At 38.6% G+C, this 72,089-nt stretch overlaps 2 protein-coding genes and 2 pseudogenes across 2 annotated transcripts; 1 reads left to right on the plus strand and 3 right to left on the minus strand.

Moving 5' to 3' along the window:
- Positions 1–25,740: 25,740 nt before the first annotated feature.
- LOC127679965 (olfactory receptor 477-like) lies at positions 25,741–26,679 on the minus strand. The gene has a single exon (XM_052175533.1). The coding sequence runs from the start codon at positions 26,671–26,673 to the stop codon at positions 25,741–25,743; it is 933 nt and encodes a 310-aa protein (XP_052031493.1). The 5' UTR covers positions 26,674–26,679.
- Positions 26,680–53,122: 26,443 nt separating this feature from the next.
- Positions 53,123–53,974, plus strand: LOC127681573 (BCL2/adenovirus E1B 19 kDa protein-interacting protein 3-like; annotated as a pseudogene).
- A 6,591-nt stretch (positions 53,975–60,565) lies between these two features.
- Positions 60,566–61,504, minus strand: LOC127679977 (olfactory receptor 476). Its single transcript, XM_052175541.1, has one exon. The coding sequence runs from the start codon at positions 61,496–61,498 to the stop codon at positions 60,566–60,568; it is 933 nt and encodes a 310-aa protein (XP_052031501.1). The 5' UTR covers positions 61,499–61,504.
- Positions 61,505–70,716: 9,212 nt separating this feature from the next.
- LOC127679988 (protein SREK1IP1-like) lies at positions 70,717–71,186 on the minus strand (annotated as a pseudogene).
- Positions 71,187–72,089: the final 903 nt, after the last annotated feature.

Genomic DNA, 72,089 nt, shown 5'->3' on the forward strand with positions numbered 1-72,089 from the left:
ATTATGGAGGAAAGGGTTTATTCAGATTACACTTCCAAATTGCTGTTCATGATCATGCTGAACATGATCATTGCTGAGCATGTTCAAATTGCTCAAGAGGCCATGGAGGGATGTTTCTTACTGGTTTGTTTCCCCTGACTTACTCAGGTTGCAATCTTTTATTTTTTTAAATTTTGACAGATATATTGGATAGCAGATTAATATCTAGAACATATTTACATTTACATATTACATTTACAAAGTTGCATACTTTTTAAAAAAGACTAAAACTTAAGACTAAGACTATTACTGAAAATGATATATTTAGAAGTATCCTATAGCTTTCTTCAAAAGATTTCAAAAGTTGGTGGCACATGCCTTTAATCCCAGCACTCGGGAGGCAGAGGCAGGCAGATTTCTGAGTTCGAGGCCAGCCTGGTCTACAAAGTGAGTTCCAGGACAGCCAGGGCTACACAGAGAAACCCCTGTCTCTAAAAAAAAACCAAAAAAAAAAAAAACCAAAAAAAGGTTTCAGAAGAATTTCTTAGTCCAGAGTCAAGCTTTTTTGGTCTTATATTTTTCCCCTCACTAAATGTAAAAATAATTTCTCATGTGCACACTCCCATTAGCCAGTCTTACAGAGACCAATGCATAAAATCAGAGTGTCAATGAATTAGTTTGAAGCAAAGAATAGAACAGTGGGAAAAAAAAACAGATACTTGTGTCTTCTGGACAAGTTTTTTTTTTTTCTCTCTTTAGCACATTGTAAGGGAAACTAGAAAATAGACAGGATACTGGAATATAAGCATAGGTTAAAAATACCATTATTTATGAAGTTTTAATGTTTGTGGAAAAAATTTTTAATTCCATAAGACAATCGGAGCCACAAAACATAGGGATGCTATCTTGATAAGAGGAATCTTCTTCTTTTAATTTTTTTATTGAAAAGGGAAGTAAAAACACTTTATGATAAAATTAAAAATTTACATGGAAAATATTTCAGATAAAACAGAAGAGATACAGAGAAAAACACGTTAAAATTGACAATTTTCATGGAAACTTGAAGAGTAAAGTGGTAGACATGTAAAACATTGCTAAATTAATTGAAATATGAAATAGAAACATTTTATGAGAGAATTGAAGATTTACATGGAAAATATTTCTGATAAAATTGTAGAAAATGTAGGAAAACATGTCAGAATTGAAGATTATCATGGAAAAATTTATATAGATAAAATTACGGTAGGCATAAAAGTATTCCTAAGTTGATTGAAAGTGGAATTATAAACATTTTCCGATAAACCTGAAGATTGACATGGAAAATATTTTTTTTCTTTCTTTTTTTTATTCGATATATTTTTTATTTACATTTCAAATGATTTCCCCTTTTTAGCCCCCCACTCCCTGAAAGTCCCATAAGTCCCCTTCCCTCCCCCTGTCCTCCCACCCACCCCTTCCACTTCCCCATTCTGGTTTTGCCCTATACTGCTTCACGGAGTCTTTCCAGAACAAGGGGCCACTCCTCCATTCTTCTTGTACCTCATTTGATGTGTGGATTATGTTTTGGATATTCCAGTTTTCTAGGTTAATATCTACTTCTTAGTGAGTGCATACCATGATTCATCTTTTGAGTCTGGGTTACCTCACTTAGTATAATGTTCTCCAGCTCCATCCATTTGCCTAAGAAGTTCATGAATTCATTGTTTCTAATGGCTGAATAGTACTCCATTGTGTATATATACCACATTTTTTGCATCCACTCTTCTGTTGAGGGATACCTGGGTCCTTTCCAGCTTCTGGCAATTATAAATAAGGCTGCTATGAACATAGTGGAACATGTATCCTTATTACATGCTGGGGAATCTTCTGGGTATATGCCCAGGAGTGGTATAGCAGGATCTTCTGAAAGTGAGGTGCCCAGTTTTCGGAGGAACCGCCAGACTGATTTCCAGAGTGGTTGTACCAATTTGCAACCCCAGCAGCAGTGGAGGAGTGTTCCTCTTTCTCCACATCCTCGCCAACACTGCTGTCTCCTGAGTTTTTAATCTTAGCCATTCTGACTGGTGTAAGGTGAAATCTCCTTGAAAACATCCCTCAATCAGGGTTGTTTTGATTTGCATTTCCCTAATGACTAATGAAGTTGAGCATTTTTAAGATGCTTCTCCGCCATCCGAAGTTCTTCAGGTGAGAATTCTTTGTTTAACTCCGTACCCTATTTTTTAATAGGGTTATTTGGTTTTCTGGAGTCTAACTTCTTGAGTTCTTCATATATATTGGATATCAGCCCTCTATCTGATGTAGGATTGGTGAAGATCTTTTCCCAATTTGTTGGTTGCCGATTTATCCTTTTGATGGTGTCATTTGCCTTACAGAAACTTTGTAACTTTATGAGGTCCCATTTGTCAATTCTTGATCTTAGAGCATACGCTATTGGTGTTCTGTTCAGAAACTTTCTCCCTATACCGATGTCCTCAAGGGTCTTCCCCAGTTTCTTTTCTATTAGCTTCAGAGTGTCTGGCTTTATGTGGAGGTCCTTGATCCATTTGGATTTGAGCTTAGTACAAGGAGACAAGGATGGATCAATTCCCATTCTTCTGCATGCTGACCTCCAGGTGAACCAGCACCATTTGTTGAAAGGCTATCTTTTTTTCATTGGATGTTTTCAGCCCCTTTGTCGAGGATCAAGTGGCCATAGGTGTGTGGGTTCATTTCTGGATCTTCAATCCTGTTCCATTGATCTGCCTGCCTGTCACTGTACCAATACCATGCAGTTTTTTACACTATTGCTCTGTAGTATTGCTTGAGGTCAGGGATACTGATTCCCCCAGAATTTCTTTAGTTGCTGAGAATAGTTTTAGCTATCCTGGGTTTTTTGTTATTCCAGATGAATTTGAGAATTGCTCTTTTTAACTCTGTGAAGAATTGAGTTGGGATTTTGATGGGTATTTCATTGAATCTGTATATTGCTCTTGGCAAAATGGCCATTTTAACTATATTGATCCTGCCGAACCATGAGCATGGGAGGTTTTCCCATTTTTTGAGGTCTTCTTCCATTTCCTTTGCAGAATCTTGAAGAACTTGTCATACAGATCTTTCACATGTTTGGTAAGAGTCACCCCAAGGTACTTTATACTGTTTGTGGCTATTGTGAAGGGGGTCATTTCCCTAATTTCTTTCTCAGCCTGCTTATCCTTTGAGTATAGGAAGGCCACTGATTTGCTTGAGTTGATTTTATAACCTGCCACTTTGCTGAAGATATTTATCAGTGGTAGGAGTTCTCTAGTGGAGTTTTTTGGGTCACTTAGGTAGACTATCATGTCATCTGCAAATAATGATAGTTTGGCTTTTTCCTTTCCAATTTGTATCCCTTTGACCTCCTTATGTTGTCAAATTGCCCAAGCTAGTACCTCAAGTACAATATTGAAAAGATAAGGAGAAAGCGGCAGCCCTGTCTAGTCCCTAATTTTAGTAGGATTGCTTCAAGTTTCTCTCCATTTAGTTTGATGATGGCTACCGGATTGCTGTATATTGCTTTTACTATGTTTAGGTATGGGCCTTGAATTCCTGTTCTTTCCAAGACTTTAAGCATGAAAGGATGCTGAATTTTGTCAAATGCTTTTTCAGCATCCACTGAAATGACCATGTGGTTTTGTTCTTTGATTTTTTTTATGTAGTGGATTGCATTGATGGATTTCTGTATATTGAACCAACCCTGCATCCCTGGGATAAAGCCTACTTGATCATGGTGGATGATCATTTTGATGTGTTCTTGGATTCGGTTGGCAAGAATTTTACTGAGTATTTTTGCATCGATGTTCATAAGGGAAATTGGTCTGAAGTTCACTTTCTTTGTTGTATCTTTGTGTGGTTTTGGTATCAGCGTAATTTGGCTACATAGAAGGAATTGGGTAGTGTTCCTTCTGTTTCTATTTTGGTGGAATAGTTTGAAGAGTATTGGTGTTATGTCTTCTTTGAAGGTCTGATAGAATTCTCCACTGAAACCATCTGGTCCTGTGCTTCTTTTGGTTGGAAGATTTTCTATGACTCCTTCTATTTCTTTAGGGGCTATGGGACTGTTTAGATGATCTATTTGGTCGTGATTTAATTTTGGTATTTGGTATCTGTCAAGGAAATTGTCCATTTCCTCCAGATTCTCCAGTTGTGTTGAGTATAGGCTCTTGTAGTAGGATCTGATGATTTTTTGGATTTCCACGGTTTCTGTTGTTATATCCCCCCCTTTTCATTTCTAAGTTTGTTAATTTGGATACTTTCTCTGTGCCCTTTGGTCAGTCTGGCTAAGGGTTTATCTATCTTGTTGATTTTTCTCAAAGAACCACCTCCTGGATTCGTTGATTCTTTGTACAGTTCTCTTTGTTTACATTTGATTGATTTCAGCCCTGAGTTTGCTGATTTCCTGTCTTCTACTCCTCCTGGGTTAATTGTCTTCTTTTTGTTCCAGGACTTTCAGGTGTGTCATTAAGCTGCTAGTATATGCTCTCTCCATTTTCTTTTTGGAGGCACTCCAGGCTATGAGTTTTCCTCTTAGCACTGCTTTCATTGTGTCCCAAAGATTTGGGTATGTTGTGCCTTCATTTTCATTAAATTCTAAAAAGTCTCTGATTTCTTTCTTTATTTCTTTTTTGGCCAAGGTGTCATTGAATAGAGTATTATTCAGCCTCCATGTGTATGTGGGCTTTCTGTTGTTTTTGTTGCTATTGAAAACCACTCTTACACCATAGTGATCTGATAGGAGGCATGGGATTAGTTCGATCGTCTTATATTTGTTGAGGTCTGCCTTGTGTCCAATTATATGGTCGATTTTGGAGAAGGTACCATGAGGTGCTGAGAAAAAGGTATATTTTTTTGCTTTAGGGTGAAATGTTCTATAAATATCAGTCAAATCCAATTGGTCCAAAGCTTCATTTACTTTTACTGTATCCCTTTTTAGTTTCTGTTTTCCCGATCGGTCCATTGAGGAGTGTGGATTGTTGAAGTCCCCCACAATTATTGTGTTAGGTGTAATTTGTGCTTTGAGCTTTAGTAAAATTTCTTTTACAAATGAGGGTGCCCTTGCATTTGGCGCATAGATGTTCAGAATTGAAAGTTCTTCTTGGTGGATCTTTCCTTTGACCAGCAAGAAGTGTCCTTCTGTGTCCCTTTTGATGACTTTAGGTTGAAAGTCAATTTTATCTGATATTAGAATGGCTACACCTGCTCGTTTCCTGTGACCATTGGCTTGTAAGATTGTCTTCCAGCCTTTTACTCTAAGGTAGTTTTTATGTTTGACACTGAGGTGTGTCTCCTGTATGCAGCAAATTGTAGGGTCCCATTTCCTTATCCAGTCTGTTAGTCTATGTCTTTTTATTGGGGAATTGAGACCATTGATGTTAAGAGATATTAAGGAATAGTGATTATTACTTCCTGTCATCTTTAATGGTTATCTTTTTTTCGGTTTGATGAAGGAAGGTAACTATCTTGCTTTTTCCAGGGTATAGTTTCCCTCCTTGTATTGGGGTTTTCCTCCTATTATTCTTTGCAGAGCTGGGTTTGTGGAAAATATTGTGTAAATTTGATTTTGTCATGTAATATCTTGGTTTCTCCATCTATGGTGAAGGAGAGTTTTTGCTGGGTATAGTAGTCTTGGCTGACATTTGTGTTCTCTTAGAGTCTGCATAAGATCTGCCCAGGATCTTCTAGCTTTCATGGTCTCTGGTGACAAGTCTTGTGTGATTCTGATGGGTCTTCCTTTATATGTTACTTGGCCTTTTTCTCTTACTGCCTTTAATATTCTTTCTTTGTTTTAGTGCATTTGGGGTTTTGATTATTATGTGACAGGAGGTATTTCTGCTCAGGTCCAGTCTGTTTGGAGTTCTGTAGGCTTCTTGTATATTCATAGGCATCTCTCTCTTTAATTTGGAAAAGTTTTCCTCCATAATTTTGTTGAATATATTTGCTTGTCCTTTCAGGTGTAAATCTTCACTCTCATCTATACCTATAATCCTTAGGTTTGGTCTTCTCATTGTATCCTAGATTCCCTGGATGTTCTGGGATACAAGCTTTTTGCATTTTGCATTTTCTTTGACAGTTGAGTCAATGGTTTCTATGGTATCTTCAGCTTCTGAGATTCTTTCTTCCATCTCTTGTATTCTGTTGTCAGCCAAGACTACTATACCCAGCAAAACTCTCATTCACCATAGATGGAGAAACCAAGATATTCCATGACAAAACCAAATTTACACAATATCTTTCCACAAACCCAGCTCTACAAAGAATAATAGGAGGAAAAACTCCAATACAAGGAGGGAAACTACACCCTGGAAAAAGCAAGATAGTTACCTTCCTTCATCAAACCCAAAAGAAGATAACCACTCAAATATAAAAAGAACATCAAAAATGACAGGAAGTAATAATCACTATTCCCTAATATCTCTTAACATCAATGGTCTCAATTCCCCAATAAAAAAGACATAGACTAACAGACTGGATAAGGAAACAGGACCCTACAATTTGCTGTATACAAGGAGACACACCTCAGTGTCAAAGATAAAAGCTACCTTGGAGTAAAAGGCTGGAAGACAATCTTACAAGCCAATGGTCACAGGAAACGAGCAGGAGTAGCCATTCTAATATCAGATAAAATTGACTTTCAACCTAAAGTCATCAAAAGAGACACAGAAGGACACTTCTTGCTGGTCAAAGGAAAAATCCACCAAGAAGAACTTTCAATTCTGAACATCTATGCGCCAAATGCAAAGGCACCCTCATTCGTAAAAGAAACTTTACTAAAGCTCAAAGCACACATTGCACCTAACACAATAATTGTGGGGGACTTCAACACTCCACTTTCCTCAATGGAGCGATCGGGAAAACAGAAACTAAACAGAGACACAGTAAAACTAATTGAAGCTTTGGACCAATTGGATTTGACTGATATTTATAGAACATTTCACCCTAAAGCAAAAGAATATACCTTTTTCTCAGCACCTCATGGTACCTTCTCCAAAATCGACCATATAATTGGACACAAGGCAGACCTCAACAAATATAAGATGATTGAAATAATCCCATGCCTCCTATCAGATCACTATGGTGTAAGAGTGATTTTCAATAGCAACAAAAACAACAGAAAGCCCACATACACATGGAGGCTGAATAATACTCTACTCAATGACACCTTGGCCAAAGAAGAAATAAAGAAAGAAATCAGAGACTTTTTAGAATTTAATGAAAATGAAGGCACAACATACCCAAATCTTTGGGACACAATGAAAGCAGTGCTAAGAGGAAAACTCATAGCCTGGAGTGCCTCCAAAAAGAAAATGGAGAGAGCATATACTAGCAGCTTAATGACACACCTGAAAGTCCTGGAACAAAAAGAAGCCAATTCACCCAGGAGGAGTAGAAGACAGGAAATCAGCAAACTCAGGGCTGAAATCAATCAATTGGAAACAATGCGAACCGTACAAAGAATTAACGAATCCAGGAGCTGGTTCTTTGAGAAAATCAACAAGATAGATAAACCCTTAGCCAGACTGACCAAAGGGCACAGAGAAAGTATCCAAATTAACAAACTTAGAATTGAAAAGGGAGATATAACAAGGGAAACTGAGGAAATCCAAAAAATCATCAGATCCTACTACAAGAGCCTGTACTCAACACAACTGGAGAATCTGGAGGAAATGGACAATTTCCTTGACAGATACCAAATACCAAAATTAAATCACGACCAAATAGATCATCTAAACAGTCCCATAACGCCTAAAGAAATAGAAGGAGTCATAGAAAGTCTTCCAACCAAAAAAAGCACAGGACCAGATGGTTTCAATGCAGAATTCTATCAGACTTTCAAAGAAGAGTTAACACCAATACTCTTCAAACTATTCCACAAAATAGAAACAGAAGGAACACTACCCAATTCCTTCTACGAAGCCACAATTACGCTGATACCAAAGCCATACAAAGATCCAACAAAGAAAGTGAACTTCAGACCAATTTCCCTTATGAACATCGATGCAAAAATACTCAATAAAATTCTTGCCAACCGAATCCAAGAACACATCAAAACAATCATCCACCATGATCAAGTAGGTTTTATCCCGGGAATGCAGGGTTGGTTCAATATACGCAAATCCATCAATGCAATCCACTACATAAACAAACTCAAAGAAAAAAACCACATGGTCATTTCATTGGATGCTGAAAAAGCATTTGACAAAATTCAGCATCCCTTCATGCTTAAAGTCTTGGAGAGAACAGGAATTCAAGGCCCATACCTAAACATAGTAAAAGCAATATACAGCAAACCGGTAGCCAGCATCAAACTAAATGGAGAGAAACTTGAAGCAATCCCACTGAAATCAGGGACCAGACAAGGCTGCCCCCTTTCTCCTTATCTTTTCAATATTGTACTTGAGGTACTAGCTCGGGCAATTCGACAACATAAGGAGGTCAAAGGGATACAAATTGGAAAGGAAGAAGTCAAACTATCATTATTTGCAGACGACATGATCGTCTACCTAAGTGACCCAAAGAACTCCACTAGAGAGCTCCTACAGCTGATAAACAACTTCAGCAAAGTGGCAGGTTATAAAGTCAACTCAAGCAAATCAGTGGCCTTCCTATACTCAAAGGATAAGCAGGCTGAGAAAGAAATTAGGGAAATGACCCCCTTCACAATAGCCACAAACAGTATAAAGTATCTTGGGGTGACTCTTACCAAACATGTGAAAGATCTGTATGACAAGAACTTCAAGACTCTGAAGAAGGAAATGGAAGAAGACCTCAAAAAATGGGAAAACCTCCCATGCTCATGGATCGGTAGAATCAATATAGTTAAAATGGCCATTTTGCCTAAAGCACTATACAGATTCAATGCAATACCCATCAAAATCCCAACTCAATTCTTCACAGAGTTAGAAAGAGCAATTATCAAATTCATCTGGAACAACAAAAAACCCAGGATAGCTAAAACTATTCTCAGCAACAAAAGGAAATCTGGGGGAATCAGTATCCCTGACCTCAAGCAATACTACAGAGCAATAGTGTTAAAAACTGCATGGTATTGGTACAGTGACAGGCAGGAGGATCAATGGAACAGGATTGAAGATCCAGAAATGAACCCACACACCTATGGCCACTTGATCCTCAACAAAGAGGCTGAAAACATCCAATGGAAAAAAGATAGCCTTTTCAACAAATGGTGCTGGTTCACCTGGAGGTCAGCATGCAGAAGAATGCGAATTGATCCATCCTTGTCTCCTTGTACTAAGCTCAAATCCAAATGGATCAAGGACCTCCACATAAAGCCAGACACTCTGAAGCTAATAGAAAAGAAACTGGGGAAGACCCTTGAGGACATCGGTACAGGGAGAAAGTTTCTGAACAGAACACCAATAGCGTATGCTCTAAGAGCAAGAATTGACAAATGGGACCTCATAAAATTACAAAGTTTCTGTAAGGCAAAGGACACCATCAAGAGGACAAATCGGCAACCAACAAATTGGGAAAAGATCTTCACCAATCCTACATCAGATAGAGGGCTAATATCCAATATATATAAAGAACTCAAGAAGTTAGACTCCAGAAAACCAAACAACCCTATTAAAAAATGGGGTACAGAGTTAAACAAAGAATTCTCACCTGAAGAACTTCGGATGGCGGAGAAGCATCTTAAAAAATGCTCAACTTCATTAGTCATTAGGGAAATGCAAATCAAAACAACCCTAAGATTTCATCTTACACCAGTCAGAATGGCTAAGATTAAAAATTCAGGAGACAGCAGGTGTTGGAGAGGGTGTGGAGAAAGAGGAACACTCCTCCACTGCTGGTGGGGTTGCAAATTGGTACAACCACTCTGGAAATCAGTCTGGCGGTTCCTCTGAAAACTGGGCACCTTACTTCCAGAAGATCCTGCTATACCACTCCTGGGCATATACCCAGAAGACTCCCCACCATGTAATAAGGATACATGTTCTACTATGTTCATAGCAGCCCTATTTGTAATTGCCAGATGCTGGAAAGAACCCAGGTATCCCTCAACAGAAGAGTGGATGCAAAAAATGTGGTATATCTACACAATGGAGTACTATTCAGCCATTAGAAACAATGAATTCATGAAATTCTTAGGCAAATGGATGGAGCTAGAGAATATCATACTAAGTGAGGTAACCCAGACTCAAAAGGTGAATCATGGTATGCACTCACTAATAAGTGGATATTAACCTAGAAAACTGGAATACCCAAAACATAATCCACACATCAAATGAGGTACAAGAAGAAAGGAGGAGTGGCCCCTGGTTCTGGAAAGACTCAGTGAAACAGTATTCAGCAAAACCAGAACGGGGAAGTGGGAAGGGGTGGGTGGGAGGACAGGGGAAGAGAAGGGGGCTTGCGGGACTTTTGGGGAGTGGGGGGGCTAGAAGAGGGGAAATCATTTGAAATGTAAATAAATTATATCGAATAATAAAAAAAAATAAACAACAGTGCATGCTACCCTACCCTGGCAGAAGGCTAGCTTTTGGAAGACTTGGGGTTGCTTCATTCTAAACCGAATGTCCTTGTAGGCTACTGCAAATATTGAATTCAGGCATTGAAGAATTTTGGAATTGAGGGATATGAACTGCAAACTCTGTTGTGCCTTATGAAAATATGCATTTCCCTAATGACTAATGAAGTTGAGCATTTTTTAAGATGCTTCTCCGCCATCCGAAGTATTTCTGTTCTGGTCCAGTCTGTTTGGAGTTCTGTAGGCTTCTTGTATATTCATGGGCATCTCTCTCTTTAGGTTAGGGAAGTTTTCTTCCATAATTTTATTGAAGATATTTGCTGGCCCTTTAAGTTGTAAATCTTCACTCTCATCTATGCCTATAATCCTTAGGTTTGGTCTTCTCATTGTGTCCTGGATTTCCTGGATATTTTGGGTTACAAGCTTTTTGCATTTTGCATTTTCTTTAACTATTGAGTCCATGGTTTCTATGTTATCTTCAGCATCTGAGATTCTTTCTTCTATCTCTTGTATTCTGTTGTTGATATTTGTATCTCTGTCCCCTGATTTCTTCCCAAGGCTTTCTATCTCCAAAGTTGTCTCCCTTTGAGTTTTCTTAGTTGTTTCTACTTCTGATTTTAGATCCTGGATGGTTTTGCTTAGCTCCTTCACTTGCATGTTTGTGTTTTCCTGTAATTCTTTAAGAGATTTTTGTGTTTCCTCTTTCATGAGCTCAGCCTGTTGACCAAAGTTCTCCTGTATTTCTTTAAGAGATTTTTGTGTTTCGTCTTTCATGACCTCAGCCTGTTGAGCAAAGTTCTCCTGTATTTCTTTAAGTGTTTTTTGCATTTCCTCCTTGTTGGCTTTTGTATTCTCCTGGATTTCTTTCAATGATTTTTGTGTTTCCCTTGCAAGGGCTTCTAACTTTTGATCCATTTTCTCCTGAATTTCTTTATGTATGACCTTCATGTGTTCCTGTACCAGCATCATGACCAGTGATTTTAAATCCAAATCTTGTTTTACTGGTGTGATGGGGTATCCAGGACATGTTGGTAGAGGAGAATTGGGTTCAGATGTTGCCATATTGCCTTGATTTCTGTTAGTGACGTTCCTGCGTTTGCCTTTTGCCATCTAGATCTCACTGGTGTTAGTTTATCTTGTCAGTGCTGGACTCACCAGTGCAAGCTGCCCCTTCCCAGTTGGCCTCTGGTGCACAGCTTACCTCCTGCACTGCTTGTAGACAGTGTGCTGCTGCCCAGGCTGTTCCGATCCCAAAGCAGGCACCCGAAGGCTCCCGCTGGGGCCCGCTGGATTCACTGGAGCACACTGACTTCTCCCAGCTGGCCTCCCGGAAGCCCAGCTAGCCACTTGCAGGACTTGGAGATGTAATGCTGCCGCCCAGACTGATCTGGATCCGGAAGCGGAGAGAGTAGAGCTAAGGGCTTCTGCCTGAGGCCTTGCCCCAGATTGTGTCTGTGGAGCAGATGGAGCCCATGTGCACTCCCAGGGAGTGCCGACGGTGTATGCTACTGTGACCTCCCCTGTGTTCTGCTCACTCCGCTGGGCAGCCGATCTGCCAACCGGGCTGTTGCACACAAGGTTAGCCTGGCCGCCCAGTCCCTGAGTCCAGGCAAAAGCCTGGGAGGCCAAGGTCCGAGCAAAGTTCCCCTAGGGCTATGACTGTTAATTGGGTCTGCCAGGTGACTAGGATGGCGGGTAGGCGTGCGCGCCGCGCTCCCTGAAAGCGCCGGGAGAGTCTGCTTTGCTAACAATCACCTGGGCGGGTTGACTCACAGATGGCCCACCAAGCCGCCCAGTTCTTGGGGTCAGTCCTGTGCCTTTTGGGGCCTGGACCCCCGCTTTGTTAGCCTTAGGCTATGCCTGTTACAGGTCTGCCCGCCTGAGCTCTCTGTCGTCCTGCAGGCAAAATGGCGGCGGCGCGCTCGCAGGCCTGGGCAAAAAACCTCTTGGTTGGGTTGGCACCCCGATGGCCCCCCCGACCCGCCCAGGGCCTGGGTGCAGGCCAACGCCCGTCGGGCTCAGACCACCGCGGTGTTGGCCTCGGATTATGTTTGTGTACCTCAGTCTGTCCGATTCCTGGAGTACGGAACCAAGATGGATGCTCCTCTCCTGACTGGTGGGAAGCCGAGTTCTGAAGTGGCCTCCATGCAGGAAAGGCGCCGCACAACTGCAGCTGCTTGCTGCCCGGCTGGTCAGCGAAGGTCAGTGGTCGTGGGCGCAGGGCCTAACTGGTCCCTGTGACGCCTTGGTTCCCCATTAGGGAAATGCAAATCAAAACAACCCTGAGATTTCACCTTACACCAGTCAGAATGGCTAAGATTAAAAATTCAGGAGGCAGCAGGTGTTGGAGAGGATGTGGAGAAAGAGGAACACTCCTCCACTGCTGGTGGGGTTGCAAATTAGTACAACCACTCTGGAAATCAGTCTGGCGGTTCCTCCGAAAACTGGGCACCTCACTTCCAGAAGATCCTGCTATACCACTCCTGGGCATATACCCAGAGGATTCCCCACCATGTAATAAGGATACATGCTCTACTATGTTCATAGCAGCCCTATTTATTATTGCCAGATGCTGGAAAGAACCCAGGTATCCCTCAACAGAAGAGTGGATGCAAAAAATGTGGTATATCTACACAATGGAGTACTATTCAGCCATTAGAAACAATGAATTCATGAAATTCTTAGGCAAATGGATGGAGCTAGAAAACATCATACTAAGTGAGGTAACCCAGACTCAAAAGGTGACTCATGGTATGCACTCACTAATAAGTGGATATTAACCTAGAAAACTGGAATACCCCAAACATAATACATACATCAAATGAGGTACAAGAAGAAAGGAGGAATGGCCCCTTGTTCTAGAAAGACTCAGTGAAGAAGTATAGGGCAAAACCAGAACGGGGAAGTGGGAAGGGGTGGGTGGGAGGACAGGGGGAGAAAAGGGGGCTTATGGGACTTTCGGGGAGTGGGGGGCTAGAAAAGGGGAAATCATTTGAAATGTAAATAAAAAATATATCGAATAAAAAAAATTAAATATTATCAAGGAAATTATACAGATAAAATGATAGGCATAAAGATAATTCTAAGTTGATTGAAGGTGGAATTAAACATTTTTAGATAACAATGAAGATTTACATGGAAATTATTTCTGGTAAAATTAAAGAAATAAACAAACATGTTAAAATTGACTATTTCATGGAAATTTTTACATATAAAATGATAGATATAAAACCCTAAATGAATTGATGGTGGAATTAGAAACATTTGTGATAAAATCAAAGATTTACATTGAAAACATTTCTGATAAAACAGAAGTATATAGAAAGACATTAAAATTGAAGATTATCATGAAAAATAATGCAGATAAAATAAAATAGTATTTATAAAAACATTACTAAATTAATTAAAAGGGAAATTACAAACATTTTGTGATAAAATTGAAAATGTACATGAGAAATATTTCATTAGTCTATGTCTTTTTATTGGGGAATTAAGTACATTGTTGTTAAGAGATATTAAGGAATAGTGATTACTGCTTCCTGTTATTTTTGATGTTATAAGTTTGTGTCGGTATCTTCTTTTAGGTTTGTTGGAAGAATATTACTTTCTTGCTTTTTCTAGGGTGTAGTTTCCCTCCTTGTGTTGGCATTTTCCATCAGTTATCTTTTGTACGACTGGATTTGTGGGCAGATATTGTGTTAATTTGGTTTTATCATGGAATATCTTGGTTTCTCCATCTATTGATGATTGAGAGTTTTGCTAGGTATAGTAGCCTGGGCTGGCATTTGTGTTCTCTTAGGGTCTGCATGAGGTCTGTCCAGGATCTTCTAGATTTCATTGGCTCTAGTGAGAAGTCTGGTGTGATTCTGATAGGTCTGCCTTTATAAGTTACTTGCCCGTTTTCCCTTACTGCTTTTAATATCCTTTCTTTGTTTAGTAAATTTGGTGTTTTGATTATTATGTGCCCAGAGGGCTTTTTGTTCTGGTCCAGTCTGTTTGGAGTTCTGAAGGCTTCTTGTATGATCATGGGCATCTCTTTCTCTAGGATAGGGAAGTTTCCTTCTACAATTTTGTTGAAGATATTTACTGGGCCTTTAAGATGTAAATCCTTGCTCTAGTCTATGCCTATAATCCTTAGGTTTGGTCTTCTCATTGTGTCCTGGAGTTCCTGGATGTTTGGGTTACCAGCTTTATGCATTTTGCCTTTTCTTTGACTGTTGAGTCAATGTTTTCTATGGTATCTTCAGCAACTGATGTTCTTTCTTCTATCTCTTGTATTCTGTTGTTGATGCTTGCATCTATGACTCCTGGATTCTTTCCAAGATTATCTATCTCCAGAGATGTTTCACTTTGTGATTTCTTTATTGTTTCTACCTCTACTTTTAGATTCTGGATGGTTTTGTTCAGTTCCTTCACTTGATTGTTTGTGTTTTCCTGTAATTTTTAAGGGATTTTTGTGTTTCTTCTTTAGGGCTTCTGCCTGATGACCCATGATCTCCTGTATTTAAGGATATTTTATGTTTCCTCTGTAAGGGCTTTTACCTGTTGACCAATGTTCTCCTGTATTTCTTTGAGGGAGCTATTTAAGTCTTTCTTGAAGCCCTCTATTAGCATCATGAGATATGATTTTAATTCCAACTCTTGCTTTTCTGGTGTGTTGAGGCATCCGGGACTTGCTGTGGTGGGAGAACTGGGTTCTGATGTTGCCATGTGGCCTTGGTTTCTGTTGGTAGGGTTCTTGTGCTTGCCTTTTGCCATCTGGTTATCTCTGGTGCTAGTTGGTATTGTTGTCTCTGGCTGGAGTTTGTTCCTCCTGTGGGCCTGTAAGCCTGTGTACTTACTCCTCTGAGTATAAAATGAAAGCACTGCTGGGAGATCTCTCTCTCCTGGACGGCTATGCACAGAAGGCTGTGGAGTCTCCTGGCTCCCTGGTACAAATGGCAGCAAGAAAATTTCCATCCCAGCTGCTCCACTGATCTTAGGCCCTGTGTGCTCCTAGCTGTTCCCCTTCAGAAAGAAAGTGAGATCTCACCTCTGTGCTCAGAAGTGAAAGTGCTGCTAGGAGATCACTCTCTCCTGGTGGGCTGTGCACAGAAGGCTATGGAGTCTCCTGGCTCCCTGATGCAAATGGCCTCAGCTTGCACTCTTATAGAACCCAAGACTACCAGCTCAGGGATGGCACAAACCACAATGACCGCTCCCCCCTTGATCACTAATTGAGAAAATACCTTACAGTTGGTTGGATCTCATGGAGGTATTTCCTCAACTGAAGCTGTTTTCTCTGTGATAATTCCAGCCTGTGTCAAAAATTGACACACAAAGTCAATCAGTACAAAACTATTAACCCAAAAATCCAAGAAATCCCAGGCACAATGAGAAGTCCAAAGCTAAGAATAATGGAAATAGAAGACAGCAAAGATTCCCAGCTCAAAGGGTGAGATATACCTTCAACAAAATCATAGAAGAAAACTTTCCTAACCCAAAGAAAGAGATGAACATAAAGCTACAAGAAACTTACAGAACACAAAATTGGACACAAGATTGGGCCAGAAAAGTAAATCCCCCATTACATACTAATCAAAACATTAAATGTACAAAACAAAGAATATTAAAAGCTGTAAGGGGGAAAGGCTAAGCAACATACAAAAGTAAACCTATCAGAACTATACCAGACTTCTCAACGGAGACTAAAAGGCAGAAGATCTTGGATAGATGTCATGCAGACCCTAACGCAAAGCAACTGTCAGTCCAGGCTACTATACTCAGTAAGCCTCTCACTCATTATAGATGGAGAAACCAAAATATTCCATAAAAATACCAAATGTAAACAATATATGTCTACTAATCCAGATATACAGAGGATTTTAGAAGGAAAACTCCAACAAAAGGAGAGTATCAATACAAAAGAAAAAAGAAGGAATTAATCATCTCACAACAAACCAAAAAGGAATTATACACACATAATATCACCATCAAAAACAAACATAATAGGAACTAACAACTATCTTTTTCTTAAAAATGTTTCATTTTATATGTATACATTCCAGATTTTATTCCCCTCCCAGTACTGCAAGTGCTCCACATCCCATACCTCCTCCCCCTGTCTCCACAAGGTTGTCTCCACCACCACATTATATCCCACCAGAACTCTGAAGTCCCTGGGACCTCCAGTCTCTTGAGGGTTAAGTGCATCTTCTCTGACAGAACCCAGGTCTGGCAGTCTTCTGATGTATATGTGTTGGTGGTCTCATATTAGGTGGCGTATACCGCCTGGTTGGTGGTCCAGTGTTTGAGAAATCTCTGGCATCCAGGTTAATTGAGACTGCTGATCCTCTTACAGGGTCACCCTCCTCCTCAGCTTCTTTAAACTTTTCCATAATTCAACCACAGGGGTCACCAGCTTCTGTCCATTGATTGCGTGAAAATATCTGATTCTTTAAGCTTCTTGTTGGGTATTTCAGAGGGCAGTAATGACAGGTCCATTTTGTGAGCACTCCATAGCCTCAGTAACAGTGTCAGGCCTTGGTGCCTTCCCTTGAGCTGGATCCCACTTTGGGCCAATTACTGGATCTTCTTTTCCTCAGTCTCCTCTCCATTTTCCCTGAAGTTCTTTCAAAAAGGAATAATTATGGGTCAGAGTTTAGGCTGAGGAATGGCAAACCCCTCTCTCACTTGATGGCCCATCTTTCTCCTGAAGATGGGCTCTTTAAGTCCCTTCTCCCTACTGTAAGGCATTTCATCTAAGTTTCCTCCCTTTGGATCCTGAGAGACTCTCAACTCCCAGGTCTCTGGTGCATTCGGGAGGGTCCTCCCAACCTCCTACATCCTGAGGTTGCCTGTTTCCATTCTTTCTGCTTGCCCTCAGGGCTTCAGTCCTTTTCCCTCACCCAATGTCAGATCAGGTTCCCCTCTTTCCCACCCCCTGTCCACTTTACTTCCCAGGTACTTCACTCCCCCCATTGCAATTGCTTTCTTCTCCCTCCCAAGTGGGACTGAGGCATCCTCACTTGGGCCCTTCAGCTTGTTGAACCTTATGAGTTTTGTGAACTGTATCTTGGGTATAGACACTTTTTTTGCTAATATCCACTTATTAGTGAGTACATACCATGCATGTCATTTTGGGCCTTAATTACCTCACTCAGGATGATATTTTTAGTTCCATCCATTTGCCTTCAAAACTCTGGATGTTCTCATTCTTAATAGATGAGTCATATTCCATTGTGTAAATGAACCACATTTTCTGTATCCTTTCTTCTATCGTAGGATATCTGGGTTGTTCCCAGCTCTGGTTATAACAAAAAAGACTGTTGTGAATATAGTGGAACATGTGCAACATTTGTGTATATTACCAAAAGTTGTATAGCTGGGTCTTCAGGTAGATCTATTTCCAGTACTCTGAGTAACCTCCAGATTGTTTTCCAGAGTGGTTGAAACAGTTTGCAATCCCATTAGCAATGGAGAAGTGTTCCTCTTCCTCCACATCCTCACAAACATGTGCTGTCACCTAAGGTTTTGATCTTAGACATTCTGATTGGTGTAAAGTGGAATCTCAGGGTAGTTTTGATTTAAATTTCTCTGATCACTAAGGAGTTTGAACATTTCTTTAGGTGCTTCTCTGCCATTTGAGATTCCTCTGTTGTAAATTCTCAGTTAAATTCTATACTCCAATTTTTTATTGGGTTGTTTGGTTTTTTGGTGGTTAGTTTCTTGAGTTCTTTATATATTTTGGATATTTGCCCTCTATCAGATGTGGGGTTAGTGAAGATTTTCCCAATCTGTAGCTTGCCAATTTGTCTTATTGACTATGTCCTTTGCCTTACAGAAGCTTTCCAGTTTCGCCAGGCGGTAATGGCGCATGCCTGTAATCCTAGCACTCTGGGAGGCAGAGGCAGGTGGATTTCTGAGTTCGAAGCCAGCCTGGTCTACAGAGTGAGTTCCAGAACAGCCAGGGCAACACAGAGAAACCCTGTCTCGGGGGGGGGGGGGGAACGAAAAAAGAAAAAAATCCAAAAACAAATAAAACTCAAAGAGTTCCAGTTTCATGAGGTCCCATTTATCAATGCTTGACCTTAGAGTGTGAGCCATTGGTGTTCTATTTAGGAAGTTTCCCCCTGTGGCAATGAGTTCAAGACTCCCACCCAATTTCTCTTCTATTAAATTCAGTGTATCTGGTTTTATGTTGAGGTCCTTGATCCATTTGGACTTGAGCTTTGTGCAAGGTGACAAATATGGGTTTATTTTCATTTTTCTACATACATACAGCCAGTTAGACCAGCACCATTTATTGAAGATGCTTTCTTTTTCCATTGTATATTTTTTTACTTCTTTGTCAAAGGTCAAGTGGTCCTAAGTGTGTGGTTTTATTTCTAGGTCTTCAATTCTATTCCATTGATCAACTTGTCTGACTCTGTACCAATACCATGAAGTTGTTATCACTATTGCTCTGTAGTAAAGCTTGAGGTCAGGGGTGGTGATTTCCCCCAGCCATTCTTTTAGTGTTAAGAATTGCTTTTGCTATTATGGCCATTATTCCTCAAATTATTCCATAAAATAGAAATAGAATGAACACTACCTAATTCCTTCTATGAAACCACAATTACTCTGATACCCAAACCACACAAGGACCCAACCAAAAAGGAGAAATTCAGATCAATCTCATTATGAATATCGATTAAAAAATACACAATAAAACTCTTGCAAACTGAATCCAAGAACACATCAAAACCGTCATTCACCACAATCAAGTAGGCGTAATCCCAGGGATGCAAGATTGGTTCAATATAAAAAAATCAATTAACACAATCCACTATATAAATAAACTCAAAGAAAAAGTCACGTGATCATCTCCTTAGATGCAGAAAAAGCATTTGACAAAATACAACACCCCTTCATGTTAAAAGTATTGGAGAGAACAGAAATTCAAGGCCCATACCTGAACATAATAAGAGAAACTTACTGCAAACCAACACCAATATCAAATTAAATGGAGACATACTTGAAGTAATCCCATTAAAATCAGGGACAAGACAAGGATACCCACTCTCTCCATACCTATTCAACATTGTACTGGAAGTGCTAGCTAGAGCAATAAGACAACAAAAAGAGATCAAGGGATGCAAATTAGCAAAGAAGAAATAAAGTTATCACTATTTGTAGATGATATAATAGTATACATAACTCAACCCAAAAATTCTACCAGAAAACTTCTCCTGCTGACAAACAACTTCAGCAAAGCAACCAGATATAAAATTAATGCATTAAACCAGTATCCTTCCTTTATACAAATGAAAAGCAGGCTGAGAAAGAAATTAGCAAAACAGCTCCCTTTACAATAGCCACAAATAATATATAATATCTTGGAGTAACTCTAACCAAACAAGCAAAAGACCTGTATGACAATAATTTCAAGTTTCTCAAGAAAGAAATCAAAGAAGGGTCTCAGATTATGAGCAATCCCCCATGCTCGTGGATTGGCAGAATCACTATAGTAATCATCTGTCTTTAATATCTCTCAACATCAATGGAATAAATTCCCCAATAGAAAGACATAAACTAACAGACTGGATATGCAAGCAGAATCCAACATTTTGCTGCATACAAGAAACACACCTCAGTGACAAAGACAGACACAACTTCAGAGTAAAATCCTGGAAAAAGTTTTCCAATCAAATGGTCCTAAGAAACATCAGGAGTTGCCATTCTAATAAACTTAGACTAAAGTCTAATAAAATAGACTTTAACCAAAAGTTACCCAACAAGATATGGAAGGACACTTCATATTCATTAAAGGATATATCAACCAAAATGAAGTCTGAAATTGAACATCTATATCTTAAATCCAAGGGAAACCACATTCATAAAAGAAATTTACTATATACCCAGAGGATTCCCCACCATGTAATAAGGATACATGCTCTACTATGTTCATAGCAGCCCTGTTTATAATTGCCAGATGCTGGAAAGAACCCAGGTATCCCTCAACAGAAGAGTGGATGCAAAAAATGTGGTTTATCTACACAATGGAGTACTATTCAGCCATTAGAAACAATGAATTCATGAAATTCTTAGGCAAATGGATGGACCTAGAGAACATCATACTAAGTGAGGTAACCCACACTCAAAAGATGAATCATGGTATGCACTCACTAATAAGTGGATATTAACCTAGAAACCTGGATTACCCAAAACATAATATACACATCAAATGAGGTACAAGAAGAAAGGAAGAGTGGCCCCTTGTTCTGGAAAGACTCAATGAAGCAGTATTCAGCAAAACCAGAACGGGGAAGTGGGAAGGGGTGGGTGGGAAGACAGGGGGAGAGAAGGGGGCTTGCGGGACTTTCTGGGAGTGGGGGGCTAGGAAAGGGGAAATCATTTGAATTGTAAATAAAAAATATATCGAATAAAAAAAAAGAAATTTACTAAAGCTCAAAACACACATTGAATCCCATACAATAATAGTGGGAGATTTCAACAACCCACTCTCACCTATGGACAGGTCATTGAAACAGAAACTAAACAGAGACATGGGAAAATTTATAGAAGTAATGAACCAAATGAATTTAACATATATATACAGATCATTTCACCCTAAAACAAACGAATATGCCTTCCTCTCAGCACCTCATGGTACCTTCTCCAAAACTGATCATATAATGTGCCACAAAAAAGCCTCAACAGATACAAGAGCATTAAAAAATCCATGCATCCTACAGATCACCATGGACTAAGGCTATTCCTCAATTAACAACAAAAACAACAGAAAGCCCACACATACACGCGGAAACTGAACAACTCTACTCAATGATAACTTAGTCAGGGAAGAAATAAAGAAAGAAATTAAGATTTTCTAGAATAAAATGAAAATGATGACCCAGCATGGCCAAACTTAAAGGACCCAATGAAAGCAGTGCTAAGAGGAAAGTGCATAGCACTAAGTGACCTCATAAAGAAAGTAGAGAGATCTTATACTAGCAACTTAACAGTATATCTAAAACCTCTAGACCAAAAGGAAGCAAACACACCCAAGAGGAGTAGATGGCAGGAAATAATCAAACTCAGGGCAGAAATCAACCAATTAGAAACAAAGAGAATGATACAATAAGTTAACAAAACCAAAATCTGGTTCTTTGAGAAAATCAACAAGATAGATAAGCCCTTAGCCAAACTAACTAAAAGAGACAGTGCCAGTATCCAAATTAACAAAATCAAAAATAAAAAGGGAGACAAAACAGAAACTTAGGAAATTCAAAGAATCATCAGATCTTACTACAAAAGCATTTATTTAACAAAACTTGAAAGTCTAGATGAAATGGGTGACATTTTAGAGAGATGCCATGTGCCAAAGTTAAACCAAGAGCAGGTAAACTATATAAACAGGCCCATAGGTCCTAAGGAAAACCTCCCAACCAAAAGAACCCCAGGGCCTGATATCTTTAGTGAAGAATTATATCAGACCTTCAAGGAAGAGCTAATACTAACACTCCTCAAACTATTCCCTACAATAGAAACAGAAGGAACACTACCTAATTCATTCTATCAAGCCATAGTTGCTCGCACGCCTAAACCACACAAAGGCCCAAAAGAGAAGAACATCAGACCAATTTCCCTTATGTATAGTGATGCAAAAATATTCAATAAATTTCTAGAAAATTGAATCCAAAAACACATCAAAACCATCATCCACAACCAGCAAGGAGGCTTCATCCAAGCAATGCAGGAATGGTTCAATATACAAAAATCCATAAACATAATCCACTCTATAAACAAATTCAAAGAAAACTCTCATATGATCATCTCACTAGATGTTGAAAAAAGCATTTGACAAAATAAAACACCTCTTCAATGTTAAAAGTATTGGAGAGATTAGAAATTCAAGGCCCAGGCCTATACATAAGAAAAGGCATATACAGCAAACCAACACCCAAGAGGAAAAAAAGTAGAGGGCAGAGGGAAGGAGGGACTTGAATGGGAGAGGGCAGGAGTAGGAGGAATGGAAATGGGGAACATGATCAGGTGTTGTGAAATGGAGAACAGGAGTGAAGCCCCAAGTGCCTGCAGAATGAATGGAAATATACAACTTCAGGAGGTGGGAGTTGGGGGAGGGACTCTCTATAATGTACCAGAGACCTGGGAGATGAGGGAATCTCAGGATTCAAAGTGAAGGGCCTTAGACGAAATGCCCAACAGTGAAAAGGGGGATCTTGTAGTGTCCACCTCCAGTAGAAAGACAGGGCATCAAGTGGAGGGAGGGAGTTGCCATGACACAGTAAAAAGCTCTGACCCAGAAGTGTTCTCTCTAAAAGAACTGTAGGGACAAAAATGGAGGAGACTGTGGGAAAGGAGGTCCAGTGACTGGCCTAAATTGCAGATGATATGATCGTATATGTAAGCAACCCCAAAATTCCACCAGAGAATTCCTAAAGCTGATAAACAACTTCAGCAAAGTGGGTGTATATAAAATTAACTCACACAAATAAGTAGCCTTCCTCTACTCAAAGGATAAACAGCCTGAGAAAGAAATTAGGGCCAGGTGGTGGTGGTGCATGCCTTTAATCCCAGCACTTGGGAGGCAGAGGCAGGTGGATTTCTGAGTTTGAGGCCAGCCTGGTCTAGAGAGTGAGTTCCAGGACAGCCAGGGCTACACAGAGAAACCCTGTATCGGAAAAAAACAAAACAAAACAAAACAAAAAAAGAAAAAAGAAAAAAAAGAAAGGAAAAGAAATTAGGGAAACAACACCCTTCACAGTAGTCACAAATAATATTACATACCTTGGTGTGACTCTAACCAAGCAAGTGTATGACATGAACTTCAAGTCTCTGAAGAAAAAAATAGAAAATCTCAGAAAATGAAAAGATCTCACATGCTCATAGATTGTCAGGATTAATATAGTAAAAATAGCCATCTTGCCAAAAGCAATCTACAGATTCAATGCAATCCCCATCAAAATTCTAAATGAATTCTTCATAGAGTTAGAAAAATCAATTTACAAATTCATTTGGAATAAAAAAAAACAGGATAGCGAAAACTATTCTCAACAATAAAATAAATTCTTGTGGAATTACTATCTCTGATATCAAGCAGTATTACAGAGCAATATTGGTTTTAAAAAACTGTATGGTATTGGTACAGAGAAAGACAGGAAGATCAATGGAATATAATTGAAGACTCAGAAATGAACCCACACACCTATGGTCACTTGATCTTTGACAAAGGAGCTAAAACTATCCAGTGGAAAAAAGGCAGCATTTTTAACATTTAACAGGTTCACCTGGAGGTCAGCATGTAGAAAAATGCAAATTGACTCATTCTTATCTGCTGTACAATGTTCAAGTCCAAGTGGATCAAAGAAATCCACATAAAACCACTGAAACTTATAGAGGAGAAAGCGGGGAAGAACAACAAACACATGCTCTTATTTAAATCATATATGTAAATGTGCAAACATTTATGGGTAAAGAAACAAGACTTCAAAATATTATATGGATTATTTTGGGTGAGACAGTGGCTTAATTTCTTCCTTGACAGCAAGATACCTGGCTATTAATAACTGTTGATATCATGTTAAACAGATATGTCTCCAAAAACACTGGCAAATTAGCTCTTGGAGGCCTGAATCCCTCTTCTGTGCAAGGTGCTAACTGGATAAACATGAAACTTGACTTGTTCACCAAGACTTTCTTTGTGACAAGAGGCTTATTCTCCATGAATGGGAGCAGCAACTGCCCTCTGAATGCTCAGAGAATAGCAACAAAGTTTTCAGTTTCACTGTGTGACAAGTCTTTCCCAAAATTTATTTAATTGTCTTAATTTTCTTAATTTTGTCCATTTAAATGCAATAAGTATTATGATATGACAAGTTTTAAGTCTGGGATAACATTGTCATAATATTGCATTTATATCATTTATTTTTCATTTGTTACATATTTTCCTCTAAAAAGTATGTACTCTACACTTTTCTATATTAATCATAAATACTTTTCTTTCTGTTTGTTATTAAAATAATATCTCCAAACCATGATACCTCTAGTTTTACTGTCCTTGGTAATCAGAATCTAAATCTTGCTTTAAAAGGAAATAAACACTAACTTAAGTCTTTTCTCTGGAGTTCCATTGTGGAAGCCATTTTCACCTTAGCTTTTTCAGACTCTTGATGATGTGATGAATGTGTCAGGCAAAAAGATACTTTCTACAACAAAACTGTGCACTGTAACCTGTAGCATCATCTCTGGGTTATTATATCGGAGGGGTTGTTAAATCCTAAGTTCATCATAGACCCAGACTGATGTAGAAAAATGAATCAAAATGCTTTGATTATAAAATGGTCTTCTAAATTGGTACATATACCATCATGTTTAATTTCATGTGTATTTAAACATGTCTAGAATGCTAGTAAATTTGTACAAGTGTTATATCATGACTTTACCTTGCTCAAAGTGGAAATCAAGTCAATTTTCCCAGGTCTAACCTGGTTATGGAGTGCATAAACTAGGCATTCTTTATAAAACCAATTTCCCCAAGATTAATGTGATGTACTACCTAAGGGTTAATTCCCTTGTACAAATCCTGAGTATCACAATAGTGCTCACAATATTAGATTTATATTTGCATAATATACCTCAAGTGTGTGAAAAACAGAACCAGCAGAAGTGAATCAAAGCTTGTGTTACATGGGACACATAGTCAGAGGGAATGGGTCTGTATCTCTCCAGAGAAACTGCTTGATTTTTCCAAAGCGTCATATCTTCCTCTGTATATTGAGTGAAATTTAAAATGACAGGATAATAAACTTATTATATGAACTAAATGTAAAGCCGAAGACTATTGGTGTTTTATTCTCTGAATTTTAAATTTTAATCTCATATCTCTATTTCTTTGTAATTATATGGTAGATCATTTTTTCCATGTCCAGACAGTCTTTTTGCAAAATAAGAAATAACAATGCCATTTTATTAGTTTCACTTTTCAGGATAAATAGGTCCATAAGGAACTGATTTATAACATGTGCATAAAATGGCAAGACTAAATTATTCTTTGCTTCATAAACAAATACAATATTTTGACATATTCAGGAATTTTATAATAATAATTATTGCTATTGTTTTTATAACTTGACAAATACCAAGGTGTCTTCTTAATATATACAAGTGTATAAAGGGAAAAGCTGATACATTGGAATAGGACGTTAACTTACACAATCAGTTGAGCAGAACCTACTAGGTACAATAGTGGTATGCATATATAAAATCTTTACAGTCTATGGAAATATTCTGACAGTGGCCTTCCTCAAAGCCTCTTTTACATCTTTGTTTCTCAGGCTGTAGATGAGGGGGTTAAGCATGGGGATCACCACTGTGTAGAATACAGACAGTATCTTGTTCTGTTCAGTAGAGTAGTTGGACTTGGGCATCACATAAATGAAGGTTATGGTTCCATAGTAGATAGTGACTGCAGTGAAGTGGGAGGTACAGGTGGAGAAGGCCTTCTGTCGGCCCTCAGTGGAGCGCATCTTCAGGATGGTAATGAGGATATAGGTATAGGAGTCAGCTATGACAAACACTGTGATCACAATAATGGTTCCAGAAGAGATAGAAGGAATAATTCCAATAATGGAAACATCTGAGCAAGAAAGTTTCAACACAGCAGGGAAGTCACAGAAAAAATGATCAATTTGATTTGGTCCACAGAAGGACAAACTTAACAGACAACTAGTGAATGTCCATGAATTCACACAGCCACCCACATAGGATGCCCCAACCAAGAGGAAACAGATCTTGGGGGACATATGTGTTGAATAGAGCAGGGGTGAGCAGATGGCCACATAGCGATCATAGGCCATGGCAGCTAAGAGGAAGCACTCAGCTGTCCCAAATGTCACTGCAATGCAGAATTGGGCTTCACAACCAGTCACAGAGAGTACTACTGTATGACCAAGGAAGCCTGTAAGCATTATAGGTGTGATTGATGTAGAAAACCCAATGTCCACAAAAGCCAGATGGCTAAGGAACAGATACATGGGGGTATGGAGTTGGGGGCAGCTTCTTATTAAACTGATGATGCTGATATTGCCCACTAAAGTAACAGCATATATCCATAGAAATATCATAAATAGGATGATACACAGTGTGGAATTCTCCGTTAACCCCAAAAGAATGAATTCTGTCACAGTAGTGTGGTTTTGAGCCTCCATCTCAGGTGTGAAATGTCCCTGTTGAGGATAATGAGAATTTTTTGTTTACTAAATTTTTAATACTTTCTATAGCTTTCTTTTTTATCCCACATATTAATCCCATACTTTGACCAAAATTAAATATCTGCCTTTTTAAGATTTAAAAAGTGTGTTCCTTTCTTAAATAAAATGTGAATAAAAATCTCACCCTTCTATTTCCATTACTTTTCTCTTTTTATTTTTTTTATTTTTTCTTTTATTAGGTATATTCTTTATTTACATTTCAAATGTTGTTTCCTGGTTCCCCCCTCCCCCAAAATCCCATAAGCCATCTCCCCTTCCCCAATCAACCCACCCCTGCTTCCTTGTCCAGGTATTTGTCTATACTACAGCATCAAGTCTTTCCAGGACCAAAGGGACTTTCCTCCCTTTGGTGTCCAACAAGACCATCCTCTGCTACCAATGTGTCTGGCACCATGGGTAACTCCATGTGAACTATTTGGTTGATGGTTTTGTCCCCGGAGCTCTGGGAGTACTGGATGACTCATATTGTTGTTCCTCCTATGGCACTGAAAACCCCTTCAGCTCCTAGGGTCCTTTTTCTAGCTCCCCCATTGGGGACCCTGTGCTCAGTTCAATGGCTGGCTGAGAGTGTCCCCCTCTGTAACTGTCATGCACTAGGAGAGCCTCCCAGGTGATAGCTATATCCAGCTCCAGTCAGCCAGCACTTGTGGGCACCCACAACAGTGCCTGGGTTTTGTAACTGTATATAGGATGCATCCCTGCATGGGGTAGTCTCTGGATGGTCTTTCCTTCAACCTTTTGCCTTTGTATCTCCTTCTGTTGGTATTTTTCCCCTTTCTACAAAGGACCCAAGGATCCATACTTTGTTCTTCCTCCTTCTTGGGCATCACTTGATATGTGAAATGTGTCTTGTCCATTATCTTTCTCTATTTATGTAATACCTAAAGTTTTCTCAAATCTTGACTTCAATGATCTTTCTCTCAAGGTGGAGATCCATAATTTCAGTGATCTCTTAAGATTCTCCTCAAACCAAATCAATTAAGAATGTTCTAACCACTTTAAACTTTTTATTCCATAGTCTTATTCAAAAGCTCAACCAGTATTTTATATTCTATGTATTTATGATTTTGTGTGTGGTTGTTTATACACTAGATGTATACCTTGTGCCTGGGGAGATCAGAAGATGTCATTGATTTCCTGGAAACAGAATTATGGACAGTTGTAAGCCACCATGTCCGTGTTAGAAGTTTAATCTGTTTCTCCTGCAAGGACAGCCAGTGCTATTAACTGCTGAGTCATGTCTCCAAGACCCCTCTCCAGTCATCTCATTCATTCACAACATCATGTCTACAAGTTGGCTTTTCTGGCCATCTTCCTTACATTGTACTCCATCCAGTAAAATCCTACTGCTTTGTCTGATTTTTTTTCATCTCCTTTTTCCATTCTCTGTGTACACACTTGGCTTAAATCTGTGATCATTCTTATTCTGCATTCTGTCTGCTTATTTACCTTCTAACTCACATTGATTTCTTCTTACAGTTTATGACATAATGCCCTAATTCCAATAAAAACAGGATAATGCCAAAATCTAATTCTTATAAACTTGCAGGTTTTCATGACATATTATAACCCCATTGGTATAGCACTCATTATCCTTTCTGATTTCTCCCTCCTTTTATCTGTGTTTCTCACCATCTTTCCATGCAGTTCTCAAACAAACCCAGATATCCACAACTGTCCCTAGTGCCTTAGCCTTCATAATTATTTTCTTTAGAAAGCCTTCTCTGATTCATCAGGATGGATCTGGTTTAATTTCTTTTTGTTGAAGACATCTGCTTCTACAGATAGCTGATGTGTACACTCTATTATGGTTTTTTACTTCTTTGCATTTCATTCCCATCAAATTTTACATGTTCTCATCAATAACATTTATCTTTGTCTAAAAAACACCCAGTATTTGGACAGAAATGGGCTAAAAAATTTTTAAGTATGTTCATAATTAATGTAGCAACTAGGTTTTGAAAACCAAGCATGTATATAATTTACCTTCCTGTCCAGAAAACCAGGCTTTAGAAAGAAAAAAGTTAATTAAATATAAAGCAATATAAATCACATCTCATTTTCCCAATTTTTAAACTGAAATTAAATAACAAAGATAGAGAAAACACTTGAAAATCCCTTTAATATATAGTTCCTATCACACATTTCAATCAATATATATTTTTTACACATCTTTCTATGTGCCTTTTAGATATTTTAATATGCATTTTAGAAAATCATATTGAGAGTGAGTATTTCAGAAAATGTCTTTCTATACATCTACCAGTTCCAGCTTTTCTCAAACTTGTGATGCTCCTGTTTGAATATGAGAAAACAGGTATGTTTGAACCTGCTTGGCTTAGATATATATAAATAATTGCATGCTTAAGTACTTTCCTCAGGCCAAAACTGATAGAACTGTGTTCTGTGCTTTGTGGTATGTTTACAACTAACATTTACAACAGTGAAAATACTAAAGCAAACTGTTCCCTATTGTTCACTGATGGGTTATATAGTTGGCTGCATTTTGATTGAAGGTATTAATATTTTTTATCTCCCCATATATGGTATAATAGTCATATAATAGTCTACTTATAATATAATTAGTTCTTAAGGAGTTAAGCATTTACCAAATATAATGATATCAGTATTAAATGTCTTCTAAATTGATTCTTTTGATTTTTTAAAATTTCTCAGAGTTAATAAACATACAATCCATTTGTTGATGTGACTGATCAATTGACTTCGTGAATTGAGAAGTCCAGTGAATCAATAGCTGAGAATGTCCTCTATCTTTTATTTAGGGGATCTTTCTGTTTAGGTTGTTATAGTACTAGATAGATTATTGCTTTCAATGTCTCTGTCATCAGACTTTTAAACTTATCAATTATATTCCATAAGTTTATTGATGCAAAACTTTGACTTTCTATACAAAATCTTTGGGATTTTGAGTTGTTACACTCTATTTGCTTTCAGTTTTCTAAAAGAAAGCACCCACGCACACCCATTTGTCTGTTTCCACCTTTGCTTAAGTCTTCTTCAGATTGAACATACTCAGATCTGAAGAACAGACAAACCACGAAGCAGTCTTCAGAATCTGCCTTATGACTCAAAAAGACTTTAAAGCAGCACCCCTGTTCTCATTATGTCTCACACTAGTCATTCAGCACTGACTAACTGTGGAATTATAAGAGGAAGCATAAAATGCATACACACAAGTCATTTATATCAAATTTCACATGACACTTAGACACTTTGGTGCTCAGGATAACTTGAACAATGAGAGAACTGACCTCATATTGTAGCTTTGTTGTGAGATTCAAGGAAAGGTGTGAAATGCCAAAGGTCTGAGCCATGTATAAGGGTTAAACATCTCTTTATTTAATAAAATGAAATGAAGTTTGAGTATACAATTGGTTAGTGTTGTGGTGACTATCATTTAGCTTTCAACACATCAAATGGTTTTACCATAAATCCAAAAGTAAGACAAGTGTAGCAGTACCTCTGTGATGTCAGTTCTTAATTCTGCTTTTCAAATGCAAAATATATAGACTAATTTTTGCTTTGCTTTGCTTTGCTTTGCTTTTCTACTGGACAATCAATATCTAGAACTCTGTTCTGGCCTTCAAGTTTATCAGCTGAAATCTGGGATGCTTACCACTCAAATATCCTTTTCCTCAAAAGATCAGTCACTGTGGTTGGAAATAGAGGAGATAAGACAGTGAACCTTACCTAGTTGAAATCAGGCTGTTTCTTCTTATTTCCTCTCCATGTCTCACTCAGTTGCTTAATACCAGAAACAATACTGGTTTCAGGGATCATCCATGTAGTACCCACATGCCTTAGGTTTATTGGTTTACATGTGCCAGGAAACCACTGCATTGTAATTCTTGCTGAGGGCATAGTTTCCGCAAAGATCAAGAGCTCAAACAGTTAAAATTCCTTTCCTAATTTCCAAATTCTTCTTGAGTTATTTAAAAATCCATACTAATAAATTTATCAGTCTTTCATTTACCAATGAGAATCAATACTAACACGGAAATCCAAAGAGGACTTCATGACGTGTATGTATTTTATTTACATAGAGCAAGTCAGGATCTGCACACTCTGGAATGAAAACCATGAGTGCACACACTAGTCAAGGAGCCTAACCAACACATGTAGAAACTATTAGGTTGGGTGTCTTTGTATGCATGTTAAATGGGGAGAAGAATGGCTTAATCAGTCCAGGCAGTCCTTCAGGGATTATTGTTACTAGCCTCTTAAGAGAAAGGTCCATGAGTTTCTTATACAGAAATGACTTATAGAACCAGGTGATTCATTATCTCCTAGCTTGTTCTCCCCAGATAATTCCTACGATATGACATAGCATACAATGGGATTACTTTGTTCTGATTTACTGAGAGTGAAACAGACAACAAAAAATACTTCACATTGAAAGTAATAATTTTTGATGTAATATGATGGCATTTTTTCAATTATAACTGTTGAATCAAATTTAAAAGGAGGCTTAATATAGTAAGCAAGAATAAGAGTGAATGAATTTGGTACTTAGACTCATTGCCTATTTTGCTAAAGAAATAGAAAAAAAATATTCTAAAGTCTTGTGATGTTGGCCTGACTCTATCAAAAGGATTTTTTTAACTTCTTTCCCCAGGAGGTTCAGGAGAACAACTTAAGAATCTCCTCTGAGGCATCTGAGCATCCACAGTTCATTAAGTCATTAAAGGCCAGAAATTATGGTGCCTGCAGTTTTGTTCCTCTCTTATGATTTCTTCACCTACTGAACATCTTTCCTAATTCAGTAAGAATTTTAGGATTCTTTTTACCATGTCTTCCAGGAAAACATTAAAATTTGGAAGGGATTACACTGAATCTGAAGATTGCTTTGCAGAAAATATCTATTTTAACATTTAATTTTTATTTCTCTGGCTCATGTATTGCGATGTCTGGTCTCTGAATCCATTTGTATCTCACTTTCATTCATCAATGCCTTACAGTTTTCAGTTTGAAGACTGTTTATATCCTTCACATATTTTTCTGACAGTCTTTGTTTCCAAGAAAATGGAATTCACACAAATGAAGCTCAAGATCTCATAGTCAGATTGTACCATTAATGTTTCCACAGACTTTTGGATAATTTTACCAAAAGTTAAGGTCCATTTGAAAAGAGCTTTGGCTCAGAAATTTAAAACATTTACTGCTCCTCCAGAGGACCAAGTTTGGTTCACCCAGCACTTATTTCTGGCAGCTCACAACTACCAGTAACTCCATCTCCATGGAATCTAATGCTCTGATCTGTCATCCATGGGTACCTACAGACATGTGGCATATATACATTCATACAGATGCATATACATAGATAAAAAGAAAAATAAGTGTTTGAATATTATATAAGTCACAGAATCATGCTTGCTTACCCATACCTAGCACATTAAAGGAAAAAAGAGCAGAATTTCTGTGAGTTCACGGCCATCCTGAGCTAGTAAGTAGCTCAACATCAGATATAGAATGAAATTCTTGCTAACCACAAAACAGAAAGTTACTGGGTATAGAATTAGTCTTTTACAGGGAAAAGCCTAACAACTGGTTATCCTTTAGCAAATTGGGAGCACTGAAAAAAATACATGCAAGTAATATTGTGCATACTGAACAGATTAAATTTAGAAATGTTTGTGTGTGTATGTATGCATGTATGATGTATGTATATAACAACAATTAATGAAAAAGAAAGACTGTAAATTTAAAACAGAGCAAGAAAGAGTATATGGGAGAGCTTGGATGGAGAAAGGGGAAGGGAGAAATATTGTAATTACATTTCAATCTCAAGTTTTTTAATTTGTATTTTATATAAAACATATTCATTTGGAAGCCAATAAATAAATAAGTCTAGTAATATGTTCATCACAAAAGAGAATTAAGGAATTTCTACCTGGTGGACTCTAATAGTAATAAAGCGCAGTATGCATCCGTAGAAAGCAAGGGTAAGTAGAGTGGTGTTAAGAAAAATTTGAGAGGGTTCATCTATATGAAGTAGAGGCTTCTATGTCCTTTACTTGAACCTTGAACCTAACACTCTCCTCCCATGAAAAGTTTATAGTCAATGTAGTGAACAATTTTGCCAATAGAATAAAAGAGATACAAAACAATATTTCAGTCATTAAGATATGATAGAAGTGCAGCTGGAGCTGACCCTATGTCACAACAATCCATACCCAAATACTGCCTGGAGAGAGCTGTCTTCCAGGAACGTGGACATGTGCGTAAGCACACATAAGACCACCACTTTTCCTCAGAGGGGCCCACCTAGAGACTTTAGTCACAGGAACCAAGGAGAAGCCCGTGGCAGGATCCTTCCATTTTATGTCTTCAACTGGAACTGATCCTGTGCCACAGCTTTCCAAACCCAAATACCACCAGAAAATAGCTGGTCCCAGGAGTTCTGACACAAAGGCTTGCAGGAGGGACAAGCCACAATCAGAGACAGCAAGACCATCTAACACCAGAGATAACCAAATGGCAAGATGCAGGGGCAAGAAGGTAAACAACAGAAACCAAAGATACTGGCATCATTAGAACTGAGTTCCTCCATCACAGCAAGCACCAGATATTCCAACATACCAGAAAAACAAGACTGATTTTTTTCTTGTTTCTTTTTTTTAATTAGATATTTGTTCATCTACATTTTGAATGCTAACCCCTTTCCACATTACCCCACTGAAAACCCCATATCCCATCCTCTCTCCCCTTGATAACACTCCCCTCAATTTCCTGACTTGCATTCCCCTATTCTGGGGAATTGATCCTTCACAAGACCAATGACCTGTCCTCTCACTGATGTCTGAAATGGTAATCTTCTGCTACATATGTAGTTGGAACCGTGGGACCCTCCATGTGTGCTCTTTGGTTGATGGTTTAGTCCCTGGAAGCACTGGGGGTACAGGTTGGTTCATATTATTGTTCCTCCTGCTTGGTCCTCTATCTAGTTGTTCCATTGAGAACCCTATTCTCATTCTATTGGTTGGCATTGATCCATGGGTGTTTTGATCCACTTTCCAATAAGGATCAAAGTATGCACACTTTGGTCTTCCTTCATCTTGAGCTTCGTGTGGTCTGTGAGTTGTATCTTGGGTTTTCCAAGCTTTTGGGCTAATATCCACTTATCATTGCATAGATTGCATACCTGTGTGTTCTTTTGTGGTTGGGTTACCTCACCCAGGATGATAGTTTCTAGCTCTATCCATTTGCCTAAGAATTTCATGAATTCATTGTTTTTAATAGCTAAGTAATACTCCATTGTGTAATGTACCATGTGATCTGTATCCATTACTCTGTTGAGGGACATCTGGGTTCTTTCCAGCTTCTGACTATTATGAATAAGGCTGCTATGAACATAGTGGAGCATGTGTCCTTATTACATGTTGGAGCATCTTCTGGGTATATTCCTAGGAGTGGTATAAGTGGGTCCTCAAGTAGTGCTATGTCCAGTTTTCTGAGGAACCACCAAACTGATTTCTAGGGTGGCTTTATTAGCTTGAAATCCCACCAGCAATAGAGGAGTGTACCTCTTTCTCCACATCCTCTCCAGCATTTGCTGTCCCCTGAGTTTTTGATCTTGGTCATTCTGATTGGTGTGAAGTGGAATCTCAGGGTTGTTTTGATCTGCATTTCCCTGATGGTAAAGGATATTGAACATTTCTTTAGGTATTTTTCACCCATCCAGTATTCCTCAGTTGAGAAATCTTTGTTTAGCTTTGTAGCCCATTTTTAATAGGGTTATTTGACACTCGGAGTCTAACTTCTTGAGTTCTTTATATATATTGGATATTAGCCCTCTATCAGATGTAGGATTGGAAAAGATCTTTTCCAAATCGCTTGGTTGCTGTTTTTCCCATTGACAGTGTCCTTTGCCTTACAGAATCTTTGCAATTTTATGAGGTCCCATTTGTCAACTCTTGATCTTAGAGCATAAATTATTGGTGCTCTATTCAGGAATTTTCCCCTGTGCCCATGTGCTCCAAGTTCTTCCCAATTTCTTTTCTATTATATTCAGTGTATCCGGTTTTATGTGGAGGTCCTTGATCCACTTGGACTTGAGTTTTGTACAGGGAGATAAGAACGGATTAATTTGCATCCTTCTACATGTTGAATGCCAGTTGACCCAGAGTGAGGTGAAAAATGTCCTGGCTTTGGAGGTTGGGCCACCGCCATCTGCTCTCTGGTGACTGAGTGGGCAGGTACATCCAAGAGGCAGGGACCAAGAACAGCGGAACAGCTGTGTCCATCTGGGCTCTGCCTGTTCCCAGCAACTGGGCAGCACCATGGTCCTCTGTGCAATTCTGCCAGGGGAGTACCACTCTGCAGGGAGTGAATTGACTCAGACATCCACCATCTTCCCTCTGGTGACTGAGCAGGCAGGTATAGCCAGGAGCCAGGGAACACAGGACTGGCAGAGCAGCCAGGACAGAGTCAGTCTGGGCTCCACCTGCACCCAGGAGCTGGGCAGTGCCACAGCACTCTGTGCCAGGGAAGAGCTTGTCACCCAGGGATGCTGAGACAGGCTTGCAGGCACACAGGAAGGACAAGTACCACCAGAGGCAGCAGGACCAAATAACACCAGAGATAACCATATGGCAAAAGGCAAATGTAGGAAAATTACTAACAGAAATCAAGGCAATATGGCACCAAACAAAACCAATTCTCCCACAACAGCAAGTCCTGGATACCCCAACACACCATGAAAGCAAAATTTGGATTTAAAATGACAGCTCATGATGTTGATAGAGGGCTTCAAGAAGAACATAAATAACTCACTTAAAGAAATAACAGAGAACACAAGTAAACAGGGAGAAGCCCTTATAAAACTACAGGAAAGCACAGAAAAACAAGTGAAGGAATTGGACAAAACCGTCCAGGATCTTAAAATGGAGGTAGAAACAATAAGGAAATCACAAAGGGAAACAACTCTCGACATAGAAAACCTAGGGAAGAAGTCAGGAGTTATGGATGCAAGAATCAACAACAGAATACAAGAGACAGAAGAGAGAATGCAAAAGGTAACATAGAAAGCATTGAAACAATAGTTAAAGAAAATGAAAAAATGCAAAAGACACCTAACCCAGAACATCCAGGAAACCCAGGACAAAATGAGAAGACCAAACCCAAGGATTATAGGTATAGAAGAGAATGGTTTCCAACTTAAAAGGCCAGTAAATGTCTTCAACAACATTATAAAAGAAAACTTCCCTAACCTAAGGAAAGAGATGTCTGTGAACATACAAGAATCCTACCAACCCCCAAATAGATCAGACCAGAAAAGAAATTCTTCTCATAATAATAAAAACACCAAATGTACCAAACAAATAAAGAATATTAAAAGCAGTAAGGGAAAAAGGTCTAGTAACATATAAAGGCAGACCTACCAGACTTCTTTCTCACCAGAGACTATGAAAGCAAGAAGGTCCCAGGCAAATGTTATATAGACCATAAGAGAACACAAATGCCAGCCCATGCTTCTATACTCAGAAAAAAAATCTCAATTACCATAGATGAAAGCAAGATATTCCATGAGAAAAACAAATTTACACATTATCCTTCCACAAATCCAGCCATACAAAGGATAATAGATGAAAAATGCAAAAACTAAGAGTGAAACTACATCCTAGGAAAATCAAGAAACATAATACACCTCTAACAACAAAAGTATCAGGAAGCACCAATCAATTTTCCTTAATATCTCTTAAAATCAGTGGACTCAATTCCCCAAAAAAGAGACATAGACTAAGAGACTGGATACATAAACAGGACCCAACATTTTGCTGCATACTGGAAAAGCACCTCAGTGACAAAGTCAGACACTATCTCTGAGTAAAAAGTTGGAAAACAAATTTCCAAGCAAATGGTCCCAATAAACAAGCTCAAGAAGCCATTCTAATATAGAATAAAATCAACTTAAAACCAAAAGTTATCAAAAGAGATAAGGAAGGACACTTCATATGGTTAAGGAAAAAATCTACCCCCCAAAAAAATCTCAATTCTGAACATCTGTGATGCAAATGCAAGGGAACTAATATTCATAAAAGAAACATTACTAAAGCTCAAGGCACACATTACAACTCACACAATAATAGTGAGAGATTTCAATATCCCACTCTCATCAATAGACAGATCATGGAAACACAACCTAAAAAGGGACACAGTGAAATTAAGAGAAATTATGAACCAAATGGATTTAACAGATATCTATAAAAACATTTCATCCTAAATTAAAAAATATACCTTCTTCTCAGCACCTCATGGTACCTTTTCCAAAACTTATCATATAATCAATTGCAAAACAGACCTCAAAAGATGAAAGAAGATTGAAGTAGTCCCATGCATCCTATCAGATCACCATGGACTGAGGCTAGTCTTCAATAGTAACAAAAGTGACAGAAAGCCTACATGCACATGAAAGCTGAACAATGCTCTATTCAATGATAACGGTCAAGGAAGAAATAAAGAAAGAAATTAAAGACTTTTTAGAATTTAATGAAAATGAAGTCACAACAAACCCAAACTTATGGGACACAAATGAAAGCAGAGCTAACAGGAAAACTGATAGCTCTGATTGCCTCCAAAAGAACCTGGAGAGAGCATACACTAGCAGTTTAACAGCACAACTAAAAGATTTAGAACAAAAAGAAGCAAACACACCCAAGATGAGTAGATGGTAAGAAATAATCAAACTCAAGGCTGAAATCAAACAAGTACTAACAAAAAGAACTATACAATGAAGCAATAAAACCAGGAACTGGTTCTTTGAGAAGCAAACAAGATAGATAAACCCTTGGCCAGACTAACCAAAAGGCATAAAAACAGTATAAAAATTAACAAAATCAGAAATGAAAAGGGAGATATAGCAACATAAACTGAGTAAATTCAAAAACAAAATCATCAGATCCTACTATAAAAGCCTATACTCAACAAAACTGGAAAATATGAATGAAATGGACAATTTTCTAGACAGATATCAAATACCAAAGTGAAATAAGTATCTGATAAACCATCTAAACAGTCCCTAAACCCTGAAAGAAATAGAGGGAGTCACTAAGAGTCTCCCAACCAAAGCCCAGAACCAGATGGGTTTAATGGAGAATTCTATCAGTCCTTGAAAGAAGACTTAATACCAATACTCTGCAAACTGTTCCACAAAATACAAGCAGAAGGAACACTACCCAATTCGTTCTATGAAGGCACAATTATGCTGATACCAAAATCATACAAAAACCCAACAAAGAAAGACAACTTCAGACTGAATTTCCCTTATGAATATTGATGGAAAAATACTCATTAAAATTCTCACAAACCAAATCCAAGAACACATCAAAGCTATCATTCACCATGAGCAAGTAGGCTTCATCCCAGGATGCAAAGATTATTCAATATATGGAAATCCATCAATATAATCACTACATAAACAAAATCAAAGGAAAAATCATATGATCATTTCATTAGATGCTGAAAAAGCATTTGACAAAATTCAACATCCCTTCATGATAAAAGTCTTGGAAAGATCAGGAATTCAAGGCTCATAAGTAAACATAGCAAAAGCAATATACATCAAACCAGTAGATAACATCAAACTAAATGGAGAGAAACTAGAAGCAATCCCACTAATATCAGGGACTAGACAAGGCTGCCCTCTCTCTATCTATTCAATATAGTACCTAAAATTCTAGCTAGAGCAATTAGACAACAAAAGGAGGTCAAAGGGACACAAATTGGAAAGAAAAACATCAAAATATCACTATTTGTCGGTGATATGATCATATACTTAAGTGACCCCCAAAAAATCCATCAGAGAACTCTTAAACCTGGTTAACAACTTCAGCAAAGTGGCTGAATATAAAATTAACTCCAACAAATCAGTAGACTTTCTATACTCAAAGGATAAAAGGACAGAGAAATAAATTATGGAAACAACAGCCTTCACAATAGTTACAAGCAATATAAAATATCTTGATGTGACTCTAACCAAACAAGTGAAAGATCTGTATGACAAGAATTTCAAGTCTCCGCAGAAAGAAATTGGAGAAAACTTTAAAAGATAGAAAGTTCTCCCATGCTTGTGGATTGGCAGGATTAGTATAGTAAAAATGGCCAACCTCCCAAAAGCAATATACAGATTCAATGAAATCCCCATCAAAATTCCATCTCAATTCTTCATAGAGTTAGAAAGAGCAATTCTCAAATTCATTTGGAATCACAAAAAACCCAGGATAGTGAAAACTATTCACAACAATAAAATATCTTCTAGAGGAATTAACATTTTTTGGCCTTAAGCTTCTATACCCAACAAAATTTCCAATCATCATAGAGCAAGAAAAACAAAAGATTCCATGACACAATCAAATTTAAACAAAATCTGTTAATAAATACAGCCTTACTGAAGGTACTAGAAGTAAAATACCAACACAAGAAGGTTAACTACACCCATTAAAATATATGAAATAAGTAATATCACACTAACAAAACCAAAGAGAGAGAAACACACACACACACACACACACACACAAGGGAATGCATGCATGCATGCACATGCCCACTATCAGCACTACCACTAACAACAAAAAGGGAGTTAATAAATGGTCATTAATATCTCTCAGTATCAATGGATCCAATTCCCAATAAAAAGACATAAGCTAACAGAATGGATGTAAGAATAGAAACCATCCTTCAGCTGAATACAAGAAATAATTATCAAAGATAAATATTTTCCAGGAATAAAGAATTAAAAAATATTTTCTAAGCAATAGAAACCAATAAGCAAGCGTGTGTAGCTATTCTAATACCTAACAAAATAGACTCCAACCAAAATTAAGCAAAAGCAATGGAGAAGTACATTTCATACTCCTCAAAGGAAAAGGCCACCATGACAGACTCTCCATAGTTAATATCCATGTCCTAAATACTAGGGGAACCACTTTAATAAAACAAACATTACTATAGCTTAAATTATACATTAAACCACACACATTAATAGTGGAAGATTTCAATACCCTAGTCACACCAATAAACTGGTCATCCAGACAAAACCTAAATAGGGAAATAATGAATCTAGCAGACATTATGAATCAAAGAGACCTAACAGATATCTAAAGAACATTTTACCCAAGCACAAAATACTATACATTCTTCTTAGCACCTCACAGAACTTTCTCCAAAATAGACTACACACTCAGTCACAAAGCAAGCCTCAATGGATACAAGAAAATTGAAATGACCCCCTGCATTTTACCAAACCACCACATATTTAGGCTGGACTTCAACAACAGCAGAAGAAGCAACAGTAAGCCTACAAATTTATGGAAAGTGAACAACTCTATAAAATGATGACTACTGGGTCAAGTCAGAAATAAAGAAATTAAAGACTTTCTAGGATTCAATGGATATGAATGCATGACATACCCAAACTTTTAGAACACAATGAGTGTTATACTATGAGGAAAGTTCATAACACTAAGTGCTTTCACAAAGAAATAGAGAGATCTCATACCGGCAACTTAACAGCACATCTGAAAGCTCTAGAATGAAAAACAAACACATTCAAGAGGAACAGATGGCAGTAAATGAACCCGTCTGCAGATTCTCGGAGAGGTTCCTGAGGGGTGGAGTGAGGACCTAGGGGCAAGAGACAAGAGAAATGGATATAAGACAGAATTCAGATCAAGTCTTGTTTAATGCAGGTTCACATAGCCACTATATGGTAAAGCATTTGGCAGCAAAAACTAAAACAAGATGCGGTAAGCCACCAGCAAATATAAACATCCTGACCTTCACAGAGAATCTAATCTAGAGAGTATGTCGATCTTCCCTGCCTTCCAGGGCAGAAGAGCAACACCAGGTACTGAGATATCCTGAGTTTAAGAGCTCTGGGGGCACAAACCACCAAGGGTCTGCCTGTGCCCAGGTCCTGAGCACATAGGTGGTTCATCTGCCAGCTGGCCTGTCATAGGGCCTGTGTCCTACCTGGAGATCAGCAGAGGGGGTGATTCCCTGCTGCCATCTTCCCTGCCTGCCAGGGCAGAGAAGCAGCACCAGGTACTGAGAAATCCAGAGGTTAAGATCTCTGGGAGCGCACACTGCCAGGGTCTGCCTGCACCCAGGACCTGAGCACATAGGTGGTTCATCTACCAGCCCGTCTGTCATGGGGCCTGTGTCCTACCTGGAGATTAGCAGAAGGAGTTACTCTCCTCTGCTATCTTTGCTCCATGACAGAGCAGTCAGGGAGCACCTGGTTCACTGATACAACCCAAGTATAACATTGCTTGGGGCAAGTCTCAGCAGGGTTCCAACAGCACAAAAGATGAAGGCAGCATATCAACAACCTGGGCCAGAAGAAACCCAGGCATCCAGTGTCACAGAAATAGCCTTAAGGGTCCACAGGAGGTTGAAGCAACACTCAGTGACAATAAGACTATCTAACACCAGTGAGAACCAGATGGCTAAAGGTAAACTTAGGAACATTACTAACAGAAACCAAGGCATTATGGCAGAATCTGAACCAAATTCTCCAACAACAGCAAGTCCTGGATACCCCAACACACCAGAAAAACAAGAGTTGGATTTAAAATCACTGGTCATGATGCTGTTAGAGGAACACATGAAGGACATAAATAAATCTCTTAAAGAAATTCAGGAGAAAAATGACCAAAAGTTAGAAGCCCTTACAAGGGAAACACAAAAATCACTTAAAGAAATGCAGGAGAATAAAGGTCAAAAGATAGTGGCCAATAAGGAGGAAATGCAAAAATCACTTAAAAAAATACAGGAGAACTTTGGTCAACAGGCAGAAGTCATGAAAGAGGAAAAACAAAAATCTTTCAAAAAATTACAGGAAAACACAAACAAGCAAGTGAAGGAACTGAGAAAAAAACATCCAGGATCTAAAAACAGAAGAAGGAAAAACTAAAAAATCACAAAGGGAGACAACTTTGGAGATAGAAAACCTTGGGAAGAAATCAGGGGCCTTAGAGGCAAATATCAACAACAGAATACAAGAGATAAAAGAAAGAATCTCAGATGCCGAAGATACCATAGAAACCATGGACCCAACAGTCAAAATGAAAAATGCAAAAAGTTTGCAACCCAAAACATCCAGGAAATCTAGGAAATAATGAGAAAGCCAAACCTAAGTATTATAGGCATTGATGAGAGTAAAGATTTACAACTTAAAGGGCCAACAAATATCTTCAACAAAATTATGGAATAAAACGTCCCTAACCTAAAGAGAGAGATGCCCATGAATATACAAGAAGCCTACAGAACTCCAAACAGACTGGACCAGAATAGAAATAACTCCGGTCACATAATAATCAAAACCCCAAATGTACTGAACAAAGAAAGGATACTAAAGGCAGTAAGAAAAAAAGGGCAAGTAACATATAAAGGAAGACCTATCAGAATTACACCAGACTTCTCACCAGAGACCATGAAAGCTAGAAGATCCTGGGCAGAGCTCATGCAGACTCTAAGAGAACACAAATGCCAGCCAAGACTACTATACCCAGCAAAACTCTCAATCACTATAGATGGAGAAACCAAGATAATCCACGACAAAAACAAATTTACACAGTCTCTTTCCACAAACCCAGCCCTACAAAGGATAATAGGAGGAAATCACCAATACAGGAAGGAAACTATACCCTGGAAAAAGCAGGATAATAAACTTCTTTTATCAAACCCAAAAGAATATAACCACACAAGTATAAAATTAACATCAAAAATGATAGGAAGCAATGATGACTACTCCTTAACATCCCTTAAGATCAATGGACTCAATTCCCCAATAAAAAGACATAGACTAACAAACTGGATTTAACAGATATATATAGAACTTTTCATCCCAAAGCAAAAGAATATATCTTTTTCTCAGCACCTCATGGAACCTTCTCCAAAATCGATCATAGAGTTGGTCACAAGACAGACCTCAACAAATATAAGATCAAAATAATCCCATGCCTCCTATCAGATCACTATGGAGTAAAAGTGGTCTTTAATAACAACAAAAACAACAGAAGGCCCACATATACATGGAAATTGAACAATACTCTACTCAATGATACCTTGGTCAAGGAAGAAATAAAGAAAGAAATTAATGATTGTTTAGAATTTAACGAAAATGAAGACACAACATACCCAAATCTATGGAACACAATGAGAGTAGTGCTAAGAGGAAAACTCATAGCCCTGAGTGCCTCCAAAAAGAAATTGGAGAGAGCATACGCTAGAAGCTTAACAGCACAACTAAAAGCCTTGGAACAAAAAGAAGCTAATTCACCCAGGAGGAGAAGAAGACAGACTATCATCAAACTCAGGGCTGAAATCAATCAAGTAGAAACTAAGAAAACCATACAAAGAATCAACAAAACCAGAAGCTGGTTCTTTGAGAAAATCAACAAGATAGACAAACCCTTAGCCAGACTAACCAAAGGGCACAGACACAGTATCCAAATTAACAAGATTAGAAATGAAATGGGAGATATAACAAGAGAAATTGAGGCTATTCAAAAAAATTATCAGATCCTACTACAAAAGCCTGTATTCAACACAACTGGAGAATCTGGAGGAAATGGACAATTTCTTAGACAGATACCAAATACCAAAATTTAATCAGGATCAAATAGATCATCTAAACAGACCCATAACCCCTAAAGAAATAGAAGGAGTCATAGAAAGCCTTCCAACCAAAAAAAGCACAGATGGTTTTAGTGCACAATTCTATCAGACCTTCAAAGAAGACTTAACACCCATACTCTTCAAACTATTCCACCAAATAGAAACAGAAGAAACACTACCCAACTTGTTCTACGAAGCTACTATTACGCTGATAACAAAACCACACAAAGATCCAACTAAGAAAGAGAAGGCCAATATCCCTTATGAATATCAATGCAAAAAAAAATACTCAATAAAATTCTTGCCCACCGAATCCAAGAAAACATCAAAACGATCATCCACCATGATCAAGTAGGCTTCATCCCAGGGATGCAGGGATGGTTCAATATACAGAAATCCATCAATGCTATCCACTACATAAACAAACTCAAAGAAAAAACCATTTCATTAGATGCTGGAAAAGCATTTGACAAAATTCAGCATCCTTTCATGCTAAAAGTCTTGAAAAGAACAGGAATTCAAGGCCCATATCTAAACACAGTAAAAGCAATATACAGCAAACTGGTAGCCAACATCAAACTAAATAGAGAGAAACTTGAAGCAATCCCATTAAAATCAGGGACTAGACAAGGCTGCCCCCTCTCTCCATATCTTTTCAATATACTTCTTGAAGTCCTAGCTAGAGCAATTAGACAATATAAGGAGGTAAAAGGGATACAAATTGGTAAGGAAGAAGTCAAAGTATCACTATTTGCAGATGATATGATAGTATACTTAAGTGACCCATAAAACTCTACCAGAGAACTCCTACAGCTGATCATCAACTTCAGCAAAGTGGCTGGTTACAAAATCAGCTCAAGCAAATCAGTAGCCTTTCTATACTCAAAGGATAAGCAGACTGAGAAAGAAATTAGGGAAATGACACCCTTCACAATAGCCACAGACAGCATAAAGTATCTTGGTGTGACTCTAACCAAATAAGTGAAAGACCTATAAGACAAAATCTTCAGATCTCTGAAGAAGGAAATCGAAGAAGACCTCAGAAAATGGAAAAATCTGCCATGTTTTTGGATTGGCAGGATTAATATAGTTAAAATGGCCATCTTGCCAAAAGCAATATATGGATTCAGCACAGTCCCCATCAAAATCCAAACTCAGTACTTCATAGAGTTAGAAAGAGCAATTCTCAAATTCATCTGGAATAACAAAAAACCCAGGATAGCTAAAACTATTCTCAACAATAAAAGAACTTCTGGAGGAATCAATATCCCAGACCTCAAACATTACTACAGAGCAATAGTGATAAAAACTGCATGGTATTGGTACAATGTTAGGCAAATGTATCAATGGAATAGGATTGAAGACCCAGAAATGAACCCACACACCTATTGTCACTTCATCTTTGACAAAGGAGCTGAAAATATCCAGTGGAAAAAAGATAGCCTTTTCAACAAATGGTGCTGGTTCAATTGAAGGACAGCATGCAGAAGAATGCGAATTGATCCATTCTTATCTCCTTGTACTAACCTTAAATCCAAGCGAATCAAGGACCTCCACATAAAACCTGACACACTGAAACTAATAGAAAAGAAACTGGGTAAGACCCTTGAGGACATGGGCACAGGGGAAAAGTTCCTGAACAGAACACCAATAGCTTACACTCTAAGATCAAAAATTGACAAATGGGACCTCATAAAATTACAAAGTTTCTGTAAGGCAAAGGATACTGTCAAAAGGACAAAACATCAACCAACAGATTGGGAAAGGATCTTCACCAACCCTAAATCCGACAGAGGCCTAATATCTAATAGATACAAAGAACTGAAGAAGGTAGACCCCAGAGAACCAAATAACCCTATTAAAAAGTGGGGTATGGAGCTAAACAAAGAATTTTCACATGAAGAACTTTGGATGGCTGAGAAGCACCTTAAAAAATGTTCAACATCATTAGTCATTAGGGAATTGCAAATCAAAACAACCCTGAGATTTCACCTCACACCAGTCAGAATGGCTAAGGTCAAAAACTCAGGAGACAGCAGGTATTGGTGAGGATGTGGAGAAAAAGGAACACTCCTCCACTGCTGGTGGGATCGCAAGATGGTACAACCACTTTGGAAATCAGTCTGGCAGTTCCTCTGGACATGACACTTCCGGAGGACCCTGCTATACCACTCCTGGATGTATACCCAGAAGATTCCCCAGCATGCAATAAGGACACATGCTCTACTATGTTCATAGCAGCCATGTTTGTAATAGCCAGAAGCTGGAAAGAACCCAGATGTCCTTCAGTGGAGGAATGGATACAAAAAATGTGGTATGTTTGCACAATGGAATACTATTCAGCCATCAGAAACAATGAATTCATGAAATTCTTGGACAAATGGATGGATCTGGAGAACATCATACTAAGTGAGGCAACCCAGTCTCAAAAGATCAATCATGGTATGCACTCACTGATAAGTAGATATTAGCCTAGAAATATGGAATACCCAAGACATAATCCACATATTAAATGATGTCCAAGAAGAATAGAGGAGTGGCCCCTGGTTCTGGAAAGACTCAGTGCAGCAGTATAGAGGAATACCAGAACAGGGAAGTTGGAAGGGTTGGATGGGGGAATGGAGGGGGGGAAGGGCCTATGGGACTTTCAGGGAGTGGGGAGACAGAAAAGGGGAAATCATTTGAAAGGTAAATAAAAAAATCGAATAAAAAAAGGAAAAAATAAATAATATGTCAGCACACTGCATCTTATCAAAAGCTCAGGGTACAGTCAGCAGCAACAGTTCCAGACTGACCAGACCACTTCCCGTGACTAACGCTCTTACCTTAACCCTGCTCAGGCCTAAGAATGACATGTCTGATTCCAGTGGTTTCCTACAAGTAAATAATCAAATTGAATGCTGAAATCAATGAAACAGAAACAAAGAGAACATCAATGAAATAATTGGTTCTAATTAAAAGGCAGAGAGGAATTATCCCAATTAACAAAATCAAAAACAAAAAGGGGGACATAACAACAGGCACTAAGGGAATCAGTGTATCTAAAAATAGAAAAAAAAATCTAGAAGAAATTGACATTTATATATATATATATATATATATATATATATATATATATATATATATATATATATATATACCACTTATCATAATTGAATTATGTTTAGACAATTTAGACCTATAATTCCTAAGAAAATAGAAGCAGTAATTGAAAGTCTCTCAACCAAAAAAAGCTCAGGGCCTGATGGTTTTAGCTAGAATTCGACTGGACTTTCAAAGAAGAAATGATGCCAATACTCCTCAAATTATTCCACAAATAAAACCAGAAGAAACACTACGAAATTCATTTTATTAGGCTACAGTAACCCTGATACTCAAACCACAAAAACACTAAACAAAGAAAGAGAATTATAGACAAACTTCCCTTGTGAAAAGTGATGCAAAAATACTCAATAAAATATTCAAAACTGAATCTAAGAACACATCAAAAAGGTCATCCAGCTTCCTTTCCCTTTGCTTCCCGACCAACAGATGGGCACTTGTTGCCGTATGAATATGGGGCAGACCACCAGAGTCCTGGGAGCAGTGACCTACCTAATCATGTACTTCTACAACTGAGCCAAAACAGACTTGTTCTTTATATAAAGTTGCCTCGTATATTTGTTTCAATGACACAAAGGTGATTAACAAAGAGTGAAACAGGGCGGAGGTGGCAGCAGCAGTGGCTGGTCCAGCTGGAGGGCCATCAGCAGTGGAACCAAGGTGACAGGGTCCAGTTAGGCCCTGCGACCATGACCAGTGACCTTCGCTGGCTGCAAGCAGCGGCAGATTTATGGTGCCTTTCACTGCACAGAAGCCACTTCAGAACTCTGCCTCCCGCCAGTCACGAGAGACTCGCCTCCATCTTGGTTCTCAGACTCCAGAGAGATCAGACAGACTGAGGTACGCAAATATAACCCAAGGCCAACATCGCAGGGGTCTAAGCCCGATGGGCGTTGGCCTGCACCCAGGCCCTGGGCTGTTCGCAGGGCCATCGAGGTGCCAACCAGCCAGGAGGTTCCCCCCACCCCCGCCCGGCTCGCACACACCGCAATTTTGCCTACAGGATGTCAGAGAGCTCTAGCAGGCAAAGCCGGCTAACAGGCATAGCCCGAAGCTAACATAGCAGGGGTCTAGGCCCCAACAGGCCCTGGACTGACCCCAAGAACTGGGCTGCGCAGTGGGCCATCTGTGTGTCAACCCACCCAGGAGGTTGTTAGCCCAGCAGACTCTCCTGGCACTTTCAGGGAGCGTGTGCGCACGCCCACCATCCTGGCTACCTGACAGACCCAATTAACAGTCATAGCACGAGGGGAACTTTGCTCGGACCTTGGCCTCCCAAGGCCCTAGACTCAGGGCCTGAGCAGCTAGGCTAGACTTGTGTGCACCAACCCGGTTGGGAGATCGGCTGCCCAGCAGAGTGATCAGCACGTGGAAAAGGTCCCCGCAGCATACACCCTTCAGCATTCCCTGAAGGAGCAAACGGGCACCATCTGGTTCACAGACACAATCTGGGGCAAAGCACACTAGGGCTGCAAGGGCACCCAAGAGGAGGACAGCACATCAGCAATCTGCTACAGGGGAAACCCAGCCATCCAGTGTTGCAGAAATAGCCCCAGGGCCTCTCAGGAGGCCAGAGACAAGACCAACTAACTCCAGAGAACAAGATGGCAAAGGGCAAATGCAAGAACGCTACTAACAGAAATCTAGGCAATATGGCAGCATCTGAACCAAACTCTCCAACATCAACAAGTCCTGGTTATACCAACACACCAGAGAAACAAGATTTGGATTTAAAATCACTGGTCATGATGCTGCTAGAAGAATACAAAAAGGACATAAATGAATCTCTTAAAGAAATACAGGGGAACATGAATAAGCTAGAAACCCATATAATGGAAACACAAAAATCACTTAAAGAAATGTAGGAGAATAAGGCTCAAGAGATAGAAGCCAATAAAGAAGAAACACACACACAAAAAAAAAAAAAAAAAAACTTAAAGAAATGCAGGAGAAATTGAGTCAAGAGGCAGAAGTCATGAAAGAGGAAACACAGAAATCTCTTAAAGAATTACAGGTAAACACAAACAAACAAATGATGGAACTGAGCAAAAACATCCTGGATCTAAAAACAGAAATAGAAACAACTAAGAAATCACAAAGGGGGACAACTTTGGAGATAGAAAACCTTGAGAAGAAATCAGGGCCCATAGATGCAAATATAAAAAACAGAATACAAGGAATGGAAGAAAGAATCTCAGATGCCAGAGATACCATAGAAACCATTGACTCAACAGTCAAAGAAAATGCAAAATGCAAAAAGCTTGTATCCCAGAACATCCAGGAAATCCAGGATACAATGAGAAGACCAAAACTAAGGATTAAAGGTATAGATGAGAGTGAAGATTTACAACTGAAAGGGCCAGCAAATATCTTCAACAAAATTATGGAAGAAAACTTTCCCAATGTAAAGAGAGAGATGCCTACGAATATACAAGAAGCCTAGAAAACTCCAAACTGACTGGACCTGAGCAGAAATACCTCTAGCCACATAATAATTGAAACCCCAAATGCACTAAACAAAGAAAGAATATTAAAGGCAGTAAGAGAAAAAGGCCAAGTAACATATAAAGGAAGACCTATCGGAATCACACCAGACTTCTCACCAGAGACCATGAAAGCTAGAAGATCCTGGGCAGATCTCATGCAGACTCTAAGAGAACACAAATGTCAGCCAAGACTACTATACCCAGAAAAACTCTCAATCACAATAGATGAAGAAAACAGGACCCTACATTTTTCTGCATACAGGAAACACACCTAAATGTCAAAGACAAAAACAACCTTAGAGTAAAAGGCTGGAAGACAATTTTACAAGCCACTGGTCTCAGGAAACCAGCCAGAGTAGCCATTCAAATATCAGATAAAATTAACTTTCAACCTAAAGTCATCAAAAGAGACACTGAGGGACACTTCTTACTGGTCAAAGGAAAAATCCACCAAGAAGAACTTTCAATTCTGAACATCTATGTGCCAAATGCAAGGACACCCTCATTCGTAAAAGAAACTTTATTGAAGCTCAAAGCACACATTTCACTTAACACAATAATTGTGGGGAAATTCAAGACTCCACTCTCCTCAATGGACCGATCAGGAAAACAGAAACTAAACAGGGACACAGTAAAACTAATTGAAGCTTAGGACCAATTGGATTTGACTGATATTTATAGAACATTTCACCCTAAAGCAAAATCTCAGCACCTCATGGTACCTTCTCCAAAATCGACCATATAATTGTTCACAAGACAGACCTCAACAAATACAAGAAGATCGAACTAATCCCATGCCTCCTATCAGATCACTATGGTATAAGTGTGGTCTGCAATAGCAACAAAAACAACAGAAAGCCCAAATACACATGAGGCTGAACAATACTCTACTCAATGACACCTTGGCCAAAGAAGAAATAAAGAAAGAAATCAGAGACTTTTTAGAATTTAATGAAAATGAAGGCACAACATACCCAAATCTTTGGGACACAATGAAAGCAGTGCTAAGAGGAAAATTCATAGCCCTGAGTGCCTCCAAAAAGAAAATCAAGAGAGCATACACTAGCAGTTTAACAACACACCTGAAAGTCCTGGAACAAAAAGAAGCCAATTCACCCAGGAGGAGTAGAAGACAGGAAATCATCAAACTCAGGGCTGAAATCAATCAAGTGGAAACAAAGAGAACCATACAAAGAATCAACGAATCCAGGAGCTGGTTCTTTGAGAAAATTAACAAGATAGATAAACCCTTATCCAGACTGACCAAAGAGCACAGAGAAAGTATCCAAATTAACAAAATTAGAAATGAAAAGGGTGATATAACAACAGAAACTGAGGAAATCCAAAAGATCATCAGATCCTACTACAAAAGCCTATACTCAACACAAATGGAGAATTCTCACCTGAAGAACTTCAGACGGCGGAGAAGCATCTTAAAAAAAAAATGCTCAACTTCATTAGTCATTAGGGAAATGCAAATCAAAACAACCCTGAGATTTCACCTTACACCGTCAGAATGGCTAAGATTAAAAACTCAGGAGACAGCAGTTGTTGGCGAGCATGTGGAGAAAGAGGAACACTCCTCCACTGCTGGTGGGGTTGCAAATTAGTACAACCACTCTGGAAATCAGTCTGGCAGTCCCTCAGAAAACTGGGCATGTCACTTCCGTAAGATCCTGCTATACCACTCCTGGGCCTATACCCAGAGGATTCCCCAGCATGTAATGAGAATACATGCTCCACTATGTTCATAGCAGCCCTATTTATAATATCCAGAAGCTGGAAAGAACACAAGTATCCCTCAACAGAAGAATGGATGCAGAAAATGTGGTATATCTACACAGTGGAGTACTATTTGGCCATTAGAAACAATGAATTCATGAAATTCTTAGGCAAATGGATGGAGCTGGAGAACATCATACTAAGTGAGGTAACCCAGTCTCAAAAGATCAATCATGGTATGCACTCACTAATAAGTGGATACTAGCTTGGAAAACTGGAATATGCAAAACATAATCCACACTTCAAATGAGGTACAAGAAGAACGGAGGAGTGGCCCCTAGTTCTGGAAAGACCCAGTGTAGCAGTATAAGACAAAACCAGAACAGGGAAGTGGGAAGAGATGAGTGGGAGAACAGAGGGAGGGAAGGGGGCTTATGTGACTTTCAGGGAGTAGGGAACCAGAAAAGGGGAAATCATTTGAAATGTAAATAAAAAATATATCGAATAAATTTAAAAAAAAAAAACTGCATGGTATTGGTACCATGACAGGCAGGCAGATCAATGGAACAGGATTGAAGATCCAGAAATGAACCCACACACCTATAGCCACTTGATCCTCAACAAAGGAGTGGAAAACATCCAATGGAGAAAAGATAGCCTTTTCAACAAATGGTGCTAGTTCAACTGGAGGTCAGCATGCAGAAGAATGCGAATTGATCCATCCTTGTCTCCTTGTACTAAGCTCAACTCCAAATGGATCAAGGACCTCCACATAAAGCCAGACACTCTGAAGCTAATAGAAAAGAAACTGGGGAAGACCCTTGAGGACATCGGTACAGGGAGAAAGTTCCTGAACAGAACACCAATAGCTTATGCTCTGAGATCAAGAATTGACAAATGGGACCTTATAAAATTACAAAGTTTCTGTAAGGCAAAGGACACCATCAAAAAGGGCAAATCAGCAACCAACAAATTGGTAAAAGATCTTCACCAACCCTACATCAGATAGATGGCTAATATCCAATATATATAAAGAATTCAAGAAGTTAGACACCAGAAAAACAAATAACCCTATTAAAAAATGGAGTACAGAGTTAAACAAAGAATTTTCACCTGAAGAACTTCGGATGGCGGAGAAGCATCTTAAAAATGTTCAACTTCATTAGTCATTAGGGAAATGCAAATCAAAACAACCCTGAAATTTCACCTTACACCAGTCAGAATGGCTAAGATTAAAAATTCAGGAGATAGCAGATGTTGGCGAGGATGTGGAGAAAGAGGAACACTCCTCCACTGCTGGTGGGGTTGCAAATTGGTACCACCACTCAGGAAATCAGTCTGACGGTTCCTCCGAAAACTGCACACCTCACTTCCAGAAGATCCTGCTTTACCACTCCTGGGCATATACCCAGAAGATTCCCCAGCATGTAATAAAGATACATGTTCCACTATGTTCATAGCAGCCCTATTTATAATTGCCAGAAGCTGGAAAGAACCAAGGTATCCCTCAACAGAAGAGTGGATGCAAAAAATGTGGTATATATACACAATGAAGTACTATTCAGCCATTAGAAACAATGAATTCATGAAATTCTTAGGCAAATGGATGGAGCTGGAGAACATCATACTAGGTGAGGTAACCCAGACTCAAAAGATGAATCATGGTATACACTCACTAATAAGTGGATATTAACCTAGAAAACTGGAATACCCAAAACATAATCCACACATCAATTGAGATACAAGAAGAATGGAGGAGTGGCCCCTTGTTCTGGAAAGACTCAGTGAAGCAGTATAGGGCAAAACCAGAACAGGGAAGTGGGAAGGGTTGGGTGGGAAAACAGGGGGAGGGAAGGGGGTTGATGGGACTTTCGGGGAGTGGGGGGTCTAGAAAAGGGGAAATCATTTGAAATGTAAATAAAAAATATATCGAATAAAAAAAGTAAAAAAGGTCATCCACCATGATTACGTAGGCTTCATCCCAGATCACAGGAATTCTTCAACATATGAAAAAAATCTATCAATGAGTAATCTCCCATATAAACAAACTGTCACATACACAAAACAAAACACATTATTATCTCATCAGACCTGAAAAAAAAATCTTTGAAAACATCCAACACCCCCCTATATAATCAAAGTCTTAGAGAAGGCACTTCCTGATTCATGTTTGTGCCCTTTCCCCTTCCCTTGAACCCTCCAGATGGGCCAGGCTAGAGGTCTCCATGGATAAAATTCTGTACAAAGACTGACAACAAATAATATGAAAAATCTTAGTGTAAGTCGAATCAAGCAAGTGGAAGATCTGTATGGCAAGATCTTCAATTCCCTAAAGAAAGAAATTAGAAGAAAAAAAGATTTCCCTGATACAACTTGTGCTGCTGCCTGAAAACCGGATACTGTTGTCCTGCGGCTGTGAGGCTTCCAGTCTCCAGACCATGTCTCAATTAGTCCAGCCACCTCTGCCTTTGCACAACAACAACAACAACAACTGTGAGGAAGGGGAGCAGTCCCTGCTGCCACCCACTGGCTTCAACAGTTCCTGGGAAGAGCTACCCATGAACAGCAGCAATGGCAATGTAAGGGAAATGGGAGGAATGGGGGACTGGAACACATTCCTTCCTCTTCTTCCATCCACAATGGAGACATGGAGAAGATCTTTCTGGATGCACAGCATGAGTCAGGACAGAGCAGCTCAAGAGGTAGTTCTCACTGTGACAGCCCTTCACCACAAGAAGATGGGCAGATTATGTTTGATGTTGGGATGCACACCAGCAGGGACCACAGCTCTCAGTCAGAAGAAGTTGTAGAAGGAGAAAAAGAAGTTGAGGCTTTGAAGAAAAGTGCAGACTGGGTATCAGACTGGTCCAGTAGACCCGAAAACATCCCACCCAGAGAGTCCCATTTCAGAAAAGTGTGCTACATCTCTAAGAATGAGGAAGAGTGGAGCCACGAACAAAGAAGACATTTTCTCTGCAGAGTTCCTAAAGGTTTTCATCACATCTCTCTTCCTACCTCAGGTGGTGGCTTTGGGGCTGGGCATCTATATTGGATAACTACTGAGCACACCTTCTGCCAGCACTGAGGGAGACGAAAAGCCCCTGGAAATTCGTGTGACGTGTGAAGTGGTATATTTGAGACCTATTGTAAGCATGATCTCCACCTACAACCTTATTTTTACATACCCAATTCCAGTAAATCTCAAATGCAGTATTTTACTCAAACTCTGTTGGGACATTTTACTAACCTTGCTCCCTTTTTGGCCTGTAAGACACTTTCGAAATTCCTAACAGATTTACTGTTGTTTAGAAATTTGCAAGGACTTTTTTTCAGCAATGCCACCAGCATATTATATCTTGTCAATAGTGCATCATCTCCTCTCAGTGCCACCAGTCACCTCCATCATTCATGCTAGAAGCCGTGTTCTAGTCATGCAGTTACATCTCTTTCTAAATGAGGTCAGGTTTGCAAATAATACTATTAAAGCTTTGTTTAGTCTTTGTTTTGTTTTCCAGGACAAAAACAAGCTTCCCAAAGCTTGAATTTATAATTATAAAATGAAAACAAAACCAAAAAAGGAAAAAGCAAGACACAAGGAAAGAAATATCCTGGACAATTAGTTATTTTCAACCAGCTCTGAAGTCGCTCTTTTCCTAAGCCTCCTGTGCCACCTTCTGTTTGTAGGAGGCAGCCTGTATGAATGACAGACAGAAAACAGAGGAGTAGAACATACTGGCAGAATTAACATTAGTATATTGCAATGCTGTCTTTTCTACAATAGAGAATCTTTATTTGTTAGGAATGTCTCAGGCCTAGATAAACATGAAACTTTTTGAGATTTTGTATGTTTAGTATTTTCATGTGTTACCTGCATGTGAGTTTCTCATGACTTTGTTTTTCTAGTTTTTCTCTTTTTTCTAAGAAGAGACTTGGAACGAGTCTGACTCATGATGTTAATAAAGGATTCTTGTTTTAGGAAGCTGTGCTTATACTCTGGAGCCTTTACACTCTGAAGGATAACTGCAGAGTTATTCCAAGGACTTGTGTAACTTGGAAAAGTAGACTTGGTTTGTGGGAACAGTTGATAAAGTTCTTTCTATTCTCAAAGGATAAAGAGTCTGAGAAAGAAATTAGGGAAAGGACACCCTTTACAATAATTGCAAATAATATAAAACACATTGGTGTGACTCTAACCAAGCAAGTGAAAGATCTGTATGACAAGAACTAAAAGTCTCTGAAGAAAGAAATTGAAGATCTCAGAAGATGGAAAGATTTCCCATGCTCATGGATTGACAGGGTTACTATAGTAAAAATGGTCATCTTGCTTAAAGGAATCGGCAAATTCGAATCTTTAATTGCTTAAAGATTCAGTACAATCTCCATCAAAATTACAACTCAATTCTTCATAGAGTTAGAAAGAGAAATTTCCAAATTTATCTGGAAAACAGAAAACCCAGGATAGTGAAAACTATTCTCAACAATAAAAGAACTTCTGGCCAAGAATCACCATCCCTGACCTCAAGCTACACTACAAAGCAATAGTGATAAATACTGCATGGTATTGGTAGACTGGCAGGCAGGTAGATCTGTGTCATAGAATTGAAGACCCAGAAATGAACCCACACACTATGGTTACTTGATCTTTGACAATGGAGCTAAAACCATCCGGTGGAAAAAAGACAGCATTTTCTACAAGTGGTGCTGAGTCAACTGGTGATCCACTTGTAGAAGGATGCAAATTGATATTCTTATCTCTCTGTACAAAACTCAAGTTCAAGTGGATCAAAGACCTCCACATAAAAGCAGATAGATTGAATTTAATAAAAGAGTAAGTGGGAAGGAACCTGAAGCACATGGGTACAGGGGAAATTTTCCTGAATAGAACACCAATAGCTTATGCTATAAGATCAAGAATTGATAAATGGGACCTCATAAAATTACAGAGCTACTGCAAGGCAAAGGACACTATCAATAGAAAAAAATGACAACCAACAGATTGGAAAGGGATCTTTACCAATCCTAAATTTGGTAGAGGGCTAATAACCAATATATACAAAGAACTCAAGAAGTTAGACTCCAGGGAACCAAATAACCCTATTAAAAATGGGTTACAGAGCTAAACAAAAAATTCTCAGCTGAGGAATACCTTATGGCTGAGAAGCACCTAAAGAAATGTTCAACATCTTTAATCATCAGGGAAATACAAATCAAAGCAACCACGAGATTCCCCCTCACACCAGTCAGAATGGCCAAGATCAAAAACTCAGGAGACAACAAATGCTGGAGAGGATGTGGAGAAAGGAACACTCCTCCATTGCTGGTGGGATTGCAATCTGGTAAAACCACTCTGTAAATCAATTTGGCAGTTCCTCAAAAAACTAGACATAGCACTACCTGAGGGCCCAGCTATACCACTCCTGGGCATATACCCAGAAGATGCTCCAACATGTAATACGGACACATAGTCCACTATGTTCATAGCAGCCTTATGCATAATAGCTAGAAGCTGGAAAGAACTCAGATGTCCCTCAACAGAGGAATGGATACAAAAAACATAGTATATTACACAATGGAATACTACTCAGCTATTAAAAAAATGAATTCATGAAATTCTTAGGCAAATGGTCAGCTGCTGGTAGGGCCTCTTAGAGGACATCTATTCTAGGTTCCTGTCTGTAAGGGCATCATAGCATCAGTAATGGCTTTGGTGCCATGCCCCACCCCAACCACATGAGACGAATCTCATGTTGTGCTGGTCACTTGACAGCCTTTCCTCCAGTCTATTCTGATTTTTTTGTTCCAGATGTTCTTTTAGACAGGTACAATTCTAGGTCAGAAATTTGACTGCGGATTTTTAACCACGTCCCTCCACTTGGGACCCTATGTCTCTACTGAAACTGGACTTGAGTTCTCTCTCCCACATTAAGTGTCCCTTTTGAAAATGAGTTCATGAGTTTGCTGTACATGTATGCCTTATGGAATCAAGTGACTTATGATACAACTAGCCTTCCCCCACAAATCATACATAGTCCATGGTGTGTTTTTGAACACTTATTGCTGGTATAGTGAAAATGAAGACATTTATTTCCCAAATGAATATCCAATATAAAGAATTCTGACAAGCTTCAGTAGAGTTAGTATGCTAGCATAGTACTTTCTGATAACCTTTCAATCAAGTTAAAAAATGAACATATAAATGATTAGTTTCAAGTGTTCTTCATTTTACTAAAGAGGAATAAAAAGATTTGAGAATTTATAAAGAGGGGTTGAGCCTTTCTTTAGGTGTCTTCGACCTCTTTCTTCCTACATCATAATAGAACAACTTAAGGATCTATGCTGGGTTCTTTCCAGTTTCTGGCTATTATAAACAAGGATACTATGAACATAGTGGAGCATGTGTCCTTATTGCATGCCAGGGAATCCGCTGGGTATATGCCCAGGAGTGGTATAGCAGGGTCCTCCAGAAGTGTTATGCCCAGTTTTCTGAGGAACAGCCAGACTGATTTCCATAGTGGTTGTACCTCTTACAATCCCATCAGCAGTGGAGAAGTGTTCCTCTTTCTCCGCATCCTCACCAGCACCTGCTGTCTCCTGAGTTTTTAACCTTAGCCATTCTGACTTGTGTGAAGTGAAATCTCAGGGTTGTTTTGATTTGCATTTCCCTAGTAAGGAATGGATAAAGAAAATGTGGCATATTTACACAATGGAATACTACTCAGCAATTATAAGTGATGATTTCATGAAATTTTTAGGCAAATGGTTAGAACTGGAAAATTTCATCCTAAGTGAGGTAACCCAATCACAAAAGAATACACATGGAATGCAATCACTGATAAGTGGGTATTAATTATCCCAGAAGTTCTGAATACTCAAAATACAATTAGAATATCAAATGATTCCCAAGAAGAAGGAAGGAGAGGGCCCTGGTCCTGGAAAGACTTGATCCAGCATTGTAGGGGAGTACCAGGACAAAGAAATGGGAGGGGTGATTGGGGAATGGGTGGAGAGAAAAGTGATTATGGGACTTATGGGGAGGGTGGAAATTGGGAAAGGGGAAAGCATTTATAATGTAAACAAAGAATATAGAAAATTAAAAAAAAAGAATCTATGATGAAGCATCTAAGCACCAGTGTTCCACTAGCCAGTGAAGGAGAATCCAAGTATATGAAGTGTTTGAATCATCTGCACTAGATGCAACCTTCCTTAAATGTACTGAGGGTTCACGTTGTCAGTCATCATTTCTACTGCTATTTGGAGTGGTTCCAGAAGGCCAAGCATCTAAATATACTTCATTTTGTTGTACACAACAATTTTCTGATCACAGAATTAATTATGCTCTTTAACATAAAGCCATCAGGATATTTTTCTTCACTTACAGGCAGCTCATTGAAAAGTCGTGCTGTGGATATTAAGATGGCTTCTTAAATTAGATCCTGCTTGCCTCAATTGTATTAAGAAACAATATTGAAAGATACATATACTTTGACCACAGGGACCTTGGGCTTAATTCTTGAGCAACTTGAGTATTACTTTTTAAAAGAAAATGGTATTCTACAATTCTAACTATTTGCTCTTCTTTAGATCATATGTATAAATGTCCAAACATTTCTTGGTAAAGAAACACGGGACTTCAGTATAGTATATGGTTTATTTTAGGTGAGACAATAGCTTAATTTTATCCTTGTCATCAGCATACCTGGCTACTAATAAACACTGAGATAATATGAATAAATGTTCCTCCCAAAACACTAACAAAATAGCCCTTGGAGAACTGTACCCTTTCTCTTTGCAAGGTGCTAACTGGAGGAAAAGGAAACCTGACTTGCTCACAGAGATTTTCTTTCTGACAAGAGGATTATTCTCCATGAATGGAAGAAGGAATGCCCTCTTAATTCTCATAGAATAGCTACAAGGTTTTCATTTTCACTGTGTGACAAGTCCTTTCCATAATTTTTTAATCGTTTAATTTTTTATCCACTTAAATGCAATAAATATTAAGAAATGAGTAATTTGAAGGCTAGAATAACATTGTCATAATTTTGCATTTATATCTATCATTTCTCATTTGTTTTCTTTTCTCCTCTGACAAGTATTGTACTCTAATTTCACTTAGTAAATCATAAATATTTTTCTATTAATTATTAAAATAATATTTCCAAGCCCTGATATCTCTCTATCTATTGCCCTAGGGAATGAGATTCTAAAATCTTTCTCTAAAAGGAAATATACACTAACTTAAGTCTGTTCTCTGGAGTTCCCATATGATAGCCATTTTCACAGAAGTTTTTCCAAGTGCTTGATGAAGTGATAAATGTGTCAGGGAAAAAACATACATTCTACAGTAAAACTGTGCTCTGTAACCTGTAGCATCATCTCTGGTTTATTATATAGGATAGGGGCATTAAATCCTAATTTCTTCATAGACACAGATTCATAATTGATGTGGAAGCATTAATCAAGACTTCCACTTTGATCATAAAATGGTCTTCTAAATTGTTATGTGCACCATTATGTCAGGAGTCTGATTTTAATATGTATTTTAAAATATGCAGAATGCTAGCAAGTTTGTACAAGTATGATATCAAAACTTTATTTCCTCAAAGCAGTAATGAAGCCAGTTTTCCTAGGTATATCCTAGTTATGGTGTGCATAAATTAGATATTCTTTACAAAACCAACTGTCCCAAAAATTAATGTGATGTACTAAGGCTTGATTGGCGCATGTTCCACTATGTTCATAGCAGTCTTATTTATAATAGCCAGAAACTGGAAAGAACCCAGATGTCCCTCAACAGAGTAATGGAAACAGAAAATGTGGTACATTTACACAAAGGAGTACTACTCAGCTAATAAAAACAATGAATTCATGAAATTCTTAGGCAAATGGATGGAATTAGAAAATATCATTCTGAGTCCCTGGTCCTATGAAGGCTCAATAGATGCCCAAGCATGGGAAAATTGAGGGGTGGAAGTAGGTGGGAGTAGGATGGGCAGAGGGGCATCTCCTTGGAGTCAGGTGGTAGGAGGATGTGTTGGGGTTTTCTGGGGGGGGGGGTGGACCGAGAAAGGGCATAACATTTGAAATGCAAATGCAGAATATATTTAATCAAAAAATCCAAGAAAAATTAAAGACATGAAATAAAAATGAAAATAAAATGCAAATTCATATTTTTTAAAAAAGGCTTGATTACTTTGCAAAATCTTGGGTAACATAGCATTGCTCACAGCCTTAGATTTATCACTGCATACTATAGGTCAAGTGTGAGGAAAACAGAACCAGAGGAATTGAATCAATACTCATGTTGCATAAACTATAGAATCAGAGGGAATGGCTCTACACCTCTCTGGGAAAACTGATTTCTCTAATGCCCGATATCCTCCTCTGTAAACTGAATACAATTTAAAGTGCCAACCTAAATGGTGTATTATACAAACTAAATGTAAAGCCAGAACCATTGGTTTCTATATTTCTGGATTTTACTATTAATTTCATATCTCTGTTCCTTCATAATTATATGGTAGATCAACATTTATGTTTCACTGTCCAGACAGTCATTTTGCAAAATAAGAAATAACAAAACCCTTTATATGGGTTTTTTTTTTCAGAATAAATGTGTTCCATATGCAATTGATTTATAACATGTGCTTAAAATGGCAAGATTAAATTATTGTTTGTTTCATAAACAAATAAATATATTCAGGAATTTTATAATAGTAATAATTATGCTGGGTTATTGTAACTTGACAGATAACAAGATGTCTTCTTACTATGTTCAAGTGTATAAAAGGAAAGTTGATGAAAAGGACTTTAACTTACAGAGTTGAGCAGCACTTACTAGGTTCTAATAATACATAGGCATGCATATGTAAAATCCTTACAGTCTATGGAAATATTCTGATGATGGCCTTCCTGAGAGCCTCTTTTACATCTCTGTTCCTCAGGCTGTAGATGAGGGGGTTAAGCATGGGGATCACCACTGTGTAGAATACAGACAGTATCTTGTTCTGTTCAGTAGAGTAGTTGGACTTGGGCATCACATAAATGAAGGTTATGGTTCCATAGTAGATAGTGACTGCAGTGAGGTGGGAGGTACAGGTGGAGAAGGCCTTCTGTCGGCCCTCGGAGGAGCGCATCTTCAGGATGGTAATGAGGATGTAGGTATAGGAGACAGCTATGACAAACACAGTGATAACAATAATGGATCCAGCAGAAACAGAAGGAATCATTCCAATAATGGAGACATCTGAGCAAGAAAGTTTCAAAACAGCAGGGAAGTCACAGAAAAAGTGATCTATCCGATTTGGTCCACAGAAGGACAGACTCAACAGACAACTAGTGAATGTCCATGAATTCACACAGCCACCCACATATGACGCTCCAACTAAAAGGAAGCAGATCCTGGGGGACATACATGTTGAATAGAGCAGGGGCGAGCAGATGGCCACATAGCGGTCATAGGCCATGACAGCTAGGAGGAAGCACTCAGCTGTCCCAAATGTCACTGTGATGCAGAATTGGGTTTCACAAGCAGCTACAGAGAGTACCATTCCATGTCCAAGAAATCCTGTAAACATTGTAGGTGTGACTGATGTGGAAAAGCCAATGTCCACAAAAGCTAGATGGCTAAGGAACAGATACATTGGAGTGTGGAGTTGGGGACAGCTTCTTATTAAACTGATGATGCTGAAATTGCCCACTAAAGTAACAGCATATATTCCTAGAAATATCATAAATAGGATAACACGCAGTTTGGAATTCTCTGTTAACCCCAAAAGAACGAACTCTGTCACGGTGGTGTGGTTTTGAGCCTCCATCTCAGGTGTGAAATGTCCTTGTTGAGAGAAACAAGAAATTCTTTAGTTTGGTATTATTTTTCAATGTTTCCTGTGTTCTTCCTTTATTATTCCACAGATAAAATTATAATCCCTTCCTTTGACCAAATACAAATATCTATGCTTTGAAGAACTGGGGATTTTGTTCCTTCTTCTTTGAATAAACTGTATATAATTGTCTCACCTTTCTTGGCCATTACATTTCTCTCTTTATACAAAGTACCCTCAAACCTTGAATTCAGAGATCTTTCCCTCAGAGTTGAGATACATAATTTCAATGATCTCTTGAGATTCTCCTCATTCTCAAATCAATTAGAAACACGATAAACACCTCAAACTTTGTCACTCAACTTCACCAAGTTGAACATAGTCTTCAACTTCACCAATATTTTATATTCTTTCTATGTATTTTTGTGTGCATTGTTTTGTTTGCATACATGTCTGTACATCCTATGCATGTCTTATTAATGGAGATCAGAAGAAGGCATTTAATTTCCTCAAAGTAGAGTTATGGACTGTTGTAAGCCACTGTGTCAGGGTTTAATTATAATCTGTTTCAGCTGCAAGGACAGCCAATGCTAATAATTGCTGAGCCATCGATCCAAGGCTCCTCTCTAGTCATTTCATTCATTCACAATATTGTGTCTGCAAGTTGGCCTTCCTGATCATCTCGTTCACATTGTACTCCATCCAGTAAAATCCTATTGCTTTGTCTAATTTTTTTTCAGTTTTTCTTTTTTTTTTTTTTTGTCTCGTTTTTCTATTCTGTGTCCCCATTTGACTTAAATCCCTGCTTATTTTTATTCTGCCTGCTTATTTACCATCTAATTCACATTAATTTCTTCTTATAGTTTATGATACTATGACCTAATGAATTATTTCTAATAAAAAACACAATGCCAAAAAGCTTATTCTTTTGATATTTCTTATGTCTTCATGATAAACTATGTCATTTGCACAATACTCACTTTTCTTTCTGATTTCTCCCTGCATTTAACTGAGTTTCTCACCATCTTTCCATGCCATTCTCACACTAACTCTGGTGTCCACCATAGCCTTAGCTTTCAATATTATTATTTTTCCAAAGCCTTCTCTGAGTCATCAGGATGGATCCAGTTCACTTTCTTTTCCTTGAAGATATCTGATTCTATAGATATCCTAGTTGCCAAGGTGTACACTGGGTTATGGTTTTTGAATTGTTTGCCTTTCATTCCTGTCAAATATTGCATACTCTCATCAATAACTTTTATCTTTGTATTTAAAATATCCAGTATTTAGGCATAAATGTGCTAAAATTTTTGGTTTGAATATATGCGTGACTGTGGTAGTAAATGGGTTCTGACAAACCAAGAGTGCATGTAATTTATTTTCCCTGCCCAGAAAACAAGGCTTCAGAAAGAATAAAGTTAATTAAATATTTCTTGTAATATGTTACAGAGCAATATAATTCACATCTAATTTTTCCATTTTTTTAAGTAAAAATTAAATGACAAATATGGAGACAATACCTGATAATTCCTTTGACATAGAGTTCCTATCACACATTTCAATTGATAGATATTTACTATAGGTCTTTCTATGTACCTTTTAAATATGTTAATATGAATTTTAGAAAATCATATGGAGAGAGAGATCTTTTTCAAAAACTGTTTTGCTATAAGTAGATTCATCTCAAACTTGTGATACTCCTACTTCAATATGAGATAACAGTTATGTGTCACCCTGCATGTTTCAGATATATTTAAATAATTCCATGTTTAATTATTTTTCTAAGGGCAATAATTTGAAGTAAGTATGCACTCCATTCTTTATGGTATGAAGAACTAATATTTATAATAGTGAAAATACTAAAGCCAATTGTTCTCTGTCATGTTTTCTAGCTTTCTTGAAGTCTTCTTCAGACTTAACCTACTGAGGGCTGAAGAACAGACCAAGCATCAGGCACCAAGCACCAAGCACCAAGCACCAAGCACCAAGCACCAAGCACCCATCCTGGTCTGGCTTGTGGCTCAAGCAAAGTTGAAAATACAACTCTGATGTCATTCTGACTCACGTTAGTCATTTGGTGCTGACTGAGGAATTGGAACAGAAGTCAAGAAGGCAGACACATAAATCATCTATATTAAACTTACTAAATTTCTTTTGTAACTTATTAAATGTCAAATTACACTTAAACTCTTTGGTGCTCAGTATATTTTTTTAAGTTGAACAATGAGAAAACTAATCTCATAATTTAGTTTTGTTCTGAAATTAAAGGAAAAGATATTTCTGAAATTTCAGAGATCTTTATTCATGTATAAGGATTAAGCATCTCTTCATTTAATAAAAATAAAACAAAGTGTGAGTAGCTTTAGAATTATGTAGTAGTTTTATGAATATAGCTTTGCTTTCAATATGTCAGATAATTTTACCATAAATCCAAAAATAAGACAAGTGGTGTAGTTCCTTATGTAACAACAGTTCTGGACTTTTCTAGTCAAATGTATAATATGTAGACTAATTTTTGCTTTTCTTTCCCACTAGACAATCAATATCTAGAACTCTGTTCTAGCTTTCATGTTTATCAGCTGAGATCAGGGATGCTGACCACTCAAATATCCTCTCCCTCAAAGATTCACTGGGTGGGGAATAGATGTGATAGGACAGTGAACCTTACCTGGGTGAAATCAGGCTGTTTCTTCCTTTTTTCTCTTGTCTTGCTCCTTAAGACCAGCAACAATACTAGTTCCATAAATCATCCACACAGTACCCACATGCCTTATGTATCCTGGTCTACATGTGCCAGGAAACCACTACACAGCAATTCTTGCTAAGGGCATAGTTTCTACAAGGATCAAAAGTTCAAACTCTTTAAAATACTTTCCTTGTTTTCAAATTCTTCTTGAGTTATAAAAAATCCATCCTAATGAAGTCCATCAGTGTTTCATTTACCACTTAGAATCAATACTGAAACTGAAGTCAAAGGAGGACTTTATGAAGTGGATGTATTTTATTTACATACAGAAAGTCAGGATCTGCACAGTCTGCATTAGTGCACTCACTGATCATGAAGCTTAGCCGCACACATGTAGAAAATATTAGGTTGAGTGTCTTTGTGTGAATGTTAAATGAGGAGGAGAATGGCTTAATCACACCAGGCAGTCCTTCAGGGATTATTGTTACTAGCCTCTTAAGAGAAAAAGGTCCATGGGTTTCTTATACAAAAATGGCTTATAGAACCAGATGATTCATTAACTCCTGACTTGTCCTCCCCAGGTGATACCCACATGTCATAGCATACAATGGAATTATTGCTTTGGTTTACTGGAAGTGAAACACACAACAAGGAATATTTGACATTGAAAGTAATAATTTATCTAGTTAGTTTGAGATAATTTGATATTACATTTCAATTATAACAACCACTGAATCAAAGTTATTTTACTCTTTAATCCCTTTTTACAGTCCAGTCTTTATCCCCCTCCTGGTTTACCCCCGACTGCTCTGCATCCCATACCTCCTCCCCTTCCTCTGTCTCCAAAAGGATGTCTCCATCCCTGTACCCCCACACCATCAGATCTCCCCACTCCCTGGGGCCTCAAGTCTCTCCAGAGTCTCTCACTAAGGCCAGACAAGGCAGTATCCTGGTATATATGTATCTATAGGGGCCTCATATCAGTTGGGGTATACTGCCTGGTTGGTGGCTCAGTGTCTGAGAGATCTCTGGGATGTAGGTCACTTAAGACTGCTGCTCTTCCCATGCTGTTCCCCGACTCCTTAGCTTGATCCAGCTTTTCCCCAATTCAACCACAGGGGTCCCAGACTTCCTTTCCATTGGTTGGGAGTTAGTATCTGGATCTGACTCTTTCAACTGCTTTTTGGGCCTATCAGAGGACAGCCATGATATGGTCCTGTCTACCAGCAAACCACAGCATCAGTAACAGTGTCAGGCCTGGGGGCCTCCCATTGAGCTGGATCCCAATTTAGGCCTGTCACTAGACCTTTTTTCTCTCAGGCTCTTCTCCATTTTTGTCCCAGCAGTTCATTTAGACAGGAACAATTCGGGTTCAGAGCTTTTGACTGTAGGATGGCAACCCCATCCCATCACTTGATGTCTCGTCCCTCCACTGGAGGTGGAATCTACAAGTTATTCTTCCTCAGTGAAGATAACTTCTTTTACTTCTTTCAAGGTCCCTCCCTTTGAGTCCTGAGAGTCTCTCACCTTCCAGGTCTCTGGTAAATTCTAGAGGCTCCCCCTACATCCTACCACCTGAGGTTGCCTGTTTCCATTCTATCTTCTGGTCCTCAGGGCTTCACACTTGTGTCCCCTGCCCAATACCTGATCATGTTCCTCCCTTCCCCTCCCTACCCCCAATCCCACCCAGATTCCTCCCTCCTTCCCTCTGCCCCCTTTGATTTCTATTTTCTCCATCCTGGGTGGGTTAGAGACATCCTCACTTGGGCCCTTTGGTTTGTTAACCTTCTTGAGTTCTGTGAATTGTATTCTGGGTATTCTGTAATTTTTTAGCTAATATCCACTTATTAGTAAATATATGCCATGCATGCCCTTCGGGATTTGAGTTACCTCACTCAGGATGATATTTTCTAGTTCCATCTGTTTGCCTGCAAAAGTAGGATGTCCTCATTGTTAATAGATCATTAGTATTCCATTGTGTAAATGAACCACATTTTCGTCTTTATATCATTCTTTCTTTATATATATATATATATATATATATATATATATATATATATATGTTGTTTTATTTGTTTACATTTCAAGTGTTGTACCACTTCCCAGTTTCTACTCCACAAAACCCCCATCACATCACCCTTCCCCTGCTCCTCTATGTGAGTACCCCTCCAACCAACCACCCATTCCCACCTTGTTGCCTTAGCATCTTCCTATGTTGGGAGCAGCCACAGGATCAAGAATCTTCCCAGATAAGGCAATCCTCTGTTACACATAAACCTGGAGCATGGGTCCCTCCATTAGTACTCTTTGGTAGGTAGTTTAGTCCCTCGGATCACTTGGGGAGGGGGGAATTCAGTTAGTTGATATTGTTGTTCTTACTATGGGTTACAATCTCCTTCAGCTCCTTCAGTCCTTTCTCTAACTCTACCATTGGGGTCTCTGGGCTCAGTCCAATGGTTGGCTAAGATTATATCCCTCTAAATTGGTCAGGAGCTAGCAAAGGCTCTCCGGAGACAGCTCTGTCAGGCTCCTGTCAGTAAGCACTTTGACATCAGCAATAGTGTCTGGGTTTGGTGTCTGCAGATTGGATGGATTCTTAGGTGGGGAGGTCTATAGATGTCTTTCCATCAGTCTCTGCTCTACTCTTTGTCCCTGAATTTCCTTTAAATAGTAACAATTCTGGGTTAAAATTTTTGAGATTGGTGGGTGGCCCCATCCCTCATCTTGGGGTAATGCCTATCTACTGGATATGGTCTCTACACGTTCTTTCTCCCCTTTGTTGGTTATTTCAGCTAATGTTATCTCCTTTTTTTGTGCCCCCTTCTAAGTAGGATTGAAACATCCACACTTTCATCTTCCTTCTTCTTAAGCTTCGTATGGTCTGGGAATTATATCATGAGTATTGTGAGCTTTTGGGCTAATGTCTACTTATCAGTGAGTACATGTGTATTATTTTGTGACTGGGTTATGTCACTCGGGATGATATTTTTTAGTTCCATCCATTTGCCAGCAATTTTGATGAAGTCATTGTTTTTAAAAACTGAGTTGTACTCCATTGTATAAATGTACCACATTTTCTGTATCCATTCTTCCATTGGGGGACATCTGGGTTGTTTCTAGCTTCTGGCTATTATAAATAAGACTTCTATGAACATACTGGAGCGTATGCCCTTAATACATATTGAAACATCTTTTGGGTATATGCACAGGAATAGTATTGTTCCATTTTGAGGTAGAAATATCTCCAGTTTTGTGAGGAACTGCCAGATTGATTTTTCAGAGTGGTTGTGTCAGCTTGCAATGCTACCAGCAATGGAGGAATGTTCTTTCTCTAATTCTTGACTGGTGTGAGGTGGAATCTCAGGGTTTTTTTTTTCATCATTCCCCTAATGACTAAGGATGTTGAACATTTCTTTAGGTGCTTCTCAGACATTTGAGATTCCTCAGTTGAAAATTCTTTGTTCAGCTCTGTATCCCACTTTTTAATAAGGTTATTTGGTTCACTGACTTCTTGGTTCTTCTTGAGTTCTTTATATATATTGGATGTTAGCCCTCTATTAGATGTAGGGTTAGTAAAGATCTTTTCCCAATCTGTATGTTGCTTTTTTGTCCTATTGACAGTGTCCTTTGCCTTACAGAAGCTTTTTAAGTTTACGAGGTCCCATTTGTCAACAGTTGATCTTAGAGCCTGAGCCACTTGTGTTCTCTTCTGGAAATTTTCCCCTGTGCTGATGTGTTCGAGGCTCTTTCCCAACTTCTCTTCTATTAGATTCAGTATATCTGGTTTTATGTGGAGGTCATTTATCCACTTGGACTTGAGCTTTGTACAAGGAGATAAGAGTGGATCAATTTGGATTCTTCTACAAGGTGCCTGCCACATGAGCTAGTACCATTTGTCGAATATGCTGTCTCTTTTTCACTGGATGGTTTGGGCTTCTATGTCAAAGACCAGGTGACCATAACTGAATGTATTTATCTCTGGATCTTCAAGTCTATTGGTTTACCTGTCTGTCTCTGTACAAACACCATATAGTTTTTATCACCATTGGCCTGTTGTACAGTTTCAGGTCAAGAAAGGTGATTCCCCCAGAATTTCTCTTATAGTTGAGAATAGTTTTCACTATGGTGAATTTTTTGTTATTCCAAATGAATGTGCAAATTGCTCTTTCTGTGTGAAGAACTGGGTTGGAATTTTGATAGGGGATTTCTTTTTTTTTTATTGAGTATCTTCTTCATTTACATTGCCAATGGTAAAACCTTTCCCAATTTCCCCCTCCCAAAAGACCCCTCTGCAACAATTCCCTACCCCTCCTCCCTACCCCTGCCTCCATGTATACATCCCTCTACCCAACACAGTCCCACCTTCTCCCAACTTCCCCCCGATCTGTTTCCCTTTGTTGTGGCCTCTATTGAGCCTTTGCCTGACCAAAGACCACTCCTCCCACTAATGTCCAAAAAGGCATTCCTCTGCCACATTTTTGGCTGGAACAATGTATACCCCTTGGTTGATGATTCAGTCCCTGGGAGTCTTGGGGTGTCTGGGTGTCCGAAGTCATTGTTTTTCCCATGGGGCTATATACCCCTTCAGCTCCTCTGGACAACCCTCCAGATCCTCCGTTGGGGATTTCATTGAATCTGTTAATTGTTTTTGGTAAGATGGCCATTTTTACTAATTTTATGCCACCAATCCATGAGCATGGGAGATCTTTGCATCTTCTGAGGCCTTCTTTGATTTCTTTCTTCAGAGACTTAAAGTTCATGTAGTACAGATCTTTCACTTGCTTGATTAGAGTCACACCAAGATATTTTATATCATTTGTGACTATTTTGGAGGGTGTAATTTCCCTATTTTCCATTTTTATTAATCCAAATAATCTTTTATTAATTCAGACAACTGAGATTTCACAAAAAAGTAAAATAAACAAAACAAATCCTTAAAAATTTCAAAGTTCTGTGCTTTGGTTCAGACAACTAACAAAACTCTAAACAGTATTACTTTTTTATGGGCCAGGAGAGTATCCAATCATGGGAGAAGTGTAGAGAAAGGTGTGGGTGTAGCTTCTGCACAACCTGAGCAGAGATGAGGGTACAGAAAGGGACTCCCTAGGACTACCTCTGAGTCAATCAGGGGATGTCAGTTTGGGTGCTCAGAAAGGGAAAATTTAGTAAAGCTTTCTGGCTTGAAAGTACATATCTGATTTTATGGCCATAATTTTGCCCACAACCACTTGTTCATATCAATATGAAGATGTATTAAGTACACTCAGAAACTTTGGCACCATTCAATGATAACAGCTTGGTGTTCAATGCTTTTATGGCATAATACATTAACTTGTTGATATTATGGAATACTAGATGTTAAACTACACTGAACTGATAATCATGAAATTAAAAAAATGTAAGAAACACTTAAATCTACTAACATATCATTGAAAGTGCTTATATATAAAACTTTCATCACTATACAAAGGTTTTTATGATGCTGCATCCAAGTTGTCAATTTTAAAAAGTACAGAATAAACATTTTAATTTAAAATTTTTCACAGTGCTACTAAGATCTATGACTGAAGTGAAAGAGAAAGTATCAACACTATTATCCATGAAACCAGAAGTTCAGTGTGAAATTCACTCTGAAACCATTTCAGAAAAAATAAATATATATGAAAACATTCATAAAACTGCCATAATACACATATGTGCAAGCATCATAGACACTAGATACAAGAAAGATCGGTTTGCATGAGGATGTTGCTGTTACTGCACAAAAAGCTCTGTGTTTGAGGTATCACCTAAGACATGCCAGTACGGTACATTTATAAATCAGGATCTACCCTAATAATCTTGTCCAGCACAGAATCTCCCTGCCAGACTTTCTAGAAAGCTTAATGATTGATTAAAACAAGGGAAGTTTTAATTGTTATAAAAACATGGGAGGCAAGTACCAGAAACATGAATTTCATAAAACAATGACATTGTTATAAATGCTTTCATTGTTATCTTCCTGTAGAGCCCATTCATTTAAAAAAGTTACTACTTAAGATCAGTAAAGCAATTTTTATCCTCAGTGATATTAGTTTAAAAGCCTAGAGATTTAAAAACAACAGTGAAGACCCTTACTACCTTTATACATTACAGAGTACATAAAGTTATTCAGTATCAAGGCAGCTTTCCCACTGGAAGGCAGACATGACTAAGGAGCTGCTAAGTACATTATTCCTTTGATTGCAATAAAGCACCATGCTAATTAACTTACCAAGAGACAGCACCGGCCTAAGACACCAAAACACAAATAGCCAAAATGATGTGCTTTGCATGTACACATATCTATGCTTGAGACACAGCTGTCAAGTAATGAGATGGATTAATACAGGTGGGCGGAGAGATAAGGGCCCCAATAGGTGAAAAATGACTTTAATGGAAGAGGCTAGAATTTTCTGCAAAGAGTAATTATATACCAATTCCAAGGAAGGTTCAATAGTTAAAAATACTGAATTCTTCAATTTCCTGAGTTAGGCCCAAGACTCTATTATTTTCTGGTGAATTCAGAACAGTTAGGGGAAGAATGCTTTTCCTTTTTTCTCTTCTTTTTTTCTATTTTGATGTTTTCCTTTTTCGATTTGTTCTTTTTTCCTTTTTTTTTTCTTTTTTTTTTTTTTTTTTTTTTGATACTTCTGTTTCTTTGGTTTTTGTGGATTGCTCTTCAGTGGTACTGGAGTGAGATCTTTTCCTTTTTTTAATTTAATTTTCTCTCTGCTTTTTTCCCTTTCCTTCTCCTCTTCTTCATTTATTCTTTTCCCCCTGCAGAGCCTGCAGCTTGGTGAGCTCCTCATTTTCTTCACCATTGTCCTCACTACTTGTGCTGCTGACGTCCAACATAATATCCTTTTTGGGGTCTACCTGGAGAAAATTGCTGTACTCAAAAGTCAGGTGTCCAGGGAAGCCACATTTTCTTCAGCCTGCTCTGACATTGTCCTTGTTGCAGCCTGGAACTGCCATGATGAAGGGGAGTGGTGGAGTCACTGGAGTCCTCGGCTTAAGAGATTGCATTAAGTTCAGGTCTGTTCTGAGGACAACGCATTCTCAGAGGGATTTCTCCCATGTGGCCACTATAATAACTTCACAGGGAGGGGAACCCTAATTTCTTTCTCAGCCTGAGTATAGGAAGGCTACTGATTTTTTTTAGTTAATTTTACATCCAACCACTTTGCAGAAGTTGTTTATCAGCTGTAGGAGTTCTCTGGTGGAATTTTTGGGGGTCGTTTAAGTATACTATCATATCATCCACAAATAATTATATCTGATTTCTTCCTTTCCACTTTGAACCCCTTTGACCTCATTTTGTTGTCTAATTGCTCTGGCTACAACTTTGTCATATTAAGTAGATAAGGGGGAGAGTGGGCAGCCTTGCCTTGTCCCTGATTTTAGTGGGATTGTTTCTTTTTTTTTTATTCGATATATTCTTTATTTGCATTTCAAATGATTTCCCCTTTTCTGGCTCCTCACTCCCTAAAAGTCCCATAAACCCTCTTCCCTCCCCCTGTTCCCCCATCTACCCCTTCCCACTTCCCTGTTCTGGTATTCCCTTATACTGCTGCACTGAGTCTTTCCAGAACCAGGGGCCACTCCTCCGTTCTTCTTGGAAATCATGTAATATGTGGATTATGTCTTGGGTATTCAAAATTTCTAGGCTAATATCCACTTATCAGTGAGTGCATACCATGACTGATCTTTTGAGACTGGCTTACCTCACTTAGTATGATGTTCTCCAGCTCCATCCATTTGTCTAAGAATTTCATGAATTCATTGTTTCTAATGGCTAAATAGTACTCCATTGTGTAAATAAACCACATTTTGGGGAGATTGTTTCTAATTTCTCTCCATTTAGTTTGATGTTGCCTA

The sequence above is a fragment of the Apodemus sylvaticus genome, chromosome 1 (genome assembly GCF_947179515.1).
Source record: "Apodemus sylvaticus chromosome 1, mApoSyl1.1, whole genome shotgun sequence".
Lineage (NCBI taxonomy): Eukaryota > Metazoa > Chordata > Mammalia > Rodentia > Muridae > Apodemus > Apodemus sylvaticus.

Coding starts and splice junctions, on each gene's coding strand:
- LOC127679977 (XM_052175541.1), bottom strand. CDS start 61,498: ATGGAGGCTCAAAACCACACCACCGTGACAGAGTTCGTTCTTTTGGGG.
- LOC127679965 (XM_052175533.1), bottom strand. CDS start 26,673: ATGGAGGCTCAAAACCACACTACTGTGACAGAATTCATTCTTTTGGGG.